Raw genomic sequence first — 72,089 nt, forward strand, 5'->3', positions numbered from 1 at the left:
AATTGCATAATTCTCTTACATCCTTTCTGCATTGTAATGTAGCTTGGTTTCAACTTGCTTAAAATTGTCGCATGTATGCTTCATTACAGCTTTCTTTGCATGATCATAAGTTATGCTCGGCTTCGTGCATTGTCTTGCATTCCGCCCCTGCCTTCGGGCGCATATCTTGTTTATCTTGCATGTTTGTCTGAGTCTTCGGCCTTGTCAAAAATGGGTCGTCTCTGGGCTTTGACATTCACTCCCGTCATTATTATGACTTTCGAGTTCTGTCAAAGAAGGGCAACTATAGACACCCCATTTTTGACCATCCTCAAGACTTGGACGTCACCGTTTGAACACTCGGTGATCATCCATGTTCGTGTTTATTTGGAGTTCCCGGAGGTCTCGGCTGCGCGCCTTGCCTCAGGATCTCCGAACTTGACCGTTTAGTGTCTGTTTTTGCACCAAACACTTGCATCTTGCCTTGGAAGGGTAGGGAATGCCTTGTGAGGCATCCCCACACACCACCGGCAGTAGCTAGGGGCCACCGGCTGGCCTTTTGTTTCCATCGGCACTTTTTATTGCCGGTCGGCATTGTTTGTTACCGGTCGGCACTATTTTCTGCCGGTCGTCACTATATTTTGTCAAATTGACATTTTTGGGCAGCCGACCACTGTTCATCCACTTTATGGAGATATTTTGTGCCAGCTGTGATAGCTGGCACCAACTCTGCCTGCCTCCATACATGTGTATGGAGGGATTGCCCTCTAACCAAGCTTGTTGCATAAGCTTTGCAAGAGGGGCCTCTATAAGAGGAGGCCTCTCCTCTTTGATCTAGGTTAGAATCTTGAAACCAAAAACCAGAGCTTTAAGATATAGATACACTCTATCTCTATATCTCCCTCTCCCTCTCTTTTTGTGTGTGTTTCCTTGGCCTAAAGGTGAGTTTTACCTTACTTTTGCACCATTACACACACTATTACACCTAGCTCCGAGATTGAGGGACTTGGGGGGTTGTTTCTTGAGTTTTGGGACTGATTTTGACCAAGAGAAGAGGGCTAGACCATTTGTTCTTCAAGGGTTCTTCAAGGGTAAGCATCTTGCTTTATATTCCCCAAACTTGCAATCATCTTTTACCTATTTTTCTTTTTGATTTAGCTTTTGTGTATAACATAAAAAAAGCTTGTATTTTCATGCTTTAGAACTTTCATTAAGGTTGTTTGGTGTTTTGAGTGCAAACTCACTCTATTAGGCTTTGTTTGGCCACTCTTGTGCCTCTTTGGTTAAGCTTTGGTCATCTTTGTATTTTGATCTCTTCACCACTGAAAATCAGTATATTTTTAGTGTTAAAAAAGTTGGTTTGAAGTCTTGCATAGGGGAGGGACACCCCTCTCCCTTTATTGTCTTGTTTCCTTGAGTTGTGGCCCAAAAGGGTGACATGCATGCTTGCTTGGTTTTTGCTTCATTTCAGAACTTTTTGGGTGTTTTTAGGTCATGTGGGATCTCTGTTTTTGGCCGGATTTATGCCTTCTTGTATGCTTGTAGCACTTGCTTTATATTGCTCCATGTGGCCTAGAAATGTCCCTTGTGTTTAGACCATGATTGTTGCATGTGTTGGCTTGGTTCCATGAAGATGTTAGCACTATTTTTCCATGCTTAAAGTCTGTTGGTTATCCACTTGGTCATGTTTGACATGTTTGATATGGTTGCTATGCATTTTGGCTTGTGAGCCCTCAAGTATATGAGTCACAAGCATGCTTTAGTTGGTCCACTTTAATGAGTTGAAGTTGTTTGCTATGCTATTTCAGTCCCTAAATCATGCTTGTATGTGTGCTTGCATGACCTCTTTTATGCCTTGAGGGTGCACCCTCTTATGCCTACATTTGAGCCTTGGTGCATACTTTCTTTCGGGAGTCATTTTAGCTACCATGTTAGGAAGGTTTGGAGTCCTATTTTGTCTGCAAAAACCCTGTTTTTACTTGTCTAAACCATGCCACGATTTGGTCTTGTTGTTGGAAATGAAGTGACCTTTTTGGTGCGTTAACCTTGGGACTATTGGCTTGCATTTTGACATGAGAGTTTGCCCATCATTTTGAGCACTTTTGGTGCTGTTTAGAGGTGAATTAAGGCCTGCACCTTTATCACTTTAAGGCCCTCTTGCATGCTTGTCCCATGTTTGCTACATAATTGTTTCATAAATGTGTAGTCCCATGCTAACTTTATGGCAATTTGGTCCATGTTTGCATCATATTTACACCTTGCATGTTTAGCATCGCATATTTGTCATGGTAGTTACATAACATTTGCTATGCCTTGCATATTGATATCATGTTGCATTTTGGGCCATGTTTGCATAACATGCATTGCATTACTTGGTTTGGGGTGTCAAACCAAGTGTGGAGATCAAGGGACATTCATACTTCAAGTGATGCAATGTGCCTTGATTCTCGGTCACCGAGGCCTTTGACTCCAGCTTGATAAGGCTTTGGATCCCATTTTGTTTGTTGCATGCATCTTTACATCAAGTGGCAAATTTGATCCTTTGAGCTATCATGCACCATTGATGGCTCAAGGATCGAGGGACATGCTTCCTTGAGTTCAAAGCATGATAGGAAGTATGACCATGCTCACATATGCCTGAAAACCCCATGCCATGCACTGTCTGTTCTGTGTTTGCTGTCAAAACTGTCCCTGCAGGAAGTTTCTGCCGACCGGCAGAATTCAGTGCCGGCCGGCAATATATTAAGTGCCGATTGCCAATTCAACAGCCGATGGAAATTCTGGAGTGCCGATGGGAATTCTGTCCGGCCGGTGGTGCTCTGCAGTGTGTAAGGAACCTGCTCCAGGACTTGGGCAATTTTCGGAGAGATAAGGCAGTACAAACAGAAGTGGCAGGGGTACGGTACGGGTTTTTCGGGCGAGACGGTTTCGAGCATGCATCATCTACGCACCCCGAGGCAGAAGCTGTGGCCACCCTCTTCTTTCTTTTGCATCCTTTCTTTTAATTAATTAGAAATTCTGTAATAATTTTATTTGTTTATTATTTGGGACTGTAATATTTATTTCGATCCTTCGAGTGAGGGAAAATCTGTAATAAGTGTGCGTGAGTGTGTGTATGTCTTCCAACCTCACGTCTTTCTTCCCTTTTATTTACCTGCTTATGATGGTAGATTAGGGCACGTTTAATTTAGCATACCTTATGCTATGCATGTGTGCATTCATGCATTTGTATTGCATGCATTAGGCTCGGTGCATCACGCTAACTGCATTTGAATTTTAAATTCAAGCTTGAATACGTGATAGTTGATCGCATTTCACATGCCATGTTTAGGGTTAGCCGAGCCTATCTAGATTGCATTTTTGCATGCGACGCATTAGCCATTCTTAACATGAACTAGGACATGCATGTTTGCTAACTAGTTTACTGTTTTGGCACGGAGTACGATGTAAGTATTTATGTTTTAGCATCCCGCATGCGTGTGAGTGTTGCCATGACAGTATGCTTGCCATGCGGCTAAATGCTTATGTGTTAAACTGCTTGAATGCCTGTGGGTGAAGGTTGGATTGCTTGAGTTGGGAAAACTCGTTGAAATCCGTATTTTAGCCTACTTGCGAGTAGCAAATTCCAAAGCGCTTTTTAAAACAAACGGATATGCAATGCTTATTTCCAAATTAGGCAATCTAGTATATACTTGTTTGCTGCACGCACAACATAGTAATTCTAGGCTAATAATTGGTTTAAGAACGCATAAGGTTTTCAAAATCGGATATCATGGTTAGTAGAGGCCGGTCTTCGGACCGGGCGAAAGGGGGTGCTCATAGCTGACCTTCCGAGCCGAGACAACTCCGGTGATGACGGACATGTGGCCTTCGGCACCGAGTCAGGGTTTCCTAGATTTCCCCATAAAAAATATTTAGGTGGCGACTCTGTATCTGGCAAAGCAGTCCATGTTTGGCACTACTTTTTCACAAATCTGTTTCTCAAAACGATTTGCCAGATTTGGACTCTTTGGTTCAGATTTAGAACCGTGACACAAATCGAGAGTCCGAACTGTAGTAACCCCAGATGAACGGAACGGGACTCACCCTCCCGGGAGCATTTGGGCGCGCCTACAACTATGTGGATGATATGATCATCACTAGCTCTGACTCTCCTGCTATCTCTGAGATCAAACAACATCTCTTTCGCACCTTCGAAATAAAGGATCTGGGTCCATTGTAGTGTTTTCTTGGTATTGAGGTTGCCTTTTCTCCAAAGGGCTATTTTCTGTCTTAGGCCAAGTATGCTAATGGGGTTATTCACCGTGCCAGTCTTATTGATACTAAGGTTTCTGATATACCTATTGAGCTTAATGTGAAGCTCAACTCTACTGATGGTGTCCCTCTAGATGATCTCACGGTCTATCGCGAGCTGGAGGGTTGTTTAGTTTATTTGACTGTCACTCGTCCTGATCTTGCTTATGTTGTTCATGTGGTTAGACAGTTTGCTTCTGCTCCTCGCTTTACCCATTGAGTTGCTTTGGTTCGCATTCTTCACTATCTCCGGGGTGCCATCTTTCAGAGCTTGCTGTTGTCATCTACTTCCTCTTTAGACTTGGTGGCCTATGATGATTCTAATTGGGCCAGTGATGTTACTGATCGCAAGTCCACCTCTGGTTTCTGTATGTTTATTGGCAATTCCTTGATCTCTTGGAAAAGCTAGAAACAAACTGTTGTTGCTCACTCTACTATCGAAGCTGAGTACGGTGCTATGGCTCATGCTACTGCTAAGCTTGTTTGGCGTCGTTGTCTTCTCTCTGATTTGGGTGTACCTTAGTCTTCTCCGACCTCCCTCTATTGTGACAACCGCAATACTATTCAGATTGCTTATAATATTGTCTTCCATGAACGGACGAAACACATTGAGATTGATTGTAACTTTGTCCGACAACATATGCAGTCTAGCTCTATCTCGCTTCCTTTTGTCTCCTTGGCTTTGCAACTTGTGGACTTCTTCACCAAGACTCACATTACTGCTCGGTTTCAGTTTTTGCTAAAACACCTTGAGTTTGAGCGGAGGTGTGAGAATATATATTGTATGTATGGTATATTAGAAATTAGGCAATTTCCTTGCTTGTGTATATTAGGAATTAGGCAATTTCCTTTTCCTTGTATTTCTTTTTTCTGTCATAGATTAGGGCTATATAACTGATGCACTCTTTGTAAACATACTACAATTGAATATACAGCTTCATTCAGAAAACTTATAGAAATTTTTCCAACAAGTTCATTTTCACCCACTAAGAAGAATGCCATATTCGTGGCATTTGAAATGGATACAGGAATAGAACTAGTAAATTGGTTTCTACGCATGCTGAGGTATTCAAGATTTGGGAGAGAGATGCCAAAGTGTAAGGGAAGACTCCCTTCAATTTGGTTAGTTCCCACGTCGATGGCCACAATTGATGAATGATTGAAAAGTGAAAGAGGAATTGTACCTGATGTGCTATTTTCATTTACTACAATATAAATTAGGCTTGTCAACTGACATAGAGCATCAAGGATGCTCCCTGCCTATTTTTTCTGGCCACAAGTTGTTGAAGAGATGAAAAATTTCCAAGAAAAGGAGGGTAGTCCTATGAGATTGTTGGAACTGATGTCAATGATTTCGATCGCCAAGCTCTAAAGGAATTCTTCCCACTAGCATGTTTGTTATAGATGTTGAAAATAATGAGTTCAGAACAACGAGATAAGGTGGCAGGAATGTTGCCGATGATGGAATTGTTATGTAGGCGTAATACTTGCAATCTTCTCAAATGGCCGAGTTCAGGAGGAATTGCACCGCTGAAGCTATTTGTTTGTAGTTGTAGTGCTCTAAGAAAGCTTAGATTTCCAATGTGAGGTGATACGGTTCCTGCCAATTTTTGGGGCCCTACGTCCAATTTCGTGACCCTCTGGTGACGACGACCACATGTTACGCCATGCCAATGGTAGAAGTGAGTTGTTGCATTCCAGAAGCTCAAAACTTGGAGAGGATATTCGATTACTCTGGTCGAACGTTGCAAACGAGCCGAGCCGAGCTCAAGGTGTTTGCAGCCCTAACGTTAAAGCCGAGCCGAGCTCGGCTCGAGCTCGAACGACAAAAAAAATTAACGAACCGAGTTCGAATGAGGTCTTATTGAGCCGAGCTCGAGCTTGTTCATGAACGACTCTGTTCATTTGCAGCCCTAATGTTAACTGATAAGGGCTAGATTCTCCTAAACATAATAGCATAACATATAGTAGGTTGGGTAGACTATTCCAAAACCACCAAATAACGTAAGCAGCTGTGATAGGACCCAGGATACCTTCACCCCACACACAATTGAGAGAGAGAGAGAGAGAGAGGAGAGGAGAGAGAGGGGAGGAAAAAAATAAAATAAATAATGGTGATAAATCAATTGAAGATTATAAAAGTCACAAATTTTGAGGATCCAAGTACCTGGATTGGGTTAAACCAGGCCGACAACCGGCTACCCCGGGGCCTGGGCCTACGGAGGTCGTGATGCCCCCACAAAACCTCCTTTTTCCAGTTCCAAAAAAAAAAAAAAAATACCATTCTAACGCAAGTCTTATTTAAAGTTGTTGAAATGGGTCCCATCACGTGAACTGATAGGGGCTAGATTCTCCTACACATAATAGCACATAGCCTTCGTTGTGATGGGAATAAGTTTTTCAGTTTTTTTGATTTTTTAGTTATTTTAGTTTAGGATTAAAAAATTTCGTTTAGAATGAGTTTTTTAATTTTTTTAACTTTTGTATAAGAGAAAAAATAAAATGATTGTAGTTTGAATGTGACATTTTATCTTAATAGGCTAAAAACTTTTTTTTTTTTTTTTTTTTTTGTATCTAAAATAATTCCAACCAACCCAAACTTTCATGCCAAACGAACCCTAGGGATAGAACTATGAGCTCTAATAATGTGGCAAGTTAAAAAAATAAAAATAAAATACAGACACACACATCACATCACATCACAGATGAGACCCACCTGTTTAAAGCTCCTTTAGAGCTCTTATTTTAGAGCTACCAAACATTTTTTAAAACAATTTTAGGGAAACTTACTTAAAACATAAATTAATTTTTGTGATTTTAAAAATTATTTAAGATTTCTAATTTTATAATAAATAGTCTATTTTATTAATAAATTATCAAGTTAATCAACAATTTTTAATGATATTAAAAATTTATTTCAATTAATAATTTAAGTAATTTTATTATTATATAAGAGAGCATTTAGAAATTTTATATTTTCAGTTAATTCTGTTAAACAAAAAATTTCTGACAATAGGGTATTTATAATTTTCCGAACCACAATGGGCAATTCATATTTTAAACAAACCTCAATAGGGGCATTTATAATTTGTCCTAAATTTTGTTTTTAGCGCCTTTGGAAACTTAGCTATTTTAGTTAGTTTTTTTTTTTTAAACTATTTTATGAAATGAAAAAAAGTTATGTTTGGGATGATTTGTGAATTTTTTTTATAATTGAATAGATAATTATAAGAGAAAAAATGATTGATTGATGTGTAAGATGTGACATTTTGTCTTAGAACAATACTACATCCTTCTAATTTTATCCCCCAATTCCATCCTAATGACATGACTAAGACCCATATGAAGCGGTCTCACACTCCTCTCTTATCATCTTTAGTCGCCTCTAATTTCACATCATTGATGGTGAAATTAGAGAGTCAAAATTAGGGGATGAATCATTTTTCTTTGTCTTATTCACTATTGTAACATTTTTTTTGTATTTATTCGCTATTTTAGCCAAAAGCCAAGTTGCAAAACATGGCAATTTATTGTCAAAAGGTTTAATTCTTAGTAATGATATGTTTTAAGGGAATTTGTTAGGAAATCCCTTTACTTGTATCTCAATTAGTCCATAATATATTTTTGTATTCTAATCAATCTTATTATTTAGACATTTAATCTATCAAATTCTAATTCTCATATTTAAGGTATTTTATAAACAATTTTACCCTTATAAATATTTTTTGAATCCTTAGCAACTTGCTGTGCATATTTTGGACTAGTTTGTACTTTTTATATATTAAACTTTAAATTCATAATTTTTGTTGTACATATTTTTTTTAATGAAATTTATATTTTTGAAACCTAGTTAACGCGATCTATTAAATTTCACTTGAATTCACATTGTCAATGTGAACGTTAATGCGCATTTTATCATATTATTATTATTATTATTATTATTAGAGGTATTTTGATAACTATGTCACCCTTGTAACTTAGCAGAATAGAAGAAAATAATTTGAACTAAGTGAAAAATAAGTAGTTGAAAGGGGATTTATGAATAAATATTTTTTTAACCCTTAGCAACTTGATATGCCCTGTTTTAAACTATTTTGTACTTTTATATATATACTAGTGGTTGGGAACGTAATTTTTCATCAGCTATTAATATTGTAATTATGCATGTCTTTTTAATTGGTATATGATATGCATACAAAGTATGGATACTTATATGAGTAAATTGATTTGTATCAAAAATACAATTAAGTAAAAAATGAATACATACTTGGTTGAAGAATTTAGATGATAAATGAGAAATTTTAGAAATATAAACATTAATTTGTAGCTAAATTGTTGAGATCACAATCTTATCTTAAACAATAAACAATAAGCAGGTCATTTAAATAGATAGTATTACACAATTTTTTTTCTATCAACTTCTCATTTTAATTTTTCATAATTTGTACCTGTAATACAATTGAAGAAATGAAATTAATTGCACAATTATACAATTTTGTTTAATAGTTTATCTCATAATACAAATTCATTAAACTCACTATTACATATTATTTGCATACTATTAGTGTAAGAATGCATTAGTATCAATATGTACTATATTTTTATGTATCAAAAATTGTTGAGTTTCATTTCCTATGCCACGAATATCTTGCATGATGCATCTGTAAGTAATCAGCATATAACAAAAATTGATTGAAACTTTTTATTTGATGTACTTATTTTCTGTATAATTGAGTTGCTGTGATAATATTTGGGCATCATTTATTTTTCCTTATAATTTGACTAAAATGTGTGCATGAGGTACATTATTTTTCTTGAACTTCACAACAGATAGGACAATTCTTACTTCAACTCATCTAACTTTGCTTGGAGAGCATGTTGCAATGGATTTTTTTGTAGTTTTTGTTTCACCATTTTCTTATTTTTCTTCTTACTCACCATTATAACTCATTGTAATAAAAATATTTTGATGAATATGAATTTGAAGCGATATCATATTGTTATGAATTTCAAAATTTATTTTTCCTCAACAATGTGATTTTTTTTTGTGAGGGAAAAAAAATACAATTATTGTTGTGATAGAGGTGTTTTATAAAGTTTTTGTTTATTATTGAAAATGTTTGTTGTCGATACTTATTTGTATGGCATGTATGTATATATGTATTGAATATAAGTTGATAAGAGAATAATACACAATTTTGTAATTTTTTTTTCTAAAAAATATAACTATATTACTAAGCGATACATGTTAAAAAATTAAAATATCCGATGGTAATATAGTATTACAGATTGATAATGTATGAATACAGTAAACTTATATAAACTTACATTTATATTTTTTATATATTTATATATGTAGACATTGACATATATAAGATATCACAAAAGTAATATGTGAAATCTTTTGTAACAATATAATACAAGTAACAATGAAAAGTTAATTATTCATGGCCATAATTATTAGTGAAGAAAAGATTTTTTTTGTTTTTCTTTTGTTTTTTTTTTTAAAGAGAAGTTTATAGTGTTTGGTTTGGTTTGTTTTTTCAAGTTTTTGTTTCGAATTTTTTGATTGTCATTTTTTTTTCTTTGACACAGTTTTTTTTAATAACCTTTTTTTTTAAATTCACTTAATTTAATAATTTTTTATTTTTAAATTTTATTTTTAGATTTAGATTCACTTAATCCAAATGCAGTTACAAAATAATTTATTGTGTATTCTTTTTATATAAAAATTATGAATATTAAATAATCATAATAATATATATATATATATATATATATATATATAATAACAAAAATTTTGAATTTATAATTTTTTTTACTAATATTTTACTTTTTAATTCTATTTTAGACTAGAGATATTTACTAATAAATCTCATCTTACAAATAAGTACTCAAATTAGTCTCAAGTTTTTTTTCTATTGATTTGTTAAGTCCTATTAGTGGAGAATTTCTTTCCGTGTGGTCCTATTTTTTTTATTATTATTACTTTTTATTTTGGTAGTGTTTTGGTGGACAATTATATCCTTTTATTAATGTGACAAGTATGATGTGATACTCTAATATGGCAGGTATTAATATGACACACCAAAAAAATTAAATACTCCTTAATGTACTTTTCCTAAATGCTACAACGTGGCGGGTATGATGTGACACTCCAAAACTTTTACTCCAAATAAAAAAATAAAAACTCCTTAGTATACTTTTTCCAAATATAACAACGTGGCCGGTATGATGTGACACTTTAAAAAAAAATAAAAATTCCTTAGTATACTTTTCTCAAACGTGACAATGTGGCGAGTATGATGTGACACTTTAAAAAAATTAAAAACTCTTTAGTATACTTTTCCCAAATGTGACAACGTGACAGGTATGATGTGACACTCTAAAAAAAATAAAAAACTCCTTAGTGTACTTTTTCCGAATATGACACTCTAATGTGGCGGGTATGATATAATACTAAAGAAAATTTTAGTGTACTTTTTCTAAATGTGGCACTCCAATGTTGCGGGTAAATGAGTCATTACACATCCAAAAGGACTAAATGAATCACATGAAAAAATATAGGACTATATGGATTACAAGTCTAAAATATGGGACTTATTGGTCAATCTTCCTTTATATTATTAGATATTAAATTTTTATGCAAAAGTATAATTTAAATATAAAATATGAAGAAATTTGAGTATCTTTAATCACCAAAATTGAGAAAATATGAAAAATCAAAAAATTAAAAAACAGATTTAAAAAATAAAACCAACGAAAGTGGTTCTTATTTAGAAGGGAAAATTATGCAAATAGTTTCTATAGCTTACACGATGTGTCAATTTGATCACTGTGGTTTCAATTTGCTCGAATTTTTCCCCTTAATTTAACGGATTGTGTCATTTTAGTCCAATCAATAATGGTTGTTAACTTAATTTATGTAACGCCCTCAAAATAATAACATTAAACCCATCAATATAGATATGCATTGATACAAAAGAAATTACTAATTTCTATTCATCAGAGTAGCTCTTACAATAGTATTACATGTTAACAACAAAAACAAATGCCCTATAGGCTTACAGCTTTCCAAGTCAACACTTGGTTACACAAAAGAAGAGTACTAACTCTATACAAAATAAGCCATTGGCTTGAATTTACATGTAATACATCGAAAGAGAAAAGACAACAAAAAGTCCATCAGCCTCAAGCCTCCCAAGCTATGTCCTTGGAGGTGGCATGTTACCTATACCTGAAAATGATGTTCCCATATTGGGTGAGCCACGGCCCAGTAGAATTACACTAAACCAAATATGAATAATGACTAAAAGGTTAGCAATTGACAGATGGCCAACACTGATACTTTCACTTATAACACTTTACAGTTCCATGACATACAAGTCCATGTTACAGTCTGTTTTCCAATTCCTTTCAATTCTCAATTTATAACCATGGCTCAGAACCTGGCCAAACAACTTATATGAGATAGTAACTTCATATTACATCCTTTCCCATTTCATAGTAGATAAGCATACTAGCTATATCACACACCAATAGATAAGCATACAAGCTATATCATCACTTCCATAGATATGCATAAGAGCACTATCACACTTCCAAAGACAAGCATATGAGCTGTGTCAACACATTACTAGATAAGCATATGAGCTCTATCTATAGAGTCCATCCCCTATCTTCTCCCAACAACATCCGGTTTAGACGTCCATCCCCTATCATCCCCTAAACCGTGGAGTACATCCCCTATCTCCTCCAACACGACACAATGCATATAAACAATAATTATACACATCATCACACAATACATAAATTTAATGTATTCTTTCAATCGTCATTCTCAATGACACATTCTAGTGATTAGTTTCAGTTTGCCTAATCATCATGCATTGTCTACAACAATCAAGACTATCCTCCACCGATAGCCCAAAGCAGTTATTTCTATACAGAAAATAAATGCAACAATGGATATATAATCAACATTTCAACTAGGTGAGCGATATAAAATCCAACTACACCCTTTAATCTCATACATTCCCAATCTTATTGTTTCCAGTTCAATTCCTCATTTCTCACAATTAATTTTACAAATTAATTAATCAATGTAATTAGGACATTTTCCGTAATTAACATTACAACCCTTAGGTTCCATTTTCATTAATGTTTTAACATTAATTTCACCTTTCCATGCCAAACATGCATCTAGGTTTTATATAGTTAAAACCCCAACTTTTATAAATTTATACAAAAGCCCCAAACTTTCACGAAATTACCAAACCAACCCCAACATCTCAAAATACCAAAATTTAAAGACAAAACCCATAGTAAGGAGTAGGTTATCCCTACCTCAAAAGATGACTCCCAACCAAGAAGGTGAAGAAAACGAAAATGCTCCAAACCACGAATTTCTCGGATCAAAAGATAGCCCTCGACGATCAACAACCTTTTTGTAAAGGCCAAAGGTGAGGAAATCACTCCTACTAGATCAATACCTAGAGAGAAGGTAGAGCTCTAGAGTGAGAAGCTCAACAATGGTGTTTTTTGGAAAAGTAAGAGAGAGAAGAGAAGTGGAAAAAATGATTTAAAAAGTCAAAACACGGAGCTTTAACCCAGTCGCCCCGCTCGAGCGTGGAAGCCCCCGCTCGAGCGTCACTCACAGACTCCCGCTCGAGCGTCAACAATCCCGCTCAAGCGGCGGATACACACTTCCAGAACTTTTACAGAACCAGGTCTCCGCTCGAGCGTCAACTCTCCCGCTCGAGCGTCACATACAACATCCCGCTCGAGCGTCAAAACTCCCGCTCGAGCGTACAACACTGCAGAGGAGATACTGCAAGATGAAAAAATACGCTTGAGCGCCGAAACCCCCGCTCGAGCGGAAAAACGACAACGAAGGGCCCGCTCGAGCGTCAAATTCCCCGCTCGAGCGTGAAGGCCAAAATCTGGGCAACTACTCTTGGTTTCTAAGTTCAACCAACCTGTTTCAAACCTGCCTAACACAACCCAAGACTCGAATACAAAGAAGAAAGGATGTGAATAAGGTATACACAACAACCAACTCCACGGAACCTAAGTCCGGATACATCAATTAAAGAAAAGGGAAATCGGGATCGCTATAACCTCCCCCCCTTAAAGAATTTCGTCCTTGAAATTTAAACACAAGTTTTTCAAAAACAAGTTTTCTCCATGTCCAACAATATTACGACATAATATTACACATTTCGACCCATTACCGGTCAATTCCATCTCTTTTCAAGAGGCATTTCACAACATATATTACAAGTGCATTATCAACATGCAATTTTCTTCAATTTCCAACCATTTCCAACATACATGGTTCACAGTTCATATCATAATCAATATACATGATACAACTCCAATTCTACAATATAGCCAACATATGCAATATCATAATCAACTCCCATATCAAGGTAAGTTCTACTACATACTTCCATTAAACCAAAACATTACCAATGTTTTACAACTTAAGACATATATAAAGCTCTTAAGTCCAACAACATTACAAAATCTAAATACAAGATTACTCGTCAATAAACAGGTCCGGATATTTCTCGCGGACCTCTAATTCACGTTCCCAAGTGGCTTCCTCCACTCTGTGATGTTTCCACAAAACCTTTACCAAAGGGATGGGCTTGCCACGCAGGACTTGATCCCGCCTATCCAAGACCCGAACCGGTCTCTCCTCATACGAGGCATCCTCACCTACCTCTAAGTCGGTCCAATCTAACACATGCGATGGATCCGACTCATATTTCCGAAGCATACTCACATGAAACACGTCATGAACTCCGGACAACTTAGGCGGCAACGCTAAACGATAAGCAACCTCGCCAATCCTCTCAAGGATCTCAAAAGGTCCAATAAACCAAGGGGATAATTTCCCACTCTTCCCAAATCTCATTAACCCCCGTCTAGGTGATATCTTCAGGAAGACATTATCACCAACCTTAAACATCAAAGGTCTCCTCCTACGGTCAGCGTAAGATTTCTGACGACTCTGGGCTGTAACAAGCCTCCTACGGATAAGCTCAACTTTCTCCGTCATTTCTCTCACCAACTCCGGGCCCAACAAAGGTGCATCACCCACCTCGGCCCAACAAACTGGAGACCTACATGGTCGGCCATACAAGGCCTTAAACGGTGCCATACCGATGCTAGACTGAAAACTGTTGTTGTAGGCAAACTCCACCAATGGTAAGTGCCTCTCCCATGTCCCAATAAAGTCAAGGACACAACCCCGAAGCATATCCTCAAGGATCTGAATAGTACGCTCGGACTGCCCGTCAGTCTGAGGATGGTAAGCCGTACTAAAGGTCAACTTAGTACCCAAGGCACTCTGCAAACTCTGCCACAACCTAGCAGTAAAACAAAGATCTCTATCTGAGACGATCATCATTGGGACCCCGTGCAACCTCACTATGTCCCAAATATACAAGTCGGCAAGATGGTCTACCGAATCTCTCACGCGCATAGGAACGAAGTGCGCCGACTTAGTCAACCGGTCTACAACCACCCAGATAGCATCACTACAGCGCTGAGTCCTCGGAAGACCTACAACGAAGTCCATAGTGACATGCTCCCACTTCCATTCGGCAATAGGCATGGGTTGCAACAAACCCGCTGGCCTCTGATGCTCGGCTTTCACTTGCTGACAAGTAAGGCACTTCGACACGAAAACTGCCACATCTCTCTTCATACCTCGCCACCAAAACTGGCGACCCAAATCATGATACATCTTAGTGCCTCCCGGATGCACCGCAAGGCGTGAATGATGGAACTCTTGGAGTACTTCCTCTCGGTAAGACTCTGGCACAACCAAACGGTCTCGGTATCTCACACTCAGGTCGGGATACACCGTCAAACCCTTCTCAACCTTTCCACTGGAGATCTTCTCTCGGAGGGATTCTACCTCAAGGTCACCTCTCTGTGCCTCTAACACTCGAGTCACAAGTGTAGGCTGCGCAACTACAGAAAACAAGGCCGTAGCCTCAACAGATTCGCCCAGAAGCAAATCAAACTCGCCAAGTGCACCCAACATCTCCTATTCCCGGATGGCTATACAAGCTACATCACCAATGGATTTCCTACTAAGGGCATCGGCCACAACATTGGCCTTTCCCGGGTGATAGTGCAACTCAAAGTCATAATCCTCAATGAACTCCATCCACCTTCTCTGCCTCAAATTCAAGTCCCTTTGTGTAAACAGATACTTCAAACTTTTATGATCCGAGAACACCTCGAACCTCTCACCATAAAGGTAGTGCTACCAAATCTTCAAGGCAAAAATCACTGCGGCCAACTCTAAGTCGTGTGTAGGGTAATTCTTCTCGTGTATTTTCAACTGACGTGAGCCATAAGCTACCACTTTCCCTTCTTGCATTAACACACAACCCAAACCCTCTCGTGAGGCATCACAATAAACCGCATAACCCAACCCTCTCTCCGGAATAATCAAAACCGGAGTGGTGGTCAACCTAACCTTCAACTCTTGGAACGACTTTTCACAAGTCTCATTCCACACAAACTTGACCCCTTTCCGCGTCAGTCTAGTCAACGGCAAAGCTAACTTGGAGAAATCCTTCACAAACTGACAGTAGTACCCCCCTAATCCCAGAAAACTGCGGATCTCAAACACACTCTTAGGCTGTGCCCAATCTTGCACTGCCTCAACCTTGGATGCATCGACAGACACCCCTTCCCCGGATACCACATGGCCTAAGAACTTGACTTCTCCTAGCCAGAACTCACACTTCCCAAACTTGGCGTACAGCCTATGGGCTCTAAGTAACTCAAGCACCACTCTCAAGTGTGCCTCGTGCTCCTCCTCTGAAGGTGAATAAATCAAGATGTCGTCCACGAAAACGACTACAAAACGATCCAAGAATTTCCGGAAGATCCGGTTCATCAAGTCCATAAAGACTGCCGGTGCGTTGGTAAGCCCAAATGGCATCACCAGAAACTCATAATGGCCATACCGCGTACGGAATGCCATCTTCGGGATATCCTCCTCCCTGACCCTCAATTGGTGGTAACCCGATCTCAAGTCTATCTTAGAGAAACAACTGGAACCCTTCAACTAGTCAAACAAATCATCTATACGGGGCATAGGGTACTTATTCTTGACCGTAGCTCGATTCAACTTTCGGTAGTCAATACACAATCTCAAGGCCCCATCTTTCTTTTTAGCAAAGAGGGCCGGTGCTCCCCACGGTGAAACACTAGGGCGAACAAAACCCTTATCAAGCAACTCCTGGAGCTGAATCTTCAGCTCACTCAACTCGGCTGGGGCAAAATGATAAGGTGCCATAAAAATCGGCACCGTGCCGGGCACTAGATCAATAGAGAACTCTATCTCTCGGTGAGGTGGCAAACTAACAAGGTCCTCGGGAAAGACATCCGAATACTCACAAACCACTCTCGGCAACACAATCTGGGTCTCATCATACTCACTACTCATGAAGCTAGCAAGTAGACCCCTAAGCTCACTCCGCCCTCGCGAATCATACCTCGGTGGCAAAACACTACCAACCCGGTCTCCCAAGAAATGGAACCACTCCTCGCTCAAGGTACATAACGTGACCCTCTGGCAGTAGCAATCGATAACAGCTCGGTATGATGATAGCCAGTCCATACCCAAAATAACATCAAAACCCTTCATGGGCATAACTACAAAAGGGAACGCAAGTCTATAGTCGGCGGCCTCTATATCGCAACCTCTATAACCCTGTTTCAAGATCAGTTCACCCCCAAGAGGTGACACTACACATAAAGGAGATGCTAACTGTGCTAACTCCAACTCCAAAACAGATGCAAATGCAGCAGATACAAAAGAATGAGATGCACCAGTATCAATCAACACATTAGCAACCGAGTTGCAAAACAGAAAGGTACCTCTCACAACTGATGGAGCTGGTACTAGGTCCTGCGCGGTAACAGCATACACGCGCCCCGTAGGCCCCTGATCCACCTGCTCACCCCTCGGAGCATACGACTACTGCACTGACTGGGACGACGAAGCCCCCGGATTGGCCCTCGAGGCCTGCACAGATTGAGTTGGCTGAAATCCCTGCGTCTGTCTAGAACCAGACGCTCCTGAAGTGGCACTCAACTGTGGACAGAACCTCTTCATGTGCCCAGGCTGTCCACACTGATAGCAAGACAAGGGCTGCCCTCTGCCCAAACCCTGACTCTGCGGTCTAGCTGAAGAAGAAGCAGCTCTCTGACCTCCGTCCTTCTGCGGGCAAACCGAAGACTTGTGACCCAGCTGGCCACAGGTGAAGCAAGTCAAACCTCCCTAATTACCTCTCCCCGAGCCTGTACTCGGCACCGGAAAGGTCGATCTAGCAACTCCCCCCTGAGATTGCTGAGGGTTATAACCCCTCTGTCTCCTGCCATCACCCTGACCCTCCTGGCCCCTTTTGGAGCCTCTATGTTTCTCCTCCTCCTCCTGCATCATAAGCTCCATATGAGCTGCAGCATCCACTAAATGTCTATACTCTCGGATGTAAGGCCCACCAACCCTCAACTTGAGGCCCCGCCTTAACTTCCGCTCAAACTCATAGCAACGGCGTTCTTCGGATGCCACCAACTCAGGTGCGAACCTGGACAAGCTAGTCAAAGTGGCCTCAAACTCTGCCACAGACATACCCTGCTGATTAAGCCGGCTAAACTGATCCCTCAGCTTCTCCCTGGCAACTGCAGATAAGAACCTCTCCTGGAAAGCATTCACAAACGTCTCCCATGTACCACCAACACGAGCCTTCTCGTACTTCCACCATTGACCCGCATCTCCCTTCAGCTGGAAGGATGCCAAGGTCACTTTCAATGCTCCGTCCTCGATGCCAAGCATCTCGAACGTCTTACTCATTTGTTCTAACCACACGTCAGCCTTTAGTGGTTCCTTCGGATCTCCAACAAACTCGTCCGGATTAGACCGGAAGAACTCCCTCTTCAAGAAAGAAGGCCCTGCCTCAGCTGCCTGATTCCCAGCTCTGAGAATACCCAAAGCTCCTGCTATCTCTCGTGCCAAAGAACTCATAGCCTGCTGACCCGCTGGCTCGGCCACATTGGCCTGACCAACTCCCTCCTGCACTGCAGGAATATCATCCGGTAAAGGTACTTCCGGCCTCGCAGGCCTACCACGCCTAGTACCTCTTCCTCGTCCTGACATCCTAATAAAGGTAATACAGAACGTTAGCACATTCACAAATGTGCCAAAACTAAACACTCACGTCCTAATGTATGGACAACTGTAATTCACTCCACGTAAGCACATAAACACATAAGCACTTACGAATTTCATTTCCGGATAATGATAGTCCCGAGGCGTTACTAGAGTTTCGGTTAGAAATGGCATTGATCTAGTGCCTTTCCAACAAGACTCCCAGAAACCCAAGGATCCAATCAATATCCTAGAAATTAAATCCCATACCCATATAAACACATAAGCATGTTATCAATTTAAACATATAGCATATGACACTACACCTCAGTCTCTATCAAGCGAGACAAACCCATTGTGATACTAATCACTTCCCACGTACCCAAAGTATTCGAACCCGGTACGCTCTGATACCAAGTTGTAACGCCCTCAAAATAATAACATTAAACCCATCAATATAGATATGCATTGATACAAAAGAAATTACTAATTTCTATTCATCAGAGTAGCTCTTACAATAGTATTACATGTTAACAACAAAAGCAAATGCCCTATAGGCTTACAGCTTTCCAAGTCAACACTTGGTTACACAAAAGAAGAGTACTAACTCTATACAAAATATGCCCTTGGCTTGAATTTACATGTAATACATCGAAAGAGAAAAGACAACAAAAAGTCCATCAGCCTCAAGCCTCCCAAGCTATGTCCTTGGAGGTGGCATGTTACCAGTACCTGAAAATGATGTTCCCATATTGGGTGAGCCACGACCCAGTAGAATTACACTAAACCAAATATGAATAATGACTAAAAGGTTAGCAATTGACAGATGGCCAACACTGATACTTTCACTTATAACACTTTACAGTTCCATGGCATACAAGTCCATGTTACAGTCCGTTTTCCAATTCCTTTCAATTCTCAATTTATAACCATGGCTCAGAACCTGGCCAAACAACTTATATGAGATAGTAACTTCATATTACATCCTTTCCCATTTCATAGTAGATAAGCATACTAGCTATATCACACACCAACAGATAAGCATACAAGCTATATCATCACTTCCATAGATATGCATAAGAGCACTATCACACTTCCAAAGACAAGCATATGAGCTGTGTCAACACATTACTAGATAAGCATATGAGCTCTATCTATGGAGTCCATCCCCTATCTTCTCCCAACAACATCCAGTTTAGACGTCCATCCCCTATCATCCCCTAAACCGTGGAGTACATCCCCTATCTCCTCCAACACGACACAATGCATATAAACAATAATTATACACATCATCACACAATACATAAATTTAATGTATTCTTTCAATCGTCATTCTCAATGACACATTCTAGTGATTAGTTTCAGTTTGCCTAATTATCATGCATTGTCTACAACAATCAAGACTATCCTCCACTGATAGCCCAAAGCAGTTATTTCTATACAGAAAATAAATGCAACAATGGATATATAATCAACATTTCAACTAGGTGAGCGATATAAAATCCAACTACACCCTTTAATCCCATACATTCCCAATCTTATTGTTTCCAGTTCAATTCCTCATTTCTCACAATTAATTTTACAAATTAATTAATCAATGTAATTAGGGCATTTTTCATAATTAACATTACAACCCTTAGGTTCCATTTTCATTAATGTTTTAACATTAATTTCACCTTTCCATGCCAAACATGCATCTAGGTTTTATATAGTTAAAACCCCAACTTTTGTAAATTTACACAAAAGCCCCAAACTTTCACGAAATTACCAAACCAACCCCAACATCTCAAAATACCAAAATTTAAAGACAAAACCCATAGTAAGGAGTAGGTTATCCCTACCTCAAAAGATGACTCCCAACCAAGAAGGTGAAGAAAACGAAAATGCTCCAAACCACGAATTTCTCAGATCAAAAGATAGCCCTTGATGATCAACAACCTTTTTGTAAAGGTCAAAGGTGAGAAAATCACTCATACTAGATCAATACCTAGAGAGAAGGTAGAGCTCTAGAGTGAGAAGCTCAATAATGGTGTTTTTTGGAAAAGTAAGAGAGAGAAGAGAAGTGGAAAAAATGATTTAAAAAGTCAAAACACGGAGCTTTAACCCAGTCGCCCCGCTCGAGCGTGGAAACCCCTGCTCGAGCGTCACTCACAGACTCCCGCTCGAGCGTCAACAATCCCGCTCGAGCGGCGGATAAACAGTTCCAGAACTTTTACCGAACCAGGTCTCCGCTCGAGTGTTAGCTCTCCCGCTCGAGCGTCACACACAACATCCCGCTCGAGCGTCAAAACTCCCGCTCGAGCGTACAACACTGCAGAGGAGATACTGAAAGATGGAAAAATACGCTCGAGCGTCGAAACCCCCGCTCGAGTAGACAAACGACAACGAAGGGCCCGCTCGAGCGTCAAAGTCCCCGCTCGAGCGTGAAGGCCAAAATCTGGGCAACTACTCTTGGTTTCTAAGTTCAACCAACCTGTTTCAAACCTGCCCAACACAACCCAAGACTCGAATACAAAGAAGAAAGGATGTGAATAAGGTATACACAACAACCAACTCCACGGAACCTAAGTCCGGATACAACAATTAAAGAAAAGGGAAACCGCGATCGCTATAATTTAACGGAAAGTAAAACAATGTGTCAATTTGGTCCCTGTATTTTCCACAATGTGTTAATTTAGTCCTTGTCAAAATCGAGAAAATTGAAGCTGCAGGGACCAAATTGACACATCGTGTAAAGTACAAGGACCAAATTGACACATTGTTTGACCCTCCGTTAAATTAACTTAACAACCGTTATTTATTGGACTAAAATGACACAATCCATTAAATTAAGGGGCAAAATCAAGCAAATTGAAACTACAGAGACCAAATTGACATATCGTGTAAACTACAGGGACTATTTGCATAATTTACCCTATTTAGAATTTTAATATCATATCTTGGTTATTAAAGTATCATGTAAAATATTACAGCTCGTAAAATATAATTTAAACAAAAGAAAGTATATGAAAATAACCTGCGAAATTTTGAGATGTAGTACAAATCTTTATTTTAAAAACGTATGTGTTTTCCTCTGTCTAGATTTAAACGAATGCATACAAGATTCAACCAAAATTATTCATAGTGATTTGATCCATGATGGACAATTGTAAATATTATGTATATCGATATAAAAGTAGACACAAGAAATAAGAAAGAGTAGTTATGTTTTGTTCTTCAATCATCATCAATATGCAAAAAAATAGGGAGCCGGCTTCTTTTTTTCTTTTTTCTTTTTTTGGATAAGAAGAGAGACAGATTGTTTATATTTATATAGGATTTTTGGAAGCAAATATATCATTTTTGAGTGTTCAACTCTAAAAATAAAGAGATCGTTTATATAAGACTTTTCATGACTTTTAAAATATATAATAGATTTGAGAGGATAAAATTGAGACTTAAAAAAAAAGTAAAAATTATGACAGGTTTTTCACACTTTTATAATGATAGTAGATTAAACTTTAAATTTTATAATTTTTATTGTACATATTTTTTTTAATGAAATTTATATTTTTGAAGCCAAATTAATAAGATCTATCAAATAAGATCTTACTTGAATATATAATTTTATAAAATAAAAATAAATAAATAAATAATTGTGACAATGTGAATATTCACATTGGTAGTATGAATGTTCACATCATTCACTGTCAATGTGAACATTAATTCATGCTTCACCCTATTATTATTAAAGGTATTTTGATAATTATGTCACCCATAAAATTTATTGAAAGATAAAAAAATAATTTGAACTAAGTAAAATATAAATATATGAAAAGAGATTTATAAATAAATGTTCATTTCGCTTTTTCGTTCTAAATCTTTTTTCAAATTCAGGGACCAAACACACTCTAAAGTGTTTTTGCACACACCTTTTGATTATTTGGACTGGCACTCCGCTTACACAAATTGTGGTTCCTTTTAATAGTGTTGCAAAATTACTAATGAATTTTATTAAATTTTAATATGAACAATTAAATTTTTGTTTTAATAATTTATTTAGAAAGAGGTAGGTTGTGTTTGGAGAAACTTTTGAAATATGATTCCACCCCTTCCCCTGAATCCTCTGTTTGGATAGAGCGTTCAAAAATTAATTCCCCACTACTTTTGAAAACTCGTTTCAGGCGGAATTTGAATTTTGAAATTTTGCCTACCCGGTCGTCCTTCCGGACGTCCGGTTGACCGGAACAGTGCGATTTTTGTTTTTTGTTTTTTGGCAATTGGCACATGTAATTTTTTATATATTAAATAAAAAATATTTTCTGAATTTTTTAATTTTTTTTATGAGTTTTAAGTAGAATTTTGGGTTGTGCGTTTGGTTATGAGTTGTAAATTTTTGAATCAAATCTCATATGTCACATCAATTATTCCAAACTCAATTCAAAACTCTTTTCAAAACTCATAATCAAACAAAATTTTCACACTCAAATCATAATTTCAAAACTAACAAACTCAAAATACAACTTTATTCTCAAATCATAATTCTAAAATTCTACCAAACGCAACCTTAAATTCTCGATATATTTTAACCATTTTGCTAAAATATGAATAACAATTTATAATAATTTTAATTTATTTAACTTTTAAAAAATATTTAAAATTAAGCAAATTTTTATTAAACAAAAGCATAGTATAAGATTTACCATTTTATATTATTTCACATTTTGAAAAATATATGGATTTGACACCATATTATTTTTCACAATTCTTTTAATGGAATATTAGTAAAATTAGACTTTTATTTTTTGTAGTGCAAGACAACAAAAAATGATGAATCTTATTACATAATTCTTTTGATTAAATTGATGTTTTTATAATTTTATTTGATGTAATTTTCTTTAAAAAATCTTTATTCTTCAATTTATAATGATATCAGTGTATTTATTTAAGAAATATAATGTTTGATTGAATTTAATTATAGTTTTTTTTTTTAATTTATATACACACATATATGAACTTAGGATTTATAATTAATTTTTAGACCAAATTTTTTATGGCAGCATTCCTGATGGCTTTGGTCAATTAAGGAATCTTCAGATGCTCGCACTCGGCATAAACGGTTGTCCGGCACCATCCCTCATTTGCTCTTCAACCACTCTTCTCTCACAATGTTTGATGTGACTATTAACCAAATCCAGGGAAGTCTTCCCTGGGACTTGGGCATCACTCTTCCCAATCTTTAATTCTTCAACATTGGTCATAGCCATTTTACAGGATCAATTCCGGTTTCAATATCAAATGCATCTAAACTCCATCACCTATTTCTGCTTCAAAACAAATGTACTGGAAAGGTTCCTAAATTAGCAAGGCTGCAAAACCTCCAGTGGCTATGCATTTGGGACAATCAGCTTGGATCTGGGGAAGCTGATGACTTGAGCTTTATGTTCTCTTTGATCAATGCTACCAATTTACAGCGTTTGGAAGTGAGTGTGAATAATTTTGGCTGCAAGTTTCCAGAATATATCGGTAATCTCTCGAGAAACCTTGAATATTTGTATGTAGACCACAATCAGATATTCAGAAGCATTCCACCCGGGATTGTAAATCTTGTTGGCTTGCAGAGTTTGCATATGTAGGTTAATCAACTCACTGGCACTACAAGAAAATGCACTTTTGGCGACTAAAATTAGTTGCCAAAAGTAAGGTTTTTAGTCGCCGAAGCCTTTTCTCAACTAAATATTTTGGTCGCTAGATTTGTCGTGGGAAAACGGTCGGGGAAGGTTTTGGCGACTAAAAAAAATTTGGTCGCCGAAAGTCCTATAAATGCCTACTAATGTTTTAGTAGGGAAAAGTACGAGGTATTGGCGACTAAATATTTTTTAGTAGCCAAAGGTCATAAATTGGCGACTAAATATTTAGTCGCCAAAAGTTTTCAAATAAAATTAATTTTCATTTTCAGCGACTAAAATTTTTAGTCGCCCAAAGTATCATTTATTATTAACTACTAAATATTTAGTCGCCAAAAAAAATTTATTTTCATATTTTTTTTTTAGCTACTAAACTATTTAGTCACCTAAAGTCTCATATATTTTTGACTACTAAATTTTTAGTCACTAAAAAATCTCTGGTTTGCTTTTGGCTACTAAATTTTTAGTAGCCAACAAGTTTTATTTTGTTTTTTTTTGGCTACTAAACATTTAGTCACCAAAAACTTTATTTAGTGTTATTTTTTATTATTATTATGATTAATTTCTGCACAACCTGTATTTATTTCGTACAACCTGCACCCTATATATAAACAAAACAATACATATGTCTATTTCTATTTCAATTTCAACCATCCAAAAATTTGGTCTTGTAACATCAAATTCTATACAAACCAAATATAATCCAACCCAAAATAATAATTCCATACAAACAGATAATCATACAAAAATGATGTCCTCCGTATACAAAAAGGAAATATCCACTAGTAATCTATACCACCAGAAAATAACTTCATCTCTGTTGGATCAACAACTATTGCAGTAATTGGTAGTGGAAAAGCTCAAGTTTGTAAAAGTCTTCCTGTAACAAGGTCCCATACCTACAATACTAAAATAAGTCATTTCGAGAAACAGAAATACTCATGCTAGGAAGATATTATTATGAAACATTTAACATAATGCATAATTTACAATCAATTTCTTCAAAGTAGATCTACATTACAATGACTTCAACACTAACTAAATCTTGAGGCCTTTTGTCATGTTGGTTTCATCAAAAACAGGATTACATTATCATAATAACACTTCTATTAAGAAGTGAAAGGGTCTTGAACCTGCGGAATGTGCTCTTCACATAGGAGTTGGTGTGTTCAAGTTTCTAGTTCATTGAATCCTGCCAAGATGGTCTATGAGACACAAACTTGATTAGATGCCTGCTTGACAAACTTGATCAAACCCACCTATGATAATTCTAAGCCTCGTATGTCGTAATCAGCTCAAACTCAGTCGCAATGGAAGAATTCCTGATTTACACAATATGCAAAAGATGATTACTCAAGTTTGAGCCCAATGTCTCAAGAATAGCATATAAATAAAAAAATACAAAAGAGTGAAAAAGCAATCAGCGGCAGCTATGCCTATAACGTGTCATTATAAGATCGAGTTGAAGAAGATAAGTCCTGTTTGGCAAGTATGATTTTCCAATATACAGGCAACAAGCTTCTCTGGCAGCAGCTAAAGACAATGCAATGCTGTCAAACACAAAAAAATGTGCCGGAGGCTTGTAGGTTATCATCCCTTTTAAGTGCTATCTTCCTCAAGAGTTTTGAAAATGAAATCACAAAAGCGCTGTGAGTATTGTTTTGGATCAACTGCTGATATTGAGGTTGGGTCCTATTGGATAGACTTGTGGGCATGCTCAAGCTTCTTCGTAATGTCATAGTCCTGTAATATGTCTATGATGCCAAAGAACATAACTACATCATAGTACTCGCCTATCAGTTCTCCTACTAGCTGAAATTCACAGTCGTTCTTTCTCTCAGTTCTTTCAACTCTTGCGGGCATGTTCACTCCTAGCCTTATACTAGCCCACCTGCAAAATTACTCAAATGAATGAAAATACTTCAAGAATTATTAATTTACATTGCATAAACATGTATACATATGTATCTCGAGGGTGCATCTATTAACTTTCAATTTCCATTTCAATATAGATCATTTTTGATATGTTTCGATTTTAGATTTGTGGACAAAAAGGGAAAAAGTATAGGAAAGAGAAAAGTCAGGAAAAGAAAATGAAGAAAAAGAAACAATATTCCTTTCTTTGATTGATTGGTTAGTTTGTCCCAAACATATATAAATACAAACAATTGGAAGATTGATTATTTCTGGTCTATTATGAAGATTCTTTGTTGTTATTGAGTTATTTTATTCTTCCTATTATGAACTCTTTCATGTATTGATTTCGTTGTTTCTAAAATGTGTTGTTGAACAATGATTTTCCTAATTGATGTAATTCTTTTCATATTTGTAAACATTATCCAATCGATTGACGCCAAAGAAAAATATTATCCAAAATATCAATACTAATAGGTTTACGTAATTTCATTTTTGTTTCATTTTTCTCTCCCTCGGCATATCTAAAATTGAAACATAGCATTAGTGTAGAGATATTTTACCCTACTGGATCTAAAAGAAGTTGATCCACATCTACTCTTGAAAGCTGGGGAGCTGATGATTCAGTCTCTAGGTCATCAATATCTGCTGGAAAGAAAAGGACACATTAATTTTCTCTCTTTATTGAGAAAATAATTAAGCTAACTTTTATTTGTTTGGATAGGAAATATTTTCTTACAAAGAATGTTTGAAAACATAAACGGATCATCAGATTAAGGCTAGCATTTGGCAACATGTCAGGTTCAGGCTCATACCAGATAGAGTAAAGATAATTTTACTGAAAAACATAAAAATCACTTTTGTTTTCATCAACATTAATCCATATGTAACAATGAAACATTCCTCACCAATTAAATCTAAAAAACCAGAAAGAAAAAGAAAAGATTTAGGGACAAGTAATAACCGATAGGTGTTCGAGCTCCAGAGGGAATGAGACTGCCAGCTGTAGTTGTATCCATGAAGTGAAGGCCAACTAGAAGGCTGTAGTCCATGATTCTTTCCTGTTCCAGAAACTCACAGTCCCTGTCGATTTGCCTGTTTATTTATATATATAAAAAACACAAATGTTCACTTTTTTAATGCCTGCTGAAAAATGATTGAAACTTGAAAACAATTTCAAGGAGCACAGAGAAATTCTAATTTGATTTATGCCCATTTTGTTGCTTGCAACCACATTTGAGAAGTGGAATAAATACTATATATAGTGACATGCTAGAACCCCAAAAAGAGTTAGGTGTACAAAGAAACTGGTAAATCTGTCTAGACCAATCCAAACCGCATGGTTTGGTCTCTTTTTTCAATAGACACGTTGGTTCTAGTTCTAAATAATCAAGTACTGTTAGATTATGGTTCATGGAACCATATCTAGGTGTATGTCTTGTGTATACCATGAATTATTGTATTGTGTAATAATGTAATGCAATTGTACCTTATGCCCTTCGTATCCGTACTATCTTTCCTATAGTTGTACGAGAGAGTAGGACAGTGTATGTTGCGCATGTGAGTGAACACTAATTATAATAAAGGTGTTTTGTCATCTAGTGTCTATAGACAACACCATATAAACCTTGTACTAAATATAGCACATAGGTGTCCTACCTGTTTATCCTACAATGTTCCCCTATTAGGCTGTGTTCGGTTAAATATTTAGGCTGTGTTTGGTTAAAGGATTCTCCAAATCCTTTAACCAAACACAACCTTAAGGAGTTCAATGTTATATTATAAATTCAAACCGGATCTAAGAAATGAAGTATTGTATTTAATGTATGATCATTGTTTATGTTGTAATCAATTAAATTCAAGTTGCATTTATGTTCTTTTGCAATTAATCAATCTTATATCGATAATTGGGATTTTGTTTTTTTGAATATAATAGCCTAAAATTCTAGTATCAAACCAAACCAAACTAATTTTTATGATCAGTTAGATAATTTCAATGATGTGATTCTAGAGTCCTGCTATGGACATACCATTTTCTACTGGCATCTAATCTTATTCTTCTAAGGCATCTTAAAATTGGACCAATATGGTCCATGAAGACTCCATAAAAAAGATAAAAAAGGCAGTCTCGAAATCCTAATGCATGAGACTTCTGGTACTGTAAGATGTATCTAGTCTTTCTACCACGTGCAAAGAAACTGTTTCTGTGGACAAAAGAAAAGAATCAAAAACCAAAAATTCATGAATACAAATAAATGTGGGGTTTGTTTTGTGTGTTATGGAAACTCTGTCTCAGGCACGATTTGTCACTTGAGCATAGAATCAAACACTTGGTGGGCAAAAAATTTAACAATCCACATATCAAACAAACAATCACCTAAACCAATGATCCAAATTCAAAGTTTATCATCACTACCCATTTCAGAGTTTGTCCACACAATCCACATATCAAACACATTCAATACACAACAAAAACACACAGAGAAAGTTAAAAATTGAAATGGGTACTCACTAGAACAGCCTTATGGGCAGAGACAGGAAAGGGGTTAGACGCGGGTTTACCGGAATCGTCATCGGAAGCGACTAAAACGATGTTAGAGAAGCAAGGAGTAGAGCGATGGTGGTAATGATCGAAGGGAGTCCAGAATCTGAGGAAGGAGACTTTGGAGTTGAGATCTTCGATCTTGGCACGAAGTTGTTCTGGATCTTGGCTCCGAATCGGTGTTCATGAACTCATCATGGATCTTAGGTGACAGTGACCAAAACGAGTAGGAATCGATGCTCCGGTTCCCGGTGACCGCGAGGGAAGGGAGAGGAGCACCGGAGAGATAGAGAGACGTTGAAGAGAGAGACAGATAGAGGCGCTGGTAAAATTTTGGAAACCAAATATATATATATATATATTACACCATTAGTGACTAAATTTTTTAGTCGCCAATTACTTTTATAAATCCCTCAAATTTAAATTAGAAATGTCGCCCTCCAATTTTTTTATTTTTTGGCGACTAAACTATTTTTTGGTCGCTGAAAATATGTTTTGGCGACTAAACTTTTGGCCGCCAAAGATAGTTTTTTTTTAAAAATTTTACATTTGGCGACTAAATATTTTAGTAGCCAATACCTAATATACGACGACTAAACTAATTTTTGGTCGCTGAAAATATGTTTTGGCGACTAAACTTTTGGTCGCCAAAGATAAAAAATAAATTTTGAATTTTACATTCGGTGACTAAATATTTTAGTAGCCAAAACTCAGTATACGGCGACTAAAATTTTTTTTTGTCGCTAATTCTAGTATTTTTAGCGACTAAATTATTTTTTAGTCACCAATAATCAATATATCCCGACTAAAAAAATTTAGTAGCTAAATATTATACTTTTGGAGACCAAAAAAAATTTTAGTATGTAATTCTAAAACTTTTGGCGACTAAATTTGTTTTAGTCGCCAATTTTACTCGCCAAAGGTGTAATTTGTTGTAGTGTGGTACTGTTTCAATTGAGATTGGAAAGGTTCAAAATTTACACCAATTAATTCTCTATGGCAATTCATTGTCTGGTAACATTCCATCTTCCCTAGGAAATCTAAGTTTGTTAAGTGAACTTGATTTGGACAGCAATAATTTTCAGGGAAACATTCCTCCGAGCCTAGGGAATTGTAGAACCTTGCAATTGTTGTTTCTTTCTCAAAACAACCTTAATGGTACCATACCAAAACAAGTTGTTTCTATCTCATCCTTATCTATGTATCTAGACCTATCCCAAAACCAATTGAGTGGTTCTCTTCCCATGGAAGTTGGAAACTTGATAAACCTCGGTTACTTGGATGTCTCTAAGAACCTATTATTGGGTGAAATTCCGAGCACTCTGGGCAGCTGCACAAGCCTGGAAACGCTACGTTTGGGGAACAACTTTTTCATCGAAACCATTCCTTCTTCTTTTAATCCTTGAGAGGCATTAAAGAGTTGGATCTTGTGAACAATAACTTGTCTGGTGAAATTCCAGTGTACTTGGAGAGCTTTACCTTTTTGCAAAATTTGAATCTGTCTTTTAATAATTTTGAAGGTGTAGTACCAACACAAGGTGTATTCAGTAATGCAAGTGCAATATCTGTGGTGGGAAACAGTAAGCTCTGTGGGGGTGTAGTTGAATTGAAGCTACCTAAATGCAACTTCAAAGTGGATGAAAAGAGGAGATCAAACAGTGCCTTAACTCTAGCACTCTCTATACCCTTTGGGCTTGTAAGACTAGCTCTTCTGGGCTATGTTATGAATCTTTTCCGGTTTAGAAAGAGAAGAAAAGATATTCCTTCAGATTCAGTAAAAAATTGACTCTTAAGGGTGTCTTACCAAACTCTTGTTAAAGCCACTGATGGTTTCTCATCATTCAATTTAATCGGTGTTGGTAGTTTTGGGTTTGTGTACAAAGGAGTTATTAATGGAAGAATTGTCGCTGTAAAAGTACTCAACCTTTTGAGACATGGAGCTTTGAAGAGTTTTGTATCCGAATGTGAGGCCCTAAGAAACATCAGACATCGGAATCTTGTCAACGTGCTAATGGCATGTTCGACGGTAGATTATCAGGGTCATGACTTCAAGGCCTTGGTTTATGAATTCATGGTCAATGGGAGCCTCGAGGAGTGGTTACATCCAACTTGTAATGAAGATTTGTCAAATGAAGAGTTTAGGAAGTTAAATCTTTTTCAAAGACTAAATATTGTCATTGATATTGTTTGTGCACTAAATTATCTTTATAACCATGGTCAAACACCAATAATCCACTGCGATCTTAAGCCAAGCAACATTCTTCTGGACAAAGATATGACTGGGCAAGTTGGTGATTTTGGGTTAGTGAAATTCCTTGCAGACCATGCCACCCATGACTTGTCTACAAATGAAACAAGCTCTATTGGCATAAGGGGAACAGTAGGTTATATTGCTCCAGGTGAATATGCTTTCATTTATTCTTAATTGTTTCATTCCCAAAATGATATTAAAGCAAAACCACTTAGGTTCCCTATCATCCTTGTCCTTTTTTAATAATGCTACAAGTCACAAAAAGTGTAAAGAAAATTGCACATGTGATCTGGAGCGTTTATTGTTTTTTCTGTGCATAGTTCTTTGACTTTTTTGTTTAGGGAGAATTTTTTATAAAGGGTTTTCAAATTCTATTTTTATCAAATGCATTTTCGCTTGCAGAATATGCTATGGGAAGTGAGGTCTCAACATATGGTGATATCTATAGTTTTGGCATCCTCGTGTTAGAAATGTTTACTGGGAAGAGACCCACCAATGAAATGTTTAAAGATGGTTTAAGCCTCTATAGCTTTGTAAATAAGGCTTTGCCTGACAGTGTATTGGAGATTTCAGACCCAATACTTTTGCAGACCAAAGAAGAAGAAGAAACTTTCATTAGGAGTGAAAAGATTGTGGAGTGCCTGAGTTGGATACTTGAAATTGGAGTCAATTGTTCTTCAGAACTGCCTAGAGAAAGAATGTCCATTAATGATGCCGCAGCTAAATTGCATTTCATCAAAGACACTCTTTTAGGATATGAAATAAGTTGAAAGAGATGAATTTATGAGGTAATAGCCTTACTTCCACACTCATTTGGTACATTTAGTGAAAAGTAATGTTACCTATTCACAAAAAGTGTGAGCATTTGAGATGTGTTGATTAGATTGATTTTGGTTGTGATTCATATTACACCGAGTTTAAATCTACATTACAAGTTCAAAATTTATATATGTTCTTAATATTTTTTCTCAATATATAACATCAATCATCAGTGAAAATGCACATTTTACTTTATTTCTGAGTTGGGTTAATTACATTTTTGAAAAAATTTCATTTTCATCCCTATACTTTTCCTTGATGATCAATTACACCCCCAGACTTCGAGTAATTTCAATTTTACCTCTAAAGTTTTTGAAACCGTATCAATTTTTCCCTTTGAAACGGAAAAAGTTAAAAAAAAATTGCATTTTGGCCCCAAATTTCAAAAGAAAGATGCAAACTCACCGTCTCCTACACAAACTCACCCTCTCCGGCACCATTATTGCAAGCCCACTTTTCGGTGCCACTCTCTGACCCACCATTGTTGCTGATAATGGTTTAGATCAACAACCATAGTAGCAAACCAAGTACCATAGTCCGCCAAATTTATTTACTCCAAATTCTAATTTATGTGTAAAAATCCAACCTCATACTTTGAATTCATTCCAAGCTACATTACTTTCTATGTATGCATATCTAAATGAAGAAGATAAATAAGGCATTGATTAAATACCAAATCAACAATGACGGAAGGATTGTTGGGTATACCTCCTTATTGGAGTTTGAGACCCAATTGATTTTGGAAAAAGAATTTTAATTTGGTTTGGTTTAGGTATAATATATTTTAATATATTATATCTAATTTTGTGGTGACACAATTCAGTTTGGAAACAACTAAGGTTTTGGTAAAAAAACCCTAGATTCACAATATATTATGGGTATTGTTTTTCCCAAGAAAAAAAAGGTGATATAGTGCGGCTACAACATTATATTCGGCTGGTGGTTGACTTGGGGCAGCAGCTTTGGATCAATTGGTGTAGTGTTTTGTTTGGTTACACAAAGAGTTTCAATAGTGCTTGGTCAAAATCTGGAAGGATTTTTCTGCTACTTTGTTTAGCTTCGAAGGGTTCTTTATTTTAGTGCATCTTCGGATGGTTCTGGTAAAGCTGACTTGGTTTATTATTTTGGGTTTTCTACAACTTTGTTCTGAAGATTTTGGTTCATCTATTTGGTGAGGTCTTTCATCTTGTTTATTTGTGATTATTTGGAATTCAGCTAAGGGTGATTTTGTGAGACCATTAGTGTCTCGTTTGTAATCGTTTGGAACTTATTTGGTTGATAGTGGAATCGGATTTCGATCCCGTGGACGTACTTCACATTGAGGGAACCACGTAAAAATTCTTGTGTTGCCTTTGATTTAATTTTTCCGCATTAATTTTTATTCCCATTGATTGATTTACTTGTGGGGAATTACATATTTTCCCTAACAAGGATTGCGAGGATCATCTTCAGGTATCCCCTGCTCTACTTTCCCAACAAGGTTAGCTCCAACATTAGCTGCTTTTGTGAGCAAAAAGGGCAACAAATGAAGCTCCAAAGCGATATCCCACAAGAAGAAGAGGCATTGGGAGATAAATAAATATAAACCAAGCAACAGATAATAAGTACATGTTTACTCTAAAGCTATGTAACCATAAGCAGATGCTAGCTCAAGAAATAAGAATACACCAGCCATATGGTAACACGTTAAAAGAACACTAAAAGAAAATCCTCACAAATAGATGCATACTCAAACTGGAACATGCATATGGACAGACATCTGTCCAAAGGCCAATTCTAATCATGTATTTTGTGTGATTGTTTTGAAATGGGTTTTCTTTGATTTTTGTGGGTTTTTGATGTTTTGAACTATGAATGTGTATTTTGTGATTGTTTTGAATTGTGTTTTCTTTGTTTTTTGTGGGATTTTGATATTTTGAAATGGGTACATATTGACATCTGTAAAAATTGTAGTTGAAATGTTTTTTTTTTTTGTGGGTTTGTGGGCTTCTCCCTAGCCACCGCCATAACCAACCTCGATTGGAAGAAGAAGAAGAAGAAGAAGAAGAAGAAGAAGAAGAAGGAGGAGGAGATTGCGTGGGTTTGCGACCATGGTGCTGTGGGGGTTAGAGAGTGGCGCCTAAGAGTAGGGGTTGCGGTGGTTGTGGTGGTATGAGTTGCTGGAGAGTGTGCCGGAGAGGGTGAGTTTGGATAGGAGAGGGTGGGTTTCATCTTTCTTTTGAAATTTGGGGCCAAAATGTATTTTTTTTTCAACTTTTTCCATTTCAAATGTGACAACAAGGGCAAATGTCACGACCCCATTCTGCCCCTAGTAGAATGGTGCCGTGGTGGCCAGTAATCCGAGATTACCGAAGGCCAACTTTCAAAATTCACACACAATCAGAGTATAATATATAGGGCTTACATGTGCGGAAGCAATATATGTAAATCTAACTAGTCCATAAGAGCTGTGCATAAGTCAAATGAAATGGCATACATCTTTACATAGCTTTACAACTTGGATATAAGCAGAATAAAATAGATATTACATCTTGATTGAAAGGCTGCTCAAGCCGACATAAACGCAATACATGAAATACAAAGTCGAGAGGCATAATCTTCAAGATTGCCGACATAAATATGCATCCAAAACATCTTGCAAAACACATATCTCGGCGTCACCGCCATCATGCTAAACACCTACATATATACATAGAGAGGGTGAGCTTGGATACTCAGTGAATGGTATAAGTAATAAAGGGGTTAAATGAATGATTCACGAGGTCCTTGTCAAAACAATACATATATCAGAGCTTGTTCAAAACATGGGATGAATCAAGTTCATTAATCAAATCTTGGTCTTTCAAATCTTCTTGGGATGTTTAATAACATCTACATAATACATGGGGTGATGACATTCCTAACAAAACAAACCCACTCATTCATAGACCGTCGGTGGCAAAACAAGACAAAACAAAGGAATAATCGACCCGGAATCGATTAGACAAATCCACCCGTACACCAGACCGTCGGTGGGGCCATTCGTTCGCAGACCGTCGATGGCAGAGATCTCTCAAGCAATGGTGCAAGTGCATTATAGTCCCCTGGCACTAAGGACTTTCCAAGAATGTTATCAAAACAAGGTAATACTTGATATACAAAATAGGGATAATCATTCATGCTTGATCAAATACTTTTCAAAACAAGGCAAAGCAAAGCTTATCAAAACATGATAACATAGCTTTATTAAAAATACCACTCACATAGTTCTTGGGACATCGGGATCAAAGCAAGGATCCAAGACCTACAAATATATGGAAAAGTCTACTAAATGCACTTCAAGAAGACAAGAAGAGATTCTCAAAGATGGATATGAAATGCATTCTTAAAACAAGCTTTACATGAATGCAAGTGACATAGGGAAAACATGCTGGGTACCAACCAGGTCCCGGAATGGATGCACAAAGATGATCTAGGCTAAAATGACCTAGTTGGGTGAACTCAGGAGGTCTTGGCCGAGGACCCACACCTCTTGGCCGAGGTGTGGTTACCTAGGCTTCGGTGTGTAGCTCTTTGCCGAGGTGTTACAAGATGCCGGCAAGGGTGTACCATGGTCGGCCTAGATGATGAACATCTCAGCCTAGGAGATGCAGTGGTTAGCCTAGGTGTGCATGCAAGATAGACTAAGGTACAAGTGATCATGCAAGGTAGGCCGAGGTGAGATACGATGCTTGGCCTATGTGTGGGATCTAGGCAAGAGTGGTCTCGGTGATCACACCTAGGGAAATGAGGTCTGGAAATCTGGGTTTCCTCCTTGAAGGACATGAAGAACGTGAAGAACATGAATGTTAAAATCATAACTTGTTATTACAAAATCTGAGGTTTCATGCTATGAGTTCGAAAACATGGACCTTGGTACCCATACTTGAAGATCATATGAAAACAAACACGAAAACATGCATCTTGATACAAACTTTCGAATCAAAACATTGTTTTCTTCAAGAACACATGAATATCACTTTCTCTTTCTAAAACCGAACTTCAAAGCAATGCATGGCTCATGAAACATTCTAGATCATGCAATGCAGCTAGATGAACAATAAGAACAACAAGAGTAGACCAAGAATCTAACCTCAAAACACGGATCTAACGGTTCAAGGTGTGAAGATCAAGCTTGGAAATCTACCTCTCTCTAGAATTCCTCTTCCTCTTCCTAGAGCTTCTCTCTCTTCTAAGACAAGGATATAGCAAATGATATGTTTTTCTCTCTCTGCCGGCTGATTTAACCCTCTGCAGGGACATGTGGCACTACCGGATTGGTTCTCCTCAAAAAGGTGATTGAAAGACAAGACAAGTGTATGACAAAGTGTGTATGACAAGCAAGGTGGCATGGGCACTCCGGCAGGTAATGGTCTCGGCTTAGGATATAGGCTTCGGTAAGTAAGGTTCCAATGACCTCGGCTAGGAAGGATAACACTTGACCTAGCTATGCCACACCTCGGTCTAGGTCATTCTAGTCCCAAAACAAGATCACTATGTGCAAGGATCAAGGATCTAGGACGCCTAGATGATAACATCTCGGCCTAGATGATGCACATCTCGGCCTAGATGATGACATCTCGGCCAATATGCCTAGGTGATGGTGGAGGTCAACCAAAGTGGTTCCAAGATGGTCCTAGGGGTAAAAGGTTCAAAGGTGTGACCTAGGCTTGGCATGACCTAGGCTTGAGACAGCAAGGAAGGAACAAAACATGCATACAACACTTAGGCAAATCACATAAGCACAAAACAAGACAGGGACCTTTACTTAGGCAAAACAAGTCAAAGTCTGCAAATGCAAGCTTAACAAGACAAAATCATGCAAATGTACATGAACATGACTAAGACATGAATATGGGTTATTGCAGCAAAATTGATACGATTTCAAAAACTTTTGAGGTAAAATTGAAATTATTTGAAATTTCGGGTGTAATTGATCCCTAAAATATGCGTTGTTTATTATTTTAGTCCTTTAAGTTTTAATTTTGTTATTTTGGTCCTCAAATTTGATAATTTGAGTCAATTTGGTCCTAAATCTAACGTTCGTCTGCATTGGTAATAGGAAAATGATAAAAGACAGTTTTGGTTCTTAGTTGTCATTTTAGTCCCTTCAGTTTTAAATTTCGTCATTTTGTTTCTCAAAGTTGTCGATTTGAGTTAATTTGGTTCTAGCTCAAATTGATAAATTTGAGGACCAAAATGACAAATTTTAAAACTTGAGAGACTAAAATGACAAAAAGTACATACTTTAGGGACCAAAACTTCTTTAAACCTGAACTCAATCAAGACTGGTTCCGGGTGCTAACATAATTCAAGCAACTCAAGCACATAAAAGCATTATTGATTATTTAAATCACCATTATTCAAATTGAGTAGAATACCCACACAAGGGCATGGTCGCCAATACTTTTAGGGCATGTTTGATTGGATGGATTAGAGTATGGGATTGGGATTATTAATCTGTGGGCCCAATTATCCTATGTTTGTTTTAACATTTTGGTTTAGGATTATTAATCCAACAAAATTGTAGGATTATTAGTAATGGGTAGGGGTGGGATTATTAATCCCATGAATAATTTATCTTATTAATCCAATTGGATAGTGAATACCACACTAATTTGATAGGATTATTAATACCTCACTATTAGTCTTGTGAATCAAACATGACCTTAGATTACATAATGATATGATAAGGGTAGATTTTGTTACTTTGAAATAAAAGGCCTATCAAAGTGGATTATATTTTCAAAAATGTCATTATCGTATCATTTTGGTCAACAGTCATGAATTTTGTACAAGAATAGACTTTTTCATATTCTTAGGGCAATTGGATGATTTAAATTTCCATTTGATAGGACTTAAGACTTGGTTTGGTTTGGTTTGGATGATTTAAATTGATATTTGATTGGAAAAGGACAAGCTCATTATTAGAAACCTCACACTAGAAAACATGACCTGTTTGCTCCCATCATTGTCCAGTTATCCATGCTGCCTCCTGTCAACCAGGACAAGCCATAGAGGATTGAAGTTCAATTTTTTTTTTTGATAAATACCAGATGAAATTCATGGAGAATATTACTCATGCTCATTCGATCTTGTGGTGACTTTGTAGAACATGCCACTCCAATCTTGACCACGGAAATTAAACATTCCACCATTTTGTTGCCACTGTTCACATGCAACGGTTTCCAAGTGTTTCCGGCTGCCACAACAATAGCTTGTACCTCTTCTTCTTCATTGTTCAGGATCACTGGGTCTACAATCTCCATCACATGGTCAGGCAAGGCCATCCTAGAAAAGGTATGAAGATTAAGGCCTTTCTCAAATATGCTATCAGTAGGTCTCTTCCCTATTATCATTTCCAATAATAAGATTCCATAATTATAGACATCTCCATCAGTTGACATCTCACTTCCGAGATCATACTCTACCATTAAAAAAAAAATTAACATTCAAAGGCCCTAAGGGTCTTTTTGCCCGAAAACAAAAGTAATATGAAAGATAGAGAAAAGATCAATTCTAACAATAGTGAGTGCCATAATATGAAAGCAATACATGTGAGAGTATTTGAAACGTAAAGCAGTTGTTACGTGGAGCTGCATATCCAATGGTTCCCCTTATACTAATTGAACTACTTTGATTTAGAATAGTGAGCTTTGGGCAAAATATAGCTAGACCAAAATCTCCAACACTGGCAACCATGTCATGGTCAAGAAGAATATTACTTGGCTTCAAATCACAATGAATGATTGGTGTTGGGCATTGGTGATGAAGATAATCGAGTGCACATGCCACATCTATGGAAATGAATATTCTATGTAGAATGTTGAGTCTCCGGACCTCATTTTGTTGATTATTCGTTTTTAGACATGAATGCAACCACTTCTCTAGACTCTCATTAGGCATGATTTCATAAACTTGAGCTTTGAACTCATTCCCTTTTTTTTTTTTTTTTTTTTTTTTTTTTTGAACTGAAGAAACTCATTTCCTTAAAAATCAATACTGGAACAAGAAGTTATGATTCTGACCAAGTTTCGATGTTGAATATTTCTCAAGGTTTCACACTTTGCCACGAAAATCTTGGTAGCTCCACGATATTGAAGGTTAAGTACTTTGATAGCGGCAACTAACTTCCCATCCTAATCAAGAATTCCTCTGTATACAGAGCCAAAACTACCATAACCAATAAGATTTGAAGAAGAGAAATCATTTGTTGCTTTGAGTTTTTCATAAGAGACTTTCAAAGAATGATTCTTTTAGCAATGAAACTATTTTTCTTCTTGAACCAACAAATTACGAAGAATGATGCCAAGGTTACTCCAACAAGTGTAGAAGCTACTACAATTGCTAATATATGTGAAAAGGGCATTTTAAGTTTTGGTTTCTTGGTGGTGCAGTTGGGTAGTTGTAATTCAGAAATACTGCCACAATGCCTATAATTTCCAGCAATTGATATTGCACTTGCATTTGAGAAAACTCCCTTCATTGGTAACTCACTCTCAAAATCATTGTTGGACAAATTGAGTTCTTTTATGGAAAATTTCTCTAAGAAAGTTGGAATTTCACCAGACAAATTGTTATGAGAAAGATTAAAGTTTTCAAACCCCTTCTAAGATTCCAATGCTAGAGGAATAGATCTTTTGAAGTGATTTTTCCTACAAATATAAGTTTTCAAGGCTAGTGCAACTGCCAAGACTGCTAGGAATTTCACCGAACAACTCATTCTCAAACATCTAGTTCTGCTAAATTTTTGAGGTTTTTGATCTCTATTGGCAAGGAACCAAACAAATGGTTCCGAGCTAGATTTAATGATATAGATAGAGATGAGACTCTCAGAAGTTTTTTAAGTATAGTGCCACTCAAGTTGTTTTGAGCAAAAAGAAAATGGATTTTTTTTGTATAATTTTTTTTATTGAATTTTATTAAAACATGAATAAACTTTTTCAACCTAGTTTTGTTAATTGGCCTCAATAAAAATTTATAAAACAAAGGTTCAAGGGATGGAAAGACAAAGAAGAAGAAAAAAAAAATTATTAAAAAAAATGACAACTTATTTAATATTTTCTAACAAGAAAAATTGGGTGTTGATGTTGATGGAGTTGTCTTGGAGATAAGGAGCTCCACTTTGCTACTACATTGCTTTCTTGGTGAAAATAGATAATGAGGCAAAAAAAAAAAGGTTACAAAGAAAACTATCTAATCTAAAAAACATGTGATTAGTTGGAACAAAGGGTCTTGAATTCTTCAAATGGTGGTCTTCGGGTCTTCAAAATTTGGCAATGATTTTATCTATATAGAATAGAAAATTAGTGCTTCAAGTCGCGTTACTAAGTCGCTTTCCTAAAGGCAATATTTGTACTCACCAAAAGGTGTGCAGGGGGTTATAACAAATTTGCCTCCATGATACAATGAAGCCGGGTTTAAAGATCTAGTCTATCGGCGTCTGCACTGACAACAATAGATCAGAACACTCTTGATATAATCAAGAAACCAAGACACTAATAATCAAATCTGCAGAACTTGATTATCAATAAGAAAAACATAAATTTGCTTAAGAAACTCTTGATCGAAAATTCAAAATCAAGAGGGAGAGAGAGAGAGAATTGTAGGAATACTTTTTAAGAATTTTGAATGGAATGAAATGGTTGATTTCGTAGCCTATTCACAGGCCTTAATGGATTTGATCGAATGGTCATGTCCCTTGATCGCATCCGATCAAATCTGATCGTTGAATCGACGATCTATGGTGCAGATCATTCTGACACTGAATAGATGCCTTGACTAATCACACCTGATCACGATTGGGTGCCATCTCATCCGTATGATCACGCATATCTCCAATCAACAGCTGTGATCAACCCGCTACAGATCGGACACACAACCGTTTGATCAGTTGGTTGACTCATCACCAACGGATGACACGTCACTGCCACGTGGAGCTGATTGTATTCCACGTCACCCATTCCACATCGGATCCACCTCATCACTCCAACCTGTCCGATGCAAATAGGAAAGCGCCCTCATGGCCTCGATGCGTCTGTGCTAAGTGTAAAGTGCGCCATCAAACGCCACACAGCCCACTGCCCACGCCCCACGCGTGCGCGCGTGCGTGTGTGTGGATGGTGCGAAGCACCATCCTTGCGGTGTGGGTGCATGCACACTAGCTTTCATCTCATAATTCCATATTCAAAAGAATATTCCATGTAGCACTTTATTAAGTGCTCCATGTTTTGCTCTCTTTCTAATGTGGGACGGAGTCCCCAAGCTTAATTAATGTTTTCCAAAGAAAAACAAGGAAGGTTTTGAAAACACCCAAAAATTAAACTATAAATTTCAAAAACCTTTGAAAATTCCCCAACATTCACCCACCATTTTCAAAATACCAGATGAAGACTCTTGGTTTACTTGGTAGCCTTATGCATAGGTGAAGATATCTTACTATTTGAATCATTCACTTAGTGAAGACATCTCAAAGTTCGTTAAGATGTCATAATAGACTTGTCTTTGAACTAGCGATCTTATACGACTAACCGGACGTGTCTCACGCCTAGTACAGGTTACCTCAAGTATTCAAACAAACCGACATGTGGATTGGCCTTGTGTTTATATCCTGTTTCATGAGCGCTCTAGAGTCAAGCCCTTGGACTCATAGGAAGCGGCACCACCTCCTACACTCACATAGGTAAGCTTATTGAGAGTACCCCTGTAATATATAGTACCCTAACAACCCAGTTGTAAGCTTATTAAGAGTTTGCTAACTCATCATCTTCTTTTCACATTAGAGGTACCAAGCACTTCAACCTCGGGATGAAAATGAAATAAACTAAGTGCTTGCAATCACGACGTATAGTGTACTTGGGCTTATTGAACTCAAGACTTGATGTTTCTTTAAGCGTTGAGTCGAGTTCCCACCAGGAGTGATTGTGTTAAGTGGGCTTGAGACCCATCCCCTTTGATGTTTTCCACACTAAATCCCTTGTAAGTCCCTTTGTTAAAGGATCAGCTACGTTTTCACTTGACTTTACATAACTAATAATAATCATAACTTCTGTGATTAACTGCCTGACATAGCTATGTCTCAGTCCTATGTGCCTGGACTTTCCGTTATAGACATGGCTATAGGCCCATGATAGAGTTGCTTCACTATCACAATACAAAGATATTCGTGGCATAGGTTTTGGCCATATCTTAATCTCTAACAAGAGATTCCTCAACCACTCTGCCTCTTTGCTACAAGAAGCCAATGCTACAAACTCTGATGCCATGGTTGAGTCTGTTATGCATGTTTGCTTCTTAGAACCCCAGGAGATAGCTCCTCCTCCAAGAGTAAAAATCCAACCACTCATGAATGAGTGATCTTCACGGTCAGTTATCCAACTAGCATTCGTGAATCCTTCCAGCACTACTGGATAGCCATTATAGACTATTCCATAGTCTATTGTTTTCCTCAAGTACCTAAGTACTTGGTTAACAGCATGCCAATGCACACTACTGGGATTACTAGTGTATCTACTAAGTTTTTCCACTGCAAAAGCAATATCAGGTCTAGTGCAAGTCATGGCATACATCAGGCTACCTATTACTCTTGAGTATTCTAGCTGATCAACAGCTCTTCCAGTATTAGGATACAATTTCAAATTTGAATCAAAAGGTGTAGACATGGGTGTACAATTATATTGATTAAATTTCGTAAGAATTTTCTCAATATAGTGCGACTGGGTTAGAATCAAAGTATTGTCCTCTCGTTTGATCTTAATACCCAAAATTACATCAGCGAAGCCCATGTCTTTCATACTAAAGCTAGACGACAAGAAATTTTTAGTACTTTCAATGACATCATTGTCAGTACCAAAAATAAGCATGTCATCTACATACAGACATATGATTACACCTCCATTTCCAGTAAACTTACTGTACACACACTTATCACATTCATGCATCCTAAAGCCATTTGACACTATTACTTTGTCAAATTTTTCATGCCACTATTTTGGAGCTTATTTCAGTCCATATAGTGACTTCGCGAGTTTACGCACTTTGTGCTCTTGACCCTGTACAACAAATCCTTCCGGTTGTTGCATGTAGATTTCCTCATCTAACTCTCCATTTAGGAAAGCGGTCTTAACATCCATTTGATGGATTTTAAGCTTATAGATTAAGGCTAAGGCAATCAACACTCGAATGGTGGCGATTCTAGCCACCGGAGCATATGTATCAAAATAATCGATACCCTCATTTCCAGTAAAACCCTTAGCAACTAATCTTGCTTTGAACTTGTCAATTGTGCCAACAACTTTCATTTTCCTTTTGAAAATCCATTTACAACCAATGGGTTTGGATCCAGGTGGCAAATCAGCAAGTATCCAGGTATTGTTACCCATGATAAAATCCATCTTATCATTTATTGCTTCTTTCCAGAATGTAACATCTTCAGACTTCATAGCTTCCTCAAAGATTAATGGATCTGAATCCATATTCAAAGAAATCATTGTTTGCTTATAATAAGCTTTTCTAGTTCATTCTACAAGGTAAACAATGAAATCAGGGCCAAATGACTTCTCAGTCCTAGCCCTCTTGCTCCTCCTTAGTTCAATAGGCTCATTAGGTTCATTAGGCTCATTAGGTTCATGTCGTTCACTTTCCTTTGTAGACATCAAAGGAGTTGATTCATTTTCTTGATTAGAATCCAATCTTGGAATGGTTGTGAAATGATTCTCATTAAATACCGCATCACGTAATTCAATGATGGTATTTGTTTCCATTGAACCATTGGGCTCTATTACCAGAAACCTACATGCTTTGCCATGTATAGCATAGCCAAGGAATATGCATTCAATTCATTTTTCACCTAATTTCTTCCTTTTAGGTTCAGGCAATCTGACTATTGCTCTACAGCCTCATGTTTTCAAGTAACCAAGATTAGGTTTCTTGTTTTTCCAAAGTGACAGGCAGTGAGTAAGGCTTCACCCCAAAAACCAGAACTTAAACTGGAGTAAGAAAGCATAGCATTAATCATTTATGTTAATGTCCTATTCTTTCTTTCAGCTACTCCATTTTGTTGTGGTGTGTAGGGTGCAGACTTCTCATGAATAATACCAACATTTTCACAATATTCTGGAAAATGGTATTCACTACCTCTATCAAACCTAAGTCTCTTTGTTTTGACATTACTCTGATTTTCTACTTCTGTCTTAAAAATATTGAATTTATCAAGCACCTCATTTTTTGAATGCAAAAGATAGATATGACAGTACTTACAAAAATCATCAATAAATGTTACAAATATTTCTTACCACCTCTAGTGGGGGTACTATGCATGTCACATACATCACTATGCACAAGTTCAAGCAAAGACATGGTTTTATCTATTTAGGAAATGGAATGCGAGTAATTTTAGATTGTACACAAAATTTCAGTTTCCAAACAGATCAATATTATACTTAGGAATTAAATCTAAATTAACCATATCATGCATTTTCCTAGTATTAACATGAAATAAACGAGCATGCTATAAAGAAAGAGAATCAACAATATAAGCAGAAATAGATATATTATTGATAACGTTAAGTTTGAACATTCCTTGATACATGTAGCCCTTCCCAACAAAAATCCCACCCTTAGACAAGACAAATTTGTCCGACTCAAATACTAACTTGAAACCATGCTTATTAAGCATGCTTCCAGATACAAGGCTTTTCCTGACATCAGGTACATGATAAACATCTTTAAGACTTAGGACTTTTCTAGATGTAAACTCTAGATCCACCGTCCCTTTGCCTTTAATAGCAGTAGTTGAAGAGTTGCCCATGTAGAGAATTGTTCCATCATTCACTTGTTCATAAGTAATGAAATGACTCTTATCGTTGTAGACGTGCCTTGTTGCTCCTGAGTCAATCCACCAGTCACCAGCATCTTCGAGCATGTTCACCTCGGATGGCTTTTGATGCTTTTGGCTTTTTCTTGTATGACCGACATTCATTTCTGAAGTGCCCTGGCTTGCCACAGTGCCAGCAAGCGTCTTTCGGCTTCTTAGCATTTTTCTCAGATTGGGGTTCATGTTTACGCTTCTTTTTGTTGAACCTCTTACCATCATCCACCATGTGGATCTTGGACGTCTGAGCCAATTGGTTATCTTTACTTTCAAGTAACCTTGACTCTTTCTCAACTCGAAGGTGTTGAGCCAATTCCTCTAAAGTAAGATCTTCCTTTTTATGTTTCAAAGTTTTCTTAAAATCCTTACAAGAAGAAAATAGTTTCACAATTATAGATGAAACTACAATAAATTCATCCATGTTCATATTCTTTTGTTGAAATTGACTCAGAATATGTTGGATCTTATGGAATTGTTCCATAATGGGCTTTGTATCAATCATTGTAAAACACATAAAATTACCAACAAGAAATTTCTTACTGGTGGCATCCTTGGTGAGGTACTTTGACTGTAATAAGTCCTAGAGTTGCTTTTTCGTTTCCAGATGTTGATACACATCGAATAGAGAGTTTGACAGTGCATTTAGAATGTGTCCTCGGCAAATGTAGTCGTCATTCTCCCACTTAATTCTGGCACGGGTTTGCTCCACAGTCTTGTCTTCTTGCTCCGTCATATAGGGGTTGGTTAGCACATCGACCACTTTAAGACTAGTGAGCAAAAAATGCATCTTCTTTTGCCAGCGTCGGAATTTCCTCCATCAAAACGATCAAGCTTCATGAAATCTTGAGTCATTTTTTGAATAGACATCGCCATATCCAAATATTGTCTTTAGATTGTTGGAACAAAGGGTCTTGAATTCTTCAAATGGTGGTCTTCGGATCTTCAAAATTTGGCAATGATCTTGTCTATATAGAACAGAAAATTAGTGCTTCAAGTCGCGTTACTAAGTCGTTTTTCTAAAGACAATATTTGTACCGACCAAAAGGTATGCAGGGGGTTACAACAAATTTTCCTTCGGGATACAATGAAGCCTAATCTAAAGATCTAGTCTATCGGCATCTGCACTGACGACAATAGATTAGAACACTCTTGATATAATCAAGAAACCAAGACACTAATAATCAAATCTGCAGAACTTGATTATCAATAAGAAAAACAAAAATTTGCTTAAGGAACTCTTGATCGAAAATTCAAAATCAAGAGGGAGAGAGAGATAGAATTGCAGGAATTTTTTTTAGGATTTTGGATGGAATAAAATGGCTGATTTCGTAGCCTATTTATAGGCCTTAATGGATTTGATCGAATGGTCATGTCCCTTGATCGCATCCGATTAGATCTGACCATTGGATCAACGATCTATGGTGCAGATCATTCTGACACCGAATAGATGCCTTGACTAATCACACCTGATCATGATCGGGTGTGCCATCAAACGCCACACAGCCCACTGCCCATGCCGCGCGCGCATGTGCGTGTGCGGATGGTGTGAAGCACCATCCTTGCGGTGTGGGTGCATGCACACTAGCTTGCATCCCATAATTCCATATTCAAAAGAATATTCCATGTAGCACTTTATTAAGTGCTCCATATTTTGCTCTCTTTCTAATGTGGGACAAAGTCCCCAAGCTTAATTAATGCTTTCCAAAGAAAAACAATGAAGGTTTTGAAAACACCCAAAAATTAAACTATAAATTTTAAAAACCATTTTGAAAATTCCCCAACATGATTTAGTTTCATTTTAAGTGTGACCCATCATAAAATGTAAACTACGGAAAAAGATACTTGTTCGTAAAATAAATTACAACTCACAAAGGGTGGGGCTCTGTGTGGGATATGGGACACTATCATAAGTGTCTTGTGATCTATTATGTGATTTGTTTTTGTGCATGAACATTTACGCAGTTGTAGTCCTCCTATGCCCTCACAAAGGCTACTAAGAGAGGGAGAGATATCAAAGCACTTTGGGTGGGGTCATTACACTTTTTGGATACGAAGTTCACATATTTGGGCCAATCAAGTTTTGTGTATTGTTCACGCACTAAAAAGTGCGTGAACAAATTCATTTTCGCCAAAAATGTCCTCATAATTATATATTCCATATGAGCTCTCACAACATTTTTTTTGCTCAAATTGTTTTTCTTCTACTTATTGTTACTATTGTCAAGCTTGAAATTTTATACAATGTGTAGCTTGATCTCCTCTGGTGTTACTTATTAATTACAGGATTTGACAAACCAATGGAATAAGTAAATAATTGATCAGCCCTTACAGTTGAAAAGTCAATCATTTAAGCTAGACCTTATATGAAAGGCAAGGAAATCAAATATCTAACTCCAACCCAAACTATTGTGGATCTTGTGGTGGCAATAGTTTATTATTAATTCCTTTAATACTCATAAAGTTCATTTATTATTAATAATTATTTGTCATGTTTCCCTTATTTATGACAAAGTGTTGCATGGTATTATTCTACACCCTTTTGTGCATTAATTACTAATTCCTTTGAAAAATATCATCGGATAGAAAAATTAAAAGGTACACAAAATCAAATCACACATGGACATTACATTATCATTCTCATATGGACTAAATGGGAAATAACCTGGGAGTCAAATTATTTATACAATTTTGTGACATATAGGGTTCCAATTTGAAGATAAAAGTACAATCATAATCCTCTTCCTTTTTGAATGAGTGTTCCACGCCATTTCTCACTGTTTTGATAAGCATCAAGCTTCATATTGTCCTATAAAAATGAGATTTCAAGGGCATAAATATAAACTCATTCTAGATTAGTTTCGGGCACTAACAAAATTCACCTAGTTCAAGCACAAAAAATCATTATGATAATTTAAAATCACCATTAATATAAGGTGGTCAACGTTTTTGGTGCAGAAAATTAACACTATATGACATGACAAGTGTTGATTTTATTACTTTGTTACTGTGTATAGTATTTTTTATACAAAATAAGGTCAATAAGATTGTTCATTTAAAAGCACACACTCTATTCCTCCTTGATGCATTATTTATTTATTATTATTTTTTAAGCATGTTCGTTAGTGCAAACCAGTGCAATATACATGCATTTTGCCTCAGGATTCAAGACTTAGAATGGTAGCTTTTATTTAATCACCAGCATGTCTTTAGATGCCACATCTAGCCAGAAACCTAATATGTAAACCTCTATAAATTAATACATGTACATTAATTTATTGTCTTAACTATATGGCATTCAGATTATGCACCATGCGCCATGAGTCAAAGGTTCTTTCTGAAACTTCCGTACCATGAAATCTGTAGGAGCAAATTAAGCTTCAGTCAATGCAGCTCGTGGAGAACATTCCTTATATTCATTCGATCTTGCAGTGACTCCATCAAGCATGCCACACCAATATTAACCATTATAATCACCGCTTCTCCATTATGCTTGCATTTCTTACTTGTCTTGCCTTCAGATTCGTTGGGGCTTATTCTTCTTCCTTATTGCTACTTAGAAGTATCGGGTCCACAATTTCAATTACATGATCAGGCAAGGCCATCCTAGCAAAGTTGTGAAGGTTAAGGTCTCCTCCAAATATACCGTTAGTTGGTCCTTACTGTCGTCATCTCCAATAACAAGATCCCATAACTATAGATATCACCATTTTGGGACATCTCACCTCCTGGACCATACTCTGCAATGAAATTTTAGGGAAAACATTAGACATAATTAAAATTTAATCATTGGAAAAATTAGCATTAGTTTTGATAAAAAAAAGTTATCCAGAGCTGCTTATCTAGAAGTTCCCCTTACTCCAATAGAATTGCTATGGTTTGGATTACTGAGCTTGGTGTGAAACCTAGCTAAACCAAAATAACCAACATGGGCTGTCATGTCATGGTCAAGAAGAACATTTCTTGGCTTCAGATCATAATGAATGATCAGCGTTTGACAGTGGTGATGAAGATAATCAAGGGCACACACGCCACATCTATAGCAATGTTTATTCTTTGAACAAGGATGAGTCTTTGTTGCTTCTCTTTTCTGTTATCTGTTTCTGGACTTGAATGCAGCCACTTCTTGAGACTCCCATTTGGCATGAACTCATACACTAGAGCTTTAAAATCATTACCTTGAAAATCAATAGTTGAGCAAGCGGTTATGATCTTTATGAGGTTCCTATGTCGAATATTTCTTAAGGTTTAACACTCTGCCAAGAAACTCTTTGAGGCTCCTCGAGATTGTAGGTTAAATACTTTTACAGCGACAATTGATCCATCTTGATCAAGGATTCCCTTGTACACAGAAGCAAAACCACCCACACCAATCAAATTTTCTAAAGAAAACCCTTCAATTGCTTTAAGGAGTATTTTGTAAGAAAATTTCATGAATGACCTCAATAATGATCCATAGGACCAACTTTCCCTTTCCTCTTAAACCAGCAGAGCAGAAATGCTGACACAATTATTACTCCAACAAGCATACATGCTGTAGAGATAATTAATATGACTGTAATGGACATTTTTTTGATTCTTTGATCTTTGGATGGTGCATTTTGGTAGCTATAGTGCAGAAATGCCCCCACAGAGCCCATTATTCCCAGAAAGTGATATTGCACTTGCATGTGAGAAAATTCCTATGCTTGGAACCTCACTCTCAAAATTATTAGATGATAAATTTAAATACATGAGGGGAATCTGCTCCAAGAATTTGGGAATCTGTCCTGATAAGTTGTTATGAGAAAGATCGAAGTACTGAATACCTCTTAACGAGCTCAATGATGAAGGAATAGACCCTTAAAGCAAGTTACCCTCCAAGGATAGGTTTTGAAGACTAGTGTAGCTGCCAAGGGTACTTGGAATTTCACCAGACAATTTATTCTCAGAGATATCCAGTTCGGCCAAATTCTTTAGGTTGCCAACCTTTGAAGGGAGGGATTCGAAACCATTCCGACCTAGATTTAGTGAAATTGAGAGAGAGGAAATACTGAAAAGTTGTTTAGGTATGGTACCGCTAAAGTTATTCTGAGATAGGTTTAGTAATATTAAACTCTGGCAATTTCCAATGTTTGATGGTATGATTCCCTGTAATCTATTATTATCCAAGTGAAGTTCATTCAATAGTGACAGGTTTCCCATAGAATTAGGAACTTCTCCTGATAGTTGATTAGAACTAAGCAGCAGTCTTTGGAGCTTTTAAAAATTACCAACAATGGTGGGAAGTGTGCTAGTGAGTTGATTATCATGTACAGTTAAGTATGTTAAATTGACAAGATTACCGATTATTGATGGGATGACTTTATACGTGCTAAATAATCGAGATTAGTTGAAAGATTGCCAACATGATCTGGTAACACTCCCCTCAATTTGTTACCAAACAGATCCAATACTTCCAAATTACTATAATTGGCCAGAGAGCCAAAAAAATCCATTTCATCAGGCTCCCCACTTCCAAAATTGTTGGAATGTAGCTTTATGAACCACTTATGTGTTAGGCATCCAAAATCAATTGATATTTTCCCATTGAAATAGTTAATTCCTATGTCAATATATTCCAATTCTGACGCATTGGATAGTGAGAGTGGGAGGGGCCTAGTCAATTGGTTGTCATATAACTGAATTGCTTGAAGCTGAGGAAGCATTTGGCCGAGGCTTGGAGGAAAATTACCTCGAAGTTAATTTATAGTCAAAGAGAAAACAGAAAGAAAGGATAGGTTATAAGTGGAGGTAGGGATCATACCGGATAGGTCGCTCTCACCCAATGCAAAATAACTAATGTTTCTCAATTGAACCAATTCATCTGGGATACTTCCACTGAAAGCATTTTGAGCTGCAGATATAACCTCCAGAGCTATCAGGTTCACGAGGAAAGAAGGGATCCCTCCTGTTAAATTGTTCTTTTGAATAACGAGATGCTTGAGCTTTGACAGGAAACTGAGCTCCTGAGGAACTTTGCCTACAAGGTTGTTATTAGCCAAACCAAGGAACGTCAGGCTCGAGTAGTGAGAGAGGTTGGCTGTAATTTCTCCTTCCGGAGAGTTATTGTTCTAGTTTAAAGTTTGCAGACTGGACATGAGGCTAAGTTTTGTTGAAGATTGGCTCAGATTTGCTTTGTTTGCTTTGTCAACGATGGCTGCTAATTGAAGAAAAAGTGAAGAAGCTAGACATTCAGTCGAGCTATCCATGATAGGGTGGCTGACTGTTGGTGGTTTCCATGAATGTTGTCGGTGGCTTGTTGAAGACTTTGGCCCTCCCATTGCATCTATAAATGGTTAGTGAATGGAAGGGGTTCAGTGTAGTGAGTTGAAGAGAGAATACAGAGCATAAAACGAATTATAGAGTGTGTAATTCTTTCAAATTTAGTGAATTCGGCTGCCCGTGGACGTAGGCGATTTGCCAAACCACGTAAATCTTTGTGTGTTCTTACTTGTGTGCTTGTGTGTGATTGTTTTCTGCCTCCTAGGCACAACAAATTGGTATCAGAGCGTTGTTGTGTGAAAAACAAAACTTTTTTTTTTTTTTTTTTTTCTGTAAACTGAAAATTTCGAAGTTGTCAAAATCGAGTTTTCAGCCTACCAGGACGACCGCTTTGACAAGAGGAGTTCAAACCCAGAAAGACCAACCCACGAAGACACTTCACGTGCTATCATACGCTTGCCGGATTTCTACCGGAGACTTGCCAAAAAGTTTAGTCCGGTGAAGAAGCAAGGGCTAAAGAAGTCAACTTTTCCTAAATGCTTTAAGTATTCACTTGTGCACCAACATAGCACAAGTTAACACTTGGCAGAGTGGTTAGAGCCTTGGTTAAAACCCTTTAGGGCAAGGGTTCAAAACTCATCACAAATAAATTTCCAAATTATTTTTGGAAGCTGCCACGCCTGAACCACGTGGCTGCCAAGTCATTGCCACGTGTTGAGCCATGTCATCAACAGCTCACCCGCCACATCATCAACACACGTCAGCACATCTGCCACATTATCATTCCAGCTAGCCATTTTTTTAAAATTGTAAGGAGGCCCTGAAATTTTGGTAAATTATATTTCAGCCCCTGATCTTGCTAAAATTGTAATTTAGCCCCCAAAACTTCTATTAGTTGCAGTAAGGTCCCTAGAGTTTTGGAAAGTTGTAATTTGGACCTTGGATTTGAAGAAATTTCATTGAAGTCACTAAAGAAGTGGAGAAAGTGCTTTCCTAGCTAAATCAACCGTTCTGGACACCACCACAGATTCTGTTTTTTGAGATTCGGACCCAAATTTTTAGTGAAGTTTTTGGGAGCTTAGAACTTGCTGTGTTCGAGCATTTCAAGTGTTTGTTATTGTTTGTAGTGGAGATTATTGAATAGTGTCATTGGAAGAACCTACAGAGACGAGATCAACCGAGTCCACAAGTAACCCGACGACTACAAGCAACTCTAGGCATTGGACCCCAATGTCCCATGCTAAGTTCAAGGTAGAAAAGTTTGATAGAAGCAGCAACTTCGGCATGTGGAGATGAAAAGTTAAAGATATGCTTGTCGAGATGAACCTGCACTTCACTCTAGGAGACAAACCAGATGAATTGGATGAAATAGAAAGGGAGAAAGTAAATCTCCTAGCCTGCAGTTCCATCTGACTTTGCCTTGCAAAAGAGGAGAAGTAAACCTTCACAGAATATGATACTGCGAAGGAGCTTTGGAAGGCGCTAGAAGACAAGTTCATGACAAAGAGCATTGAGAACCGGCTCTACTTGAAGAAGAGGTTGTTTCATTTCGACTACAAGAAAGCTATTTCGATGAATGAGCACTTGAACAATTTGAACAAAATTCTTACTGATTTGAAAAACCTAGATGTTCAAATTGATGATGAAGATAAAGCACTGTTATTGTTAAATTCCTTGCCTAACGCATATGACCATCTCACCACTACTTTACTGTACGGTAAAGAAAATATCAAGTATGTTAATATTTCAAACGCCTTGGTAAATAATGAGTTCAGAAGGAAAGATAAACCTGTAAACAGGAACTCAGCGTCAGAGGCATTAATAGTCAGAGGCAGAACAAATAACAAAAGATATACAGGGTGAGGAAAGTCTCACTCAAAATCCAGAGGGAGATCATCAGATAGAAGATGTCTTGCAAAAGATGAGTGTGTTGCTTGTCGCCAGAAGGGGCATTGGGCAAAAGATTCTCCCAATAAAGACAAGAAAGATGAAAATGTAAACGTTGCACGAGATAGAGATAATGGTGATGGATCAGCCTTCACAGTTTCATCACTTGGCCATTCTGATGAATGGATTCTAGATTCCGGATGTTCCTACCACGTGTGTTCTAACAAGCAGTGGTTATCGAGCTTACGAGAGTTCGATGGAGGAGTTGTACTGATGGGCAACGACCAAGCTTGCCAGACAAAGGGGATTGAAATAATTCGACTGAAGATGCATGATGGAACAATCAGAATTCTCGAAGATGTTCGGTACCAGATTTGACGAAGAATCTCATCTCAGTGGGAGTTTTAGATTTCAAAGGTTACAGAGTAATTATAGAAGGTGGAGTCCTCAAAGTTGTTCGAGGAGCATTTGTTGCAATGAAGGGTACTCGAAAGGGAAATTTATATTTCCTAGATGGCTCTGTAGTCACAGGGAGAGTGGCTGTGTCCACCAGCTCAGAGGATGACGCATCAAACACGTCTAAACTTTGGCACATGTGCGTAGAGCATGCTGGAGAAAAGGCTTTACAAGGATTGGTAAAGCAAGGCCTGTTGAAAGGCTCCGAAATAGGGAAGCTTGAGTTCTGCGAGCATTGTGTACTGGGCAAACAAATAAGAATCAAGTTTGGTACTGCCATTCATCGTACCAAAGGGATTTTGGACTACGTTCACACAGATGTTTTGAGACCTTCCAAGAATGCTTCTTTGGGAGGTAAACACTACTTTGTGTCATTCATTGATGATTTCTCAAGAAGAGTATGGGTTTACGCAATGAAGCATAAAGATGATGTATTAGACATCTTTCTTATGTGGAAGAAAATGATTGAGACCTAGACAGGCAAAAAGATCAAGAAGCTTAGATCTGACAATGGCGGGGAATACACATCAGATCCCTTCTTTGAGGTTTGCCGGAATGAAGAGATAGTCAGACATTTCACAGTTAGTAGAACGCCACAGCAAAATGGAGTTACAGAACGCATGAACCGCACTTTGGTGGAGAAATTCTGGTGTATGCTGTCACATTTAGGATTGAGCAAGGCATTTTGGGGTGAGGCAATGAACTATGCTCGTCATCTTGTCAACAGACTACCTACGGCTGCACTAGATGGAAAGACTCCCATGGAGGTATGGTTAGGAGTGCGAGCTACTGATTATGATCAGCTACGTATCTTCGGATGTCCAGCCTATTTTCCTGTTACAGAATTTAAGTTGGATCCTAGACCAAAGAAAGCTATCTTATTGGGCTTTAGTGACGGCGTCAAGGGATGTAACTCTGGTGCCTTGAATCAAAGAAAGTTGTCACTAGAAGAGATGTTACCTTTGATGAGTTTACAATGTTGAAGCAGCCAAATCCTTAAGAGAATGGGGAAGCATTGAAAAAGTCAGTGCAGGCGGAGTTTGAGACTCCAACAAAGATTATTCAGCCAGTCAACCATCCTGAAGAAGTGTCAGTTGATAGCTCTGAAGAAGATCCTAAAGAGAGTTAAGATGAGAATGAAGATCTAGGGGCCCTACAACAGTCAGAACCCATTGCAATCAGAAAAGGAAAAAAGGGTTACTAAACAACCCACTTGGATGACCGATATGGTGGCCTATGCACAATGTTCCTTGTACTTTCAAAGAAGCCGTGCAGAATGCAGAAAGTGTTAAGTGGAAGGAGTCTATGGAGGAAGAGATCGGGTCACTTCACAAGAACCAGACTTGGGAGTTGGTGCGACTTTCAAAGGGCAAGAAAGCAATTGGGTGTAAGTGGGTTTACACCAAGAAGGAAGGCATCCCAGGCAAAGACAATATCAGATTCAAAGCTAGATTGGTAGCTAAAGGCTATGCCCAGAAGGAAGAAATATACTACAATGAGGTATCCTCATCTGTTGTGAAGCACACATCTATTTGTATCTTGCTAGCTTTGGTTGCACAGTTTGATCTCGAGCTCGCCCAACTCGATTCCAAAACTGTCTTCTTACATGGAGATCTTGAAGAGGAGATATAAATGTCCCAACCAGATGGTTTCAAAGTTGCTTGGAAAGAGAATTGGACATGTAAGCTGAACAAATCGTTGTACGGGTTGAAGCAATCCCCAAGACAGTGGTAAATGCGATTTGATCAGTTCATGATGGAAAAGAAATACACAAGAAGCCAGTATAATCATTATGTATATTTTCGTAAGCTTTCTGATGGTTCCTTATCTATTTGCTCTTATATGTCGATGATATGCTAATTGCATCTAATAGAAAGTTAGAGATTGACAAACTTAAGGCACAGTTGGCAGGAGAGTTCGAAATGAAGGATCTTGGTGAAGCAAAGAAAATTCTTTGCATGGAGATCAAAAGAGACAAAAAGAAGGGCACGATTTTTCTGACACAAACCCATTATCTGAAAAAGGTGTTAGACAAATTTGGCATAAATGGGAAAACAAAAGCTGTGAGTACACCATTGGCCCCTCATTTCAAGCTTAGTGCTTTAATATCTCCACGCACAGAAGAAGAATGAGAGCATATGTCACAGGTTCCGTATGCAAATGCAGTTGGTGCATTAATGTATGCTATGGTTCGTACAAGGCTTGACATCTCACATGCTGTGAGTATAGTAAGCAGATATATGCATGATCTAGGAAAAGGTCATTGGCAGGCAGTGAAGTGGATCTTGAGGTATTTATATGGCACAATTAACATGGGTTTGAAGTTCGAGAGAGATCATAGACTTGGACAAAATCGGGTTGGATATGTGGACTCAGATTATGCTTGGTGAGTTAGACAAACGTCGGTCAACAACTAGGTATTTATTTACACTTGCTAAAGGGCCGGTGAGTTGGAGGTCAAAGCTTCAGTCAACGGTGGCTTTATCTACTACAGAGGCAGAGTACATGGCAGTGACAGAAGCCTTTAAAGAAGCTATTTGGCTACATGGGTTGATTGAGGACTTGGGAATTGTTCAGAAACACGTTAAGGTGTACTGTGATAGTCAGAGTGCCATTTGTTTGGCAAAGAACCAAGTTCATCATTCCCGCACCAAGCACATTGATGTCCATTTCCATTTCGTCTGAGAAATTGTGAATGAAGGGGATATTTTGCTTCAAAAGATTAGCATTGCAGATAATCCGACGATATGCTCACAAAAGTGGTTTCTAGGATCAAGTTCCAACATTGTTTGGACTTGGCCAACATCTCCCGGAACTGAGCACCTTCGGGTGCATGGCAGTGTTGATCGATCACTATGTTGGATAGAGAATCCTCTCCAAGGTGGAGATTTGTTGAAGATTGGCTCAAATTTGCTTTGTTTTCTTTGTCAACGATGGCTGCTAATTGAAGAAAAAATGAAGAAGCTAGACATTCAGCCAAGCTATCCATGATAGGGTGGCTGACTGTTGGTGGTTGCCATGAATGTTGTTTGTGGCTTGTTGAAGACTTTGGCCCTCCCGTTGCATCTATAAATGGTTAGTGAATGGAAGGGGTCCAGTGTGGTGAGTTAAAGAGAGAATACAGAGCAGAGAGAGAGAGAATTATAGAGTGTGTAATTCTTTGTTCCAAATTTAGTGAATTCCACTGCCCGTGGACATAGGCGATTTTTCGAACCATGTAAATCTTTGTGTGTTCTTACTTGTGTGCTTGTGTGTGATTGTTTTCTACCTCCTAGGCACAACAAGTTCCTGGTGGATTTTTCCTTGAAATGTGTTGTTTAAGAGTGAAATCTTTTGAAGGAAGCTCAGGTTTTCTATGCAAGGACACAATGAATCGACTAGGCCACTGGACTCTAGGTCTATGGCAGTGACTCTCCTGTGTCGATGGCCACAGGAAACATCTTCTCATTCACAGAAATGGAGAGAATTGTTCCTGGAGTTCATTACTCCTTGGGGATCATGAATGATCTTTGACTTGAAAGCCAACGGTGCAAGATGATCAGTCTCATTTCCACCAAAGGTGCTAAAGATAGCAGCAACAGTGGGAAGTGTTCTGAGATGGATCAATGTGATGAACATGAGAAACATGACTGGCTTGTGAAATTGGCAGAAAAGACTAATCTTTATTTGTGAAATTGGAAGCATTATTTTTAGTGTTTCTGTCACTATATTGTTTATGATCAATTTACTTCCAGATGCTGTTTAATCTTTGTACATACAAAAAATTCTCATTACATCAGTTCTATAAATTGCAAACTATTTTAATGCTTACTAGCATGCCATAATGTTGGTGATGATGGGGGTCGAAAATTTCTTCCCAGTTTCTCGTAGATGATGGTGATGAAGTCAATTCTACCCTATGGTTCTTAGTCACACAAATTGAGTTAAGACTGAAACTGCTGAATAGAGGAAGTTAATTATAAGATAATCTATTGATTATGTCTTCTGTTAATTTATTGTTATTGACACCGGTGTGAATAGACCAGCATTTCAATTTCAAGGGTTCACACCATTTTATTTTATTTTATTTTATTTTATTTTTAACTTATACTCTTGTCAAGCTTGAAATTTTTAACGATGTGTATCTAGCTTGATCTCCTCCGGTATTACTTATTAGTTGCAGAATTTGACCAACTAATGGAATAAGTAATTAATTTATCAAACCTTACAGTTGAAAACTAAGGCGTATTTTGGCAAGTTGGTTGAAAGTCAGTTTTTTGGCTTTTTGACTCTTTTGGATCACATTACCTCTTTACTTTTTTGCATGTTTTTTCAAAGAAAGTAAAAAAACTGACTTTTAACCTACATAAATCAAATATATAACTACAGTTGCAATTGTATATTTTAATTCTTTTAATACTCAAAGTTTATTTATTATTAATAAATTAAATTTATCAAGGTTCCCTTATTCATGACAAAGTGTTGTATGATATTATTCTATACCTGTTTATGCATTCATTACTAATTCCTTTGAAAAATATTATTGGATAGAAAAATTAAGGGGGGGGGGGGGGAGAGGGGGGAAACATAGTTTCTTGTAATAAAATAAATTATGGGTTTACAATTTTATCAATTTAAATTCTTATATTTTGATTTGTTATCAATTTAAACCATCTACTATTTTCGTTAAGTACAACTAACAGAAAAATGGTATTTAAGCCATTGAAGTCAACGAAAAAGGGTCGATTGGATATTTTATTGTAATCTATATTGAGTTTAATGATTAAAAATATGTTTTTTTTTTTATCATTTTTATTCAACTTAAATAGGCATATAATTACCTTCTTTGTTAAACCTAGTTAAAATTAACTGAAATATTAAGTGTTAAAGACTATAAAACATAAAGGTGCATCATGCATTGGTTGTATAATATCATCCACAGAATAAATTTAATCTTTTTTTCTTCGTATTATATTATGTATCTCACTGTTGCAAGTCTTTGTTAAATATTGTTAGAAACTTGAATGGAATATTTTTCTGATGGTGGCCTGCAGAAGAGAAAATGAGCTTAACTTTAGTTAAATGTCATTCAGTTCAAATTTCTCAAATTCATCACCCCCTTCTACTTGTTACTCTTGTAGTCATCAAACTATTAGAAAACTCTTGCCAATGAGCCATGACCTTAATTATGTCTTTTTTGTTTTACTCACTCTTGCGAGTCTTTGTTAAACTTTGTTTAACTTGACCAAGTAATGGAACGTGAGATTTTTGCATAAATTCTTATACAAAAAATGTCATTGTCATGTTATTTCAAATAAAATTTTGAGTAATTCTATTTATACATCACTAATCCTTTTAGTACACACCATTAACGAATTAAATTTATATTCCAATAACATCCTCAAATAAAATGACCATTAAGGATAACATGGGGGTGTATTCTATCCATTCAAAGATTTTATATTTAAAAACACAAAATATTCTTCACACACCATCATCACCTATAGGGTTAAGGGTTTAAACATATAAATACTGTATTTTTTCATTATCTTCACAATGAACACACTACACTCATGATATAATTTATTGTCAATTAGCTCACTTCATTCGCTTCTCCATTGTACTTATTTCCCAAACTCAAAACATTATTGCCACCAAATATTTAGAATTTAAGAACATTTGAAATTAATTAGTTTTGAAGATTTGCATAGCATGGATGACATTGAGATGGTTGATTCTAATATAAACATTGAAATGTTGATTTGAACATTGAAAATATTAGTTTATTAGCTTTTTGGTTTTTTATTTATTTCGTTCATATGTAAGGAAGACGAGTTTGTTCGTCATGTGTTCAAATAACTAGAGTTGAACTTTTACACAATATTCTATTATTTATATTTGAACAAAACAATTTTGTTTAAATTATTAAGATTGATCATCAAATATAAAATGTTCATACATAAAAAAATTGAACATTTAAAGTTAGTTCGGTTAAAATAAATTAAAATTTTATTCTTTGTTTAGATATAATTTTTTGAACACATTAAGTTTGTTCAACTCTGTATTCATGAATATGACTTTTTTTTTTTTTTTTTTTTTAACGGCAAAACAATGGTGAGACAACGACAAAGATGAAGAACGACAATGTACTGGCGAGATGACAACGAAGATGGAGGCCGAATGAAACCCTCTGCCGGCAATGGAGTTCAACACTGACGATGAAGATCTCTGAAGATGGAGGTCTCTGTTTAGAAGATGAGAGTTTTTGGTGTGTGTCGTGGTGTGTATTCAAAGACAAGTGGTGTGTTACCATAGAGCTAGCAGTGGAAAGTTACGAGGTGAACTAAGAAATTTTTAAATCTTAAAAATTATTTTATATGTATACTAAGTAATGGTATGTATTGAAAGAATTAGTGATATGTAAATAGAATCACCTTAAAATTTTCTATAAAAATCTCTTTGTCATTTAATTCTTTCGTGGAATACATAGGGAAAAATTGCGAATCAATAGTGCAATGACAAGTGTTGCATAAGTATTGTATCCTTTTATACAATTCATTATTAATTCCTCTGAAAAATATAAGTGACTCATTCTACATGACAAATTATAGCATCTCTAATGGCAAATGTTATAATAGTATTTGTCATTGTTATAATTTGGCAATAAATAATAGTGAATTGTCAAATTATAGTAATGGTGGTCCAATGGTCACATGCCATTTTAGCAAATTTCAACTAACTTTCCCTCTAATTTTGTAAATGTTGTTTGAATATAGATTTTACAATGATTTTTTTATTGTTTGTTTTTTTTCTTTTGTGACATTTTTTAAAACTTTTTCTAAAAAAAATTAAATATTTACATTCTACCCAACTTGACAAATATAAAAAATATAATTTTTAAAAAAATATAATTCACCCCATCAAAAAACATACCACTACAAAATTAAAAACCCATCCACCAATAATCACCCAACATGCATTCACTAACAACCACCCATTATTCACTCACCATTCACTCACAAACAACTACCCACCAACAGCCATCTATTATCCACCGAACATTTATTCACCAACAACCACTCATTATTCATCCGCCATTCACTCACCAACGACCACTCATTATTCACCCACTCATAGGGGTGTAAATTTGGCCTAGCCCGGCCCGGCCCATGTCGAGCCTCGCCGGCTCCTGCCAAAATTCAGGGCTGGGCCGGACCCGGCCACGGGTCAAAAAATTAGGCCCAGGCCAAGGGCTATTCGGGACTCGGGTGGGCCTGAACAAATTTTTTTATTTTTTGTTATTTTTTTAATCAAAATTTTTTTATTTTCCACTAAAAAGACATTAGGCCTTAGGCAGGCCGGGCCTTGAGTGGGCCTTAAGTAGGCCGATGGATCGGGTCACAGGTCGGGCTAGGTGGGCCAGACCAGGTTTCAAAATGATAGCCCAGCCCAGGCCTAGGGTCTCGGGTTGGGCTCGAGCCCAAACGAGTCAGCGCCACCCTGGGCCACGAGCGAGCTTCGGTCCACCCATAGGCCGCAGGCCATTTTTACACTCCTACCCACTCACAATTTTCTCTATAAATTATAACATAAGGTTTTTTTACAATTTTGATATTTACCTACCCACAATTTTCTTATCTTCTAAACTCTCTCTACCCACCCACAAGTTTTTCTACAATTTTCATAGTCATCCACCTAAAATGAACAATTTCACTAAAGCCATCTTTAGTAGAAATTTTGATGAATTTTCATCATCTAATGATGATATAATGATGATGCAATTGTTAACAATACAACACCAAAGAATACAAGCGTTAACCCTAAACTAACAAACCAAACATATTGGTTCCACAAGTGGTCGTTGATACATTAATTGTGAAAGGGTCAACGGCGATGAACAAATTTATAGAGATTACTTTGCAGATAACCCTATTTACCCAAAAGAATACTTCCGAATGCATTTTCGAATGAGGCGGTCATTATTTCTTAGTATCTTACATGATATTCAACAAGTCAATCAGTACTTCATCTAAACCCCTGATGCCATTGGTACTTGTAACGCCCCAACTTTTGGGTCATTAATAAATTATCTCAGCCTCAAATTTAAAATTCTAACTAAGTAATAACCTCAAAAATACAAAATTGTCTCCAAATTAATTACACAAATGTCTCCAAAATATAACTTATACAAATCTCTCAAAACAATATATAGTGGTGAGCCCAAAAATCTCTAACTCAATAATCTCTTTAGAACTTCAAATACAACCTCCACTAAATTTGCTCCACACTTGAAAAATAAATTAATTCGGGAAGTATACAATACGGCAGGAATAACAAAGCTCGAACAAAGAATAAATTCACAGGGATCAAATAATCACACAAATGATTCAATTTAAGATACCAAACGATTTACCAAATTGCACAAACAAGTCAATTCGACATCTGATAATTTATTCAGGACCAAATACCCGGTCCTACTCAGTACATGACTAGTGACCGGCCTCACCCCCCTCACCCAAGCACAACCACTTATCCAGGCTATTGGTACAGAGCATATTGGCTATAGCGACCTAGGTTTTTACCCCGACTTTCGTTGTGTCCCGGACTCGGATTCCGTGATTGTGTACTATTGTCTATGTCTTGTTTCCTTCCTTTAACTCTTTGTATTTGAGTTTTGAATTATGTTGGGCGTGTTTGGAATAGGTTGGTTGTTAGTTGGTCTAGAATGTTGTTGCCCAGATTTTGGCTTCTTCGCTCAAGCGAGCCTTGTGTAATCTGCTTCTTCGCTCGAGCGAGGCTTCTTGTGCTTGAGTGAGCCTTGTGAAATTGTTTCTTCGCTCGAGCGAGGCTTCTTGCGTCGAGCATGCGCCTGCGTTGGTGATAGACCTGAAGCTTTGCATTCTACGCTCCAGTGAAGCTTCTTGCGCTCGAGCGAGGCAACTTGTTGTGTCTGGTCACTCAAGTGACAACTCCATCGCTCGAGCGAGCCTGTTTATATCAGATCTTGAATGAGATATTTCATAACACTTTTGCAGTTCACTCGCTCTCTAAAACTCTCAAAAAACACAGGTTTCATACTCTCTCTCCAGAATACACCTTCTCTCTAAGATTTCATCTAGATCTGTTGTGTTCTTGACCCTAGTGTCTTTGAGAATAAGGTAGAGGGCTTTAAGAGTTTTGTGTTAATCAAAGTAGGAGTTGGTTTCGTCATCTTAGGAGTTACGATCTTTCTTGCTCGTCTTTTACACTTAAGGTAGGGATTTTCTTTGAGTTATATATATATATTTTGCAAGATGTAGATGATTTGCGAAATCATCCTTTGATAGCTTTTGAAAATTTGATTGTTGATTCAAGAAAAAGTGTGGTTTTGAAAGTGGGTTTACTATTTGATCCTTTGAGATAGAAATTGGGGGTTTTAAACTATGTTGATTAAAGAAAGATGTTTTTGATGAGATTTCTTCAAATGTTGTGGAGATGAATTTTTCAGTAAGAAAACCTAGAAAATAGGAGTTTTAAAAAGATGTTGAGAAATCATGGATGATGTTGTTATATTTATTTTGTATGTCAAAATAAATGGATACTGGAAAATTTCTTATTTATATTTATATAAATGATATTTTCATGGAATATGAGAAATTGTTGAGATGGCTCGAAATGTGGGAGTTATGTTATCCCTTGGATGAATTGAAATAAATGTATTTATTTATCTTGTGAAATTGTATTGAAAGGAGAAATGGAAATTTTGACCATAATGGAAATATTGTGTGGAAGAATTGAAAATGGATAAAATGTTACATTGCATTAATTGATACATTGGCATACCAATTCATTGATAATGAACAGTTTTGAAATTTGATTTGAAAACTTTACATTGAGTAAAGAATGTTGAGAAACAAGTTTTCATGAATTGGTTTTGGGGTGAATACGATGGTAAGTCTCGAAAGGTAGTGTAGAGGATAGGTATCGAGCCTTCCAGTTAATACTGGTAAAAATGATAGATTATGGATGTCAAGCCTTCTAGTTAATACTGGTAAAAATGACAGATTATGGGTGCCGAGCCTTCCGGCTAATATCGTAAAAATGACAAATTGGTAGTACTTATATAGCCTACTTGCAGACACAAACCTAAGGATTACCAAAGTTGTATTTACCGCCCCTTGAATGAAATTGTTAAGTTTTGAACAATGGAATTGCACGGCATCATTGAGCTTGATGATTTTCAAAAGATGAAGATGTGATTTATTTGCAAAAAGACATAGCATGGCATATGCCTACATCTCTTGAGACTTGTATAAAATGTATATACTTTGTTAAAAATTTCCAACTGGCTTTATACTCACCATACAGGATTATTATACAGGAAAAGACGTGGTGATTCTGCCAAACTGAGGGCATGGAAATGTGTGTGGTGGGAGTACAATGCTCTCACTTTGTGTGACTCTGTTTTGTAAGCCAAGGGCTATATTTATATGGTTTGAATAACCGATTTGTGTAACCGGGCCTAAGCCTTGGAAACTTGTAAACCCATGCGGGTATTTATTTGTTTATGTTATCTTGATTTGAGGTGAATGCATTATCGCATGAGGATTATTTGTATCATGTATTGCAAGCGTGAAGATTTACTTTCAGTTTTACCTTAAAGAACCACGATTATTGTATTATCATTTTGGTATGAAAATTGGGGCGTTACAACTTGGTATCAGAGCTACCGGGTTTGAATGCTTGGAGCTCGTGGGAAGTGGTTATTTTACCACAATGGGTTCATGTTGCATAATAGGAAAATGTTAGTGGGACTATGTGCTAACATGTTTATGTGGCTATGTGGGTGTGGGATTGGACTTTTGGGATATTGTTCGCGCCTGTTAAATTCCTTGAGGTCTTTTTAGAAGGGTACTTGATCAATACTCGTTCTACTAAGAATTCTTAGTTTTTCATGGGACGAATTTCATCATGAAAGGATAATACGTATGTGCTTACATGACTAAGTGCTTATGTGGAATGAAATTGAACTATCTATATAGTAGTGAAATGTATAGAATTGCGGTGATTAGACGTGTGAGGTAAATTGCGGGCACGTATGGGTTAGTGTGCTAAATCATTTCTATTGTCCTTTATAGGATGTCAGGAAGAGGTCAAACCCATGGGGGTAGAGGCGGGAGACGTGGTAGGGCTCGCCGGGGTGTCCATGAGGTACCGGTCCATGAGGACCCGGTGCAAGAGGAAGAGTCAGGCCAAGCTAATATGGCCGAAAAAGTGGACCAAGTGGGTCAAACCGCATTGGGGGCCCTAGCTAGAGAAATAGCAGGGGCTATGAACTTGTTGAGGGCGGAGAACCAAGCCCGAGAGAACACCTTAGAGGCAAGAGCGAGTTTCCATACTAGGGAGTTTTTGCGGGCAAAACCAGATGAATTCCATGGTGGCCCCGAGCCTAAGAAAGCAGATGAGTGGCTCGAACAAATTGTGAAGACATTTGAGATGCTTCACATTGATGATAGCGAGTTGAGAGTGACTCTAGCGAGTTACTACCTTAAAGGGGATGCGGGTCAATGGTGGAAGTATGCCAAGAGTAGAGTGGAGCCAACATGGGAAGCCTTTGTAGTTGCTTTCCAAGATAAGTATTTACCTCCCGCTGCTAGGGAGAGATTGAGGCAAGAGTTCAAAGACCTCAATCAACTCGAATTACCTCAAATTAATTAACTTCGTCACCATAAATTTGAAATTGCTCCATGGGTCTCCAAAATAACTCTGATCTTACTTTGATAAAATCTACAACCCTCATCTGCTATATCACCAAGGCGAAACAGAATTTCCAGATTCAAAACCACTTAAAGATTGAAGTTAAAGGCACCACTTCAGATTTTTGCTGAGCCTGGCCTTTCTATGGTTCGTAGAGAATTTTCTCTAGTTTTAAGAACATTTTTCATAAATGGAATAGCTTTTCTAGATTTTTAGTTATTTAAGAAACACTCTAGCGTTGTCCAGATTCATCGACCGTTATGAAAATCCGATTTTCTTACAAACTGCTCACTCTTTTTCAATGAAACCAATTTTCTTAAGGAAGATTTTGACATAAAATCAAGGTCCAGAAGATTTTTATACATTTTTCTAGAATTTTCGCAAGTTGGCTGCAAAACAAATTTTTCTAGCACGGTTCTTGAAATAAGAAACTTGGTGAGAAATGAGGTAAACTAGAGGAAATTTTCCACTTCCAATGTGATGAAAACATGATAAATAATATATATTAAACTCATAAATTTAAGGTAAATGTGTGCCTTTGGAAATTTTGAGAGTTTGTTATGAAAAAAGTTAGTCTTATACCGATTAAGAGAAATACAAGAGGGGTAGAATCAAAACTCAACTCCTTTGATTTTTAACACAAGAATACCAAAACAAATCTAAAATAAATGTTTAAAAATTCTAAGAGCATGCATTTGAAAGGAAAAATAAGAGAGAGTTGTATTGTGGCTTACTTGAGAGTTGTTGGAATTGCTGGCAAACTTTTCTTCCTCTGCTTTCTTCTACCATGCTCACCCTCCTCCCTCTATTCTCTCTCAGCTGAATATAGTGTGTATATGTGTGTTCTTGTGTGCAAAATGCTAGGGGAGAGGTTTCTTTTATAGGAAAATTGGTGTAAAAGGTCCATTTTGCCCATCGGTTGGAATTGAATTAGATATGTTGGATTTAGTTTGAATTCAATGGAATAGTGGAGGATTAGGGGCCTTAATTATGCAATTAATCATGACGTCGTTAGGATTTGGTTAGGATTGAACTTAGGTTGGAGGCATGGTTCCATGATTTGGGGGTACTAGCAAACTTTTTTGGGGATATTTTTGTTGATTTTATATATATATATATATATATGAAGCTATTTTGTGTACAAAATTATTTATTTGAGAAATGTACAAGTATGTATATGTATATATGTGTGTAATGGTACTAGTTTGGGTCAAAATGTGATTCAAGAAAAATATGAGGGCTTGGGCTCAATTAAAGTATCTATTTCAAGTGTAGAGCTAATAAATTAGTGTTAGGAAAAATAATTTGGTTTGTATTATCTTGCTTTGAATTTAAAGGTGAATAACCGAACGAAAACTGTGAAAACTGGAAGTTAAGATTTAGAGTGATTAATCTAAAATTTGAGAGTTAAATAATTAATATTAGAGTCTTAGAAATGATTTCTAACCTTCCAGGGTTGATTAGGGTTTGTAGGGGTTCGTCCGTGAGGCATTTTCGATTCTAGGGTTTAATTTGCAAATAATCAACGAACTAAGGGTTTTATTATAATAACTCCAAATTTAGAGACCTAATAAGGTTTACAAAAGTTAGAAGGTCTCACAGTGCTCCTGTCTATCCACTACTGCACTTCAGATCCTTCAATACAACATATTTGATGATGTCGTGGACGAGTACACCAAAATTGGTGAAACTACTGCAATTGCAGCCTTGAATTATTTTACCAAAACGATTATTGCTATCTATGAAGGCATATACTTTAGATCCCCAAATGAGGCAGATGTCACTAGACTATTGCAAAAGGGAGAGCAATGCAAGTTTCTTGAAATGTTAGCGAGTTTGGATTGTATACACTGGCATTGGGATGAATGTCCAACCTCTCAAGCCAGTGCTTACACTGGACATGCGCACAAACTAACAGTTGTGCTCGAGGTAGTCGCCTCTTACGACTTGTGGATTTGGCATGCTTTCTTTGGCATGCTTGACTCTCTTAATGATATTACTATGCTTGACAGGTTATCTTTATTTTCTCAATTAACTAAAGGACGTGCCCCTACTGCTAACTATACCATCAACAATCATGCGTACACCATGGGATATTATCTTGCTGATGGTATCTATCCGTGTTGGGCAATGATTGTCAAAACAATATCTTAATCTCAAGGATTAAAGAGATAACTATTTGCGAGGATGAAAGAGGCATGTCAGAAGGATGTCAAAAGGGCATTTGGCGTTCTCCAAACGGTTTAATATTGTTAGAGTTTTGGTGAAAGGTTGGAATGATGAGGATCTATACTACATCATGAAAACGCACATTATTTTGCACAATATGATCATTGAAGACGAGCATGATATTCCTGAAAATCAACGTAGTGCAGCACTACTGCAAACAGATACCACTATTACCCCATGTCACGTGACATGCGATCCAAACCAAGACTATGCTAAATTTATGTTCAATCACCAGAGGATTAGATCTACTGAAACCCATAATGCAATTCGTAATGATCTGATTGAACACTTGTGGGTCCGTCATGGAGAGTTGGATTAAATTTGTATTTTATCTCTTTGCTTCCTTTAATGTCTTTTTATTTTAATAAAATTGTCTTCATTTGCAACTTTATTGTCTTCATTTCATTAAGTTTGTATTTATTCATAAAAACATTGACAAATTAAATAGATATTGAAAACAAAATTACATTGCAAAAGCGAAATTACATTGGAACATAAAAACTAAAAATTATATTGAAAAATAAATGACATTGCAAAATGAAAAATACATTGTCTCTCAATTATTCATTAGGAGGTAGGGGAAGACAATAATTTGGGTCACTCACATGTATGGACCACTTTGCGAAAATCTCATTCTTGCGCATTATATAATAAGCTTTCATTTGAGGGTCCATATTAGAAATGTCCGCAATCATTATGGAATGTTCTTCCTTTTTTATCTCAAGTTCTTTCATCTCTTACAATGTTTGAACCCTTTTATCTCCTTTTTTAGCTTTTTTCATTTCGTTCTCAGTAAGGTGTTGGTTAAATCTTTCTAACAAATTGTTAAGTTTGCGGACTTCAGCTTCAACGACCTGACTTTTTCGAAGTATTTTTTTGCAGATTTCTTACCTATAGGTCTTTTACCTCTTGTACAGACACAACCATCACCAACACTTGGATTGTTACCAACACTTGAATTGTTACCTTCACTTGGGGTGCTATCATTTTCAAGAGAAATGCAGTTATCCATAGAGGAATTGGGGATTGAATTGGTAAATAGTGTATGTGTCCTTGACTTAACTATGTTCATAGAAGCTACATCTTGCCACCTGATATTGTTTTGCAACACTTCAATTTTTTTTTTTTTTTTTTTTTTTTTTTTTTTTTTGGCATCTTGATGGTATAAAGGTTTTGCTTGAAGTATCTATATAGATAAAATATTAAATTAATTAATCAGTTAATTTTTATACGATACAAAAAAAAAAAAACTAACATAATAAATTAAGATGAAATCTTACTATATTAACTTGAGACATCCCACTTGGGTGTAGATTTTCGACTTGCACTAAACACTCACGAAATTTGTTGGAACATTTCATGATTATACTCTATCGAGATTAGATAGACACTTGTGTTCTTGACTGATCATTCTGAAGCAAGCAATAATTTTCGTAAATTCTCCCCCAAAAGTGAGCATACGGTTGCGAATTGCCAACAATTGAGTCTTCAAAAATGTGACACCAAGATTTACAAATTGCCACATCTTCATCAATGGTGAATGATTTTCCTCTCATTGTTTTTGATGAACCTTCCATAGTGATTGTGTTAAAAAACTAAAACTAAAATGTAATTTGGGAGGCTTGTTGTGAAATGAAATTGAGATAAAGAGAGGAGAAAAAGAAAAATGTAATTTGAAATGTTTGCGGTGAAATGAAACTGAGATTGAGGGTTTCTATTTATAGAAATTCAAAATATGATTGTTTGCAGGGAATAGCCGTTGAGACCAAAACGAAAAAAAAAAAAAAATACGACTGCTTATTTGTAGCTGTTGTTCTATATCTTTTTATTTTATTTCATTTCATTTTAATTTTAATTTTTGTAAATAAAAAAAAAGAGAGCACAACGTCACTTTTTCATTTCCAAGACGCCATCGTTACCATTCACCTACCCACAAACCAACAATTGACATCAACTATCTGGAAGCATTCCCTTTATGCATTCCAAGACAACATCCCCTTTCTCTCTTGTATCCAAACCAGTCGGCTGTTGAGAGCTTCTCTGTGTGTGTATGTGTGTGTGTGTGTGTGTGGTGTTCTATCTTCATCCACAGCAAAGGCAACCCCGTAGTTCCCTTTCTCTCCATCTTCATTAACAGAAACCCATTTATCTGTATTTTTATTTTGATCATCACTACCACTAGAGGCGATCACCAAAACCAGTCATTCATCTCTCTCTCTCTCTCTCTCTCTGCTTTCCATCACTATCACCATCACTAGCGTCGATCACCTATTGCCGATCGCGAAGTTCGATGGAATGTTAGATAATGTCTCAATGCGACCACATATTTAAATGTAGTGTTATCATTTATAAGAAGCCTACAATTTAAGTGATTCAATTTAGTTAATAGGCTTAAGGGTATATGTGTCATGGACCTAATGTTTAGATACTAGTTGAGTAATTTCTATTTCTATGAGGGGTAGAAATAGAAATTAAAACAAAATTGGTTAAGTTGGTTTTCCTAGAAACTGCCACACGGTTTTGTTTTTTGAAAACCTATTTTAACTTTAAGTTGTTATGGTCCCTAATCGTTCCTGATAAGAAAAGAACTGCCAACTTCTTCGATATCCTCTCAAGGAGAAACTAAAGGCACCAAAAGGAAAGGATTAAAAGGCAATAACAAAGGCAATACAAAAGGTGTTATTGACAATCACGCTTCCGTTTAACCATTACGATGGAATCAGGTACGCTTTTGTTTTGTTTTCTTGCTAATACACATGATACATTATAGCGATCCCGATTTTCCCTTCATTGTTTAATTGTATTCCAAACTCGGTTCCGTAGATGTGTTGTTGTCTTATTCCCGTTTCCATCCTTTACTCTTTGTATATGAGTCTTGGGTCGTGTTGGGCAGGTTTGAAACAAGTTGGTTGTGTTTGGAAACCAAGGGTTAATGTCCAAATTTTGGGCTTGACGCTCGAGCGGACCTGTTTGTATATCAGTCTGAAAAATAGCTTTTTGGATCACATTTTTGGGCCATTATCTCTCTCTAACTTTTCAAAGATTATGCATGATTATACTAGATTCATCTCATTAGTAAGATACATGTACATCAATTAGATGGTGACTAATCATTGATACCTATATATACAATGTATAGAAGACTAATGCTAATACATTGAATGTAATGGATTTATTATGAATGAATCTTAGAGATGCATTATGTATCTATTATGAATATGTAAGATACATTAATCTATCTAATGAATTCATTAATATAGAAGATGCATTATGTATCATGAATGTATGAGATACATTAATCAATTTAATGAAGTTCATTGAATGAATAACTTGAGAGTTTCTCTCTCTAGACTACATCTTCTCTTTATAAATACATCTAGTTCTAGTGATCTTCTATCCTAGTTCCTTTGTATTGAGTGTGGAGCTTCCCTTGATCTTCTTTTTGATCCGAAAAATTGTGGGTTGGAACACATCCGAGTATTTTCATCATCTTCTTTGAGTCTCTTCATTTGAGGTAGGGATTTCCTACACCATATTATAGGTTTTGTTCTAAGTGTTGGTATTTTGATATGTTGGGGGTTGTTTGGCAATTTTGGGAAAAACCCTACTTGTTGTAATAAATTAATTTATATAATTAATTTAGGGAAAATTGGGGAATTTAGTTGAATTCATGGAATTAATGGATTTATTGATTAAATAGAGTAGTTGGTTAGTTTAATCACTCACCTATGAAAATGTTGGAATTATGTTAGTTGATACATTTATTTCCTGTTTAGAAATAACTGTTTTGGGCTATCGGTGGAGGATAGTCATGATTGTTGTAGTCATTGATTTAGACTGTTGAATTAATACAAAAATAAATGTATTGATTGTGTGTTGTATATGACAAGTGTTTAATACATTGTATATGCATTTTTGTTTGGGAGGAGATAGGGGATGTACTCCATGATTTAGGGGAAGATAGGGGATGGACCTCTAAACCAGATTTTGTTTGGGAGGAGATAGGGGATGGACTCCATTAGCACCACTATATGTGTGCTTATTGATATTGGAAGTGTTTTTACATGTTGTTGATACAGCACTAAAATGTATATCAATAGGGAAGTATGGAAGTGTTTTGGTATGAGCTTTAGTCTCATTTGTTTTATTGAATTGGAAATATTGTTAATGAGAGATGTAGTCTCACTGTTATAGTTTGGCCAGGTTCTAAGCCATATTGATAATAATGGAAAGTGAAACGTGTCATAGACATTAGTGTCATGAGACTGTATAATGATGTAATTGATTATCTTGGTTAACCATCTATTGAATGCTATTGCTTTATTCAATGCTTATATTTGGTTTAGTATATTTCTATTGGGCTGTGGCTCACCCTATATGGGAACATCATTTTCAGGTCCAGGTGATGTGCTACCTCCAAGGAATTAGCTTGGAAGGATTTAGAGTTGAAGACTCTGTTTAGATTAGTTGTTATTTCAGTTTATTTGATATTACATGTAAACTCAAGCCAAGGGCTTAATTTGTAGTTGAGTTAGTACTCACATTATGTGACTATGTGGGTATGGAATGTAGTTTCTAGGATATTGATTGGATCCTTGGGTTTCTGTGAGTCTTGTTAGAAAAACACTTGATCAATGTTGTTTCTAACCGGAACTCTAGCAACGCCACGGGACTGTCATTATCCAGAAATGAAATTTGTAAGTGTTTATGTGATTATGTGTTTACGTGGAATGAATTATTGTTGTCTAAGTATTAGGACGAGAGTGTAATAGCTGCGGCTCATTTTCTTTTGTAGTTATGGCTATGTCGGGTTTTGATGAAATTTTGGGTATGGACTGGTTATCGTCATACCGGGCTGTTATTGATTGTTACCGTCAGAGGGTCACAGTATGTACCTTGAGCAGGGAGTGTTTTCATTTTCTGGGAGATCGGGTTGGTAGTGTGTTGCCACCGGTGTATGATCCGCGAGGGCGGAGTGAGCTTAGTGGTCTTCTCGCTAGCCTTATGAGTAGTGAGTGTGATGAGAT

General features: G+C 36.8%; 3 protein-coding genes and 1 pseudogene across 17 annotated transcripts; 1 reads left to right on the plus strand and 3 right to left on the minus strand.

Moving 5' to 3' along the window:
- Positions 1-24,728: 24,728 nt before the first annotated feature.
- Positions 24,729-28,911, minus strand: LOC114300776 (phosphatidylinositol 4-phosphate 5-kinase 4-like). 15 transcript variants are annotated; one of them, XR_014333887.1, is made up of 7 exons: positions 28,597-28,903; positions 26,999-27,129; positions 26,774-26,872; positions 26,598-26,679; positions 25,914-26,011; positions 25,254-25,442; positions 24,729-25,019 (listed from the first exon to the last, which is right to left on the minus strand). XR_014333887.1 is itself a non-coding variant. In XM_082876432.1 (5 exons), exons 2-5 carry the CDS (start codon positions 27,084-27,086, stop codon positions 25,411-25,413), a joined length of 300 nt encoding a protein of 99 aa, XP_082732558.1. In that variant the 5' UTR covers positions 27,087-27,129; positions 28,597-28,903; the 3' UTR covers positions 25,049-25,410. The 15 variants fall into 15 exon arrangements, 5 of the variants coding, with proteins under 5 accessions (XP_082732558.1, XP_082732548.1, XP_082732540.1 ...); XR_014333886.1 differs by having other exon boundaries at positions 26,598-26,682; XR_014333884.1 differs by lacking the exon at positions 26,774-26,872 and having other exon boundaries at positions 28,547-28,911.
- Positions 28,912-29,775: 864 nt separating this feature from the next.
- LOC145792135 (putative LRR receptor-like serine/threonine-protein kinase At3g47570) lies at positions 29,776-31,597 on the plus strand. Its single transcript, XM_082872672.1, has 4 exons — positions 29,776-29,929; positions 30,037-30,156; positions 30,397-30,975; positions 31,230-31,597. Exons 1-4 carry the CDS (start codon positions 29,776-29,778, stop codon positions 31,595-31,597), a joined length of 1,221 nt encoding a protein of 406 aa, XP_082728798.1.
- Positions 31,598-37,632: 6,035 nt separating this feature from the next.
- LOC145792145 (putative LRR receptor-like serine/threonine-protein kinase At3g47570) lies at positions 37,633-38,098 on the minus strand. Its single transcript, XM_082872744.1, has 2 exons — positions 37,718-38,098; positions 37,633-37,659 (listed from the first exon to the last, which is right to left on the minus strand). The coding sequence occupies exons 1-2, from the start codon at positions 38,096-38,098 to the stop codon at positions 37,633-37,635; spliced, it is 408 nt and encodes a 135-aa protein (XP_082728870.1).
- A 10,272-nt stretch (positions 38,099-48,370) lies between these two features.
- Positions 48,371-49,716, minus strand: LOC114278102 (putative LRR receptor-like serine/threonine-protein kinase At3g47570; annotated as a pseudogene).
- Between the last annotated feature and the right edge of the window lie 22,373 nt (positions 49,717-72,089).

The sequence above is a fragment of the Camellia sinensis genome, chromosome 1 (genome assembly GCF_055761805.1).
Source record: "Camellia sinensis isolate YWXY chromosome 1, ASM5576180v1, whole genome shotgun sequence".
Lineage (NCBI taxonomy): Eukaryota > Viridiplantae > Streptophyta > Magnoliopsida > Ericales > Theaceae > Camellia > Camellia sinensis.

Excerpts from the sequence above, each read along its gene's own strand:
- LOC114300776 (XM_082876414.1), bottom strand. The coding sequence starts at position 27,086 with ATGGACTACAGCCTTCTAGTTGGCCTTCACTTCATGGATACAACTACA. Across the intron at positions 26,683-26,998 it reads TGGAGCTCGAACACCTATCG|CAGATATTGATGACCTAGAG; the intron begins GTTATTACTTGT and ends TTTTCTTTCCAG. Across the intron at positions 26,012-26,597 it reads CTTCTTTTAGATCCAGTAGG|GTGGGCTAGTATAAGGCTAG; the intron begins GTAAAATATCTC and ends GTAATTTTGCAG.
- LOC145792135 (XM_082872672.1), top strand. The coding sequence starts at position 29,776 with ATGTATCTAGACCTATCCCAAAACCAATTGAGTGGTTCTCTTCCCATG. Across the intron at positions 29,930-30,036 it reads CACAAGCCTGGAAACGCTAC|TGTACTTGGAGAGCTTTACC; the intron begins GTTTGGGGAACA and ends GTGAAATTCCAG. Across the intron at positions 30,976-31,229 it reads AGTAGGTTATATTGCTCCAG|AATATGCTATGGGAAGTGAG; the intron begins GTGAATATGCTT and ends TTTCGCTTGCAG.
- LOC145792145 (XM_082872744.1), bottom strand. The coding sequence starts at position 38,098 with ATGGTAGAGTATGATCTCGGAAGTGAGATGTCAACTGATGGAGATGTC. Across the intron at positions 37,660-37,717 it reads TTCTCCATGAATTTCATCTG|GAGGCAGCATGGATAACTGG; the intron begins GTATTTATCAAA and ends CCTGGTTGACAG.